General features: G+C 31.8%; 3 protein-coding genes across 3 annotated transcripts in view; 2 read left to right on the top strand and 1 right to left on the bottom strand.

The window, feature by feature from the left end:
- The window catches only part of LOC133325560 (protein quiver), a 21,300-nt gene extending 16,014 nt beyond the window's left edge, over positions 1-5,286 (top strand). Inside the window, exons 4-6 of the mRNA XM_061534300.1 lie at positions 406-552; positions 3,478-3,812; positions 5,224-5,286. Coding sequence (XP_061390284.1) covers positions 406-552; positions 3,478-3,812; positions 5,224-5,286 — 545 coding nt within the window. The remainder of the gene's footprint in view (positions 1-405; positions 553-3,477; positions 3,813-5,223) is intronic.
- A 19,710-nt stretch (positions 5,287-24,996) lies between these two features.
- On the bottom strand, positions 24,997-26,471 carry LOC133325569 (cyclin-H). The gene is made up of 6 exons (XM_061534309.1): positions 26,355-26,471; positions 26,089-26,285; positions 25,820-26,021; positions 25,529-25,757; positions 25,350-25,461; positions 24,997-25,128 (listed from the first exon to the last, which is right to left on the bottom strand). The coding sequence occupies exons 1-6, from the start codon at positions 26,469-26,471 to the stop codon at positions 25,011-25,013; spliced, it is 975 nt and encodes a 324-aa protein (XP_061390293.1). The 3' UTR covers positions 24,997-25,010.
- An 8,518-nt stretch (positions 26,472-34,989) lies between these two features.
- LOC133325558 (serine-rich adhesin for platelets) lies at positions 34,990-57,433 on the top strand. The gene is made up of 11 exons (XM_061534299.1): positions 34,990-35,150; positions 46,149-46,284; positions 46,357-46,598; positions 46,807-46,961; positions 47,036-47,203; positions 47,269-47,504; positions 47,584-47,975; positions 48,733-48,833; positions 48,907-52,910; positions 55,736-57,248; positions 57,379-57,433. Exons 1-11 carry the CDS (start codon positions 34,998-35,000, stop codon positions 57,431-57,433), a joined length of 7,155 nt encoding a protein of 2,384 aa, XP_061390283.1. The 5' UTR covers positions 34,990-34,997.
- The last annotated feature ends 14,656 nt before the right edge of the window (positions 57,434-72,089 follow it).

The raw sequence follows: 72,089 nt of genomic DNA, 5'->3' as shown, positions 1-72,089 counted from the left end.
GAAAGTTAAAATGCGAAGAAATTCTCCCTGAAAAAAAAGAAAATGAATTAGAATGTGGTAATAATTAATAAATTACACGATTCTTTTTTTTTTTGTATTAAAATAAAAAAAATATGTTTTGTTCGTTTTTCTAACACTGAATGTTTGTTTGCACGATGTGTTTAATGCCCCCTAAATTTAAATCACACAATGCTTTTTATTTGAAATTTGAAAGTGTATGTAGTTTGTTTTGAAGTAGAGACAAGTTTTCAATGTTGCTTTTGTTTATTTAACAATAAAAGTAAACAATTATATTTTTATTTTATTTTTTATGACAACTTTTTGTGTACATGTTACTAATATCAATATTGTGTTCTTTTTGGAAATCTACACTTGGATGTGTTTAACGAACACTCACAACTATAGCACGTTCCATATACTGCTATGAATGTGACTCGTGGACAGATGCCCGATGCAAGGATCCATTTAATTACACGGCATTGCCTAGAGATCAGCCACCGTTGATGACATGTAACGGCTGTTGTGTGAAAATGGTGCGACACTCGAAATCACGTAAGTTGGATAATTTTTTTTGTTGGGTTTTTTAATATAACTAAATTTCGAATTTAATCGCCCATGTGCTGTATTTCGAATTTGCTCGAATGTGAAACATTTTCCCACATTTGGTGTGCTCCATTCCGAATACGCAAAAAATATAGGGAATATAATTCGAGGGCATGAATCCTTGTGAAGCGAAAAAGAATTGAGATTGTTCGTGCTTTCCAGAGTACATACAAGTTAAAAAGGGATACAGAGTTAATATTTAACATAGACATAACATAATCTAGACATCCGAGAAGAACAATAATCAACACTGCATCCAATTTCATAAATAGAGTTTTAGACATAAGCCATCCAGACTATCACAACAAAAACATTAATATAATTAAGAAGATCCTGAAGAAAAATGATTTTCCGGACAAAACTATTGACAATCTCATGATACGAGCAAGAAAAGAAAAGACAAAGAAAACAAGCGATAACAGTGAGAAAATTTACAAAACTATGACATATACACGTGGGTTTTCAGAAAGATTAAAACATTCTAACATTTACGACAACACAAAATTTGAGCTGGCATTTAAAACTACAAACACGCTGAATAATCTTTTCAGCTAATTAAAAAGTAAAATACAAGACGAGGAGAAATTCAACGTAGTATACCGCATTAAATGTAAGGGAGACAAGTCCAACGTATGCCAAAAGGTATATGTTGGCACTACTAAGACAAAATTAAAGACAAGAATATCCGCACATAAATCGGATCAAAAAGCTCTGTACAAACCCATAGAGCAAAAAACAGCTCTTGCAGCACACTGCACAAAAACAGGACATACCCCAGATTTTAATGACATAAACATTCTTATTCAAGAAAGTAATTATCAAAAAAAAGGTTTACAGGTTGCACATAATCAACACTCCACTTGGCACTTGACTCCATTACAAAACCGACACAGACAACTGCGCTCAAATCTATAGACACACAGTAAACAAATACAAATCTGTTAGACTTTAGTTGAAGTAAGAACGTTGACTTAAAGACAACATAACTTTCTTCAAGTAAGTTTATTTACATATTGTTATTGTTGTTTCAAATACAAATATATGTAATTGTAGTTCCCTGAGGATGATTGGAGATTCCAATCGAAATATTGGAAACAATAAATATTAAACATCAAAATTAAAAACGATTTTTACTTTTAAAAAGCCTACAGCCGAACTAATACAACAAAGATATTTTACATATTTTTACAATATTTAATTAAAAAAAAACAGTATTCAGATTAGCTTTTCTAGTCAAATTAAAGAAAATAAAATGACTGCTTTTATTAAGGAAATCGTGTGATTGATTTTATTGCCCCTCGCCGTCCCATTTGTCAACATCGATGATGCTGTGGATTTTTTCTGTGACGATGAGCCCGTTGCTGACTTGGATGGTGAGGCCGACAAAATGTCCGTGAATTAGAGCTGTAAAAAAATCAATGGCAATGTCGATAGTATCGATTCTTTTTTAAAAATTGAATATCGATTGATAGTTTTGGCTATCGATATTATCGGACAAATTAACATAGGTTATGTTTTGCCAATACGCCAATATAATTTGCGCGCCTCTTCGACTTTGTGTTTGTGAAAAAAAGTACTGTAAAATACGTATTTTTGGCAAAAAAAAATAAATTTAATAAATATGTAGTTATAATACTGTCCACATTAAATACGCATTGACCCGTAAAAGTATTATCCAAAACCGAACATTATAAATTTTCTTAAAAGCACGTACATTTTTCAGAAGCGCGAAAAAATTCCAAATTCCAACAATATTCAAACCACTGACTGTGGTTCTCTTTGAAGCAGGGGCAGCTGATATTTACTTTCATATACCATTCCACGTATGAGTTAAGATGAATTATGTGATTTATTTTCAGATGAGATTTGCGACACAACCAAATGTTCAAAACCAGGAAAAAATCTACAATGTGTTACAAAAATTAATAATATCATCGCTTTAACTAAAGTCAAAAACATACATACCTTCCATTTTGTATTTGTCGATTCGGCATTTGCTTTTTGAATCAATAGTGCTGCGCCTTTGTGGTTTTATTAATATATTGTTTCTTTTTAATAGTTTGTTTGTTTCTTCTTTATATTTCTGCAAAATTTCAACAGACACAAAAAATTTCAAACCGCTAATATCGATAGCAATCGATAGTTTGAAATAAAATATCGGAACTATCTAATGTTTGGAATATCCATGGCCTATAAATAAGGTCACCAAGATAGCAATCGAAATCGGAAAACAGCTGTTTTTTCTCAAGTCTAATGTCAAAAATTTTGACTTTGTTTACGTTTTCATAATGGAAGTCAATTCACAATAATGCATTTTGACAGCAAACTTGAGAGGTATCGATAATCAGCTGGTCTCCCTTTATAGGCCATGGGAATATCGATATTTTTACAGCTCTATCGTGGATTATGTACTGGCTGTCTTTGTATCAGGGAATGTCGATATCAGCTTGTTCCCAAAGTCACTGTTAGCCATACCCATTATACTGCCGCCAGCTTCGCCGCGTAATGATTGTTAGAATTTTGTGACCTCGATATGGAAGACAAGACAGATTGTTTTTAGAACAATACATTCACACGTGCAGCAAACGTTTACGATTTCCACAATATCATTAGCCTACTTCTAGAAGAACTAGGGCAATTATCAAGCCAGCAAGCATTTTTTTTTTTGATAGTTAGTGAACACAATGCGTAACATATTGAACAAAGCTAATCTTTCGAGCCGCACTTTCGATCGAAATTGAGCACACCATTTTCCACAAAATGAGAATCTAAAAAAAAGTATGGGAATTCAAAAACTTTCGGAACATGTCACATGGGCGAATATAATGATTTTCAATAATATGAATTTTATTTGTTTTTCTTTCCATTTTCCAGCCTACGAAGTTGTTAGACGCATGTGTACGTCACAACTACAAATAAATTTATTTATGGTCGATCATGTGTGCATGATGGAAAGTTCAGGCAATGGACATATGTGCTTTTGTGAGGAAGATATGTGCAATTCTAGTAAAAATTTATACACATCATCTAACATACCTTACATTATCGCCACATTAATGACATTCTTAGTAGTGCTAAATACACATTTAGGAACATCACAATTCCTTCTCCTACTATCATCATCCGTTTCTACTATTTTTCAAACATTATGGTCGTCATCATGGTTAATAATCTCCTACTTCTTCTACTTCTTATCAACATCATTAATTGCATCGATTTTGAATAAGAAAACTCAAAATACTACTCCAACAACAACAACAACCAAAATAACAACAACATCCTCCACATTTACTAATAATCGAATAACATCTATAACTAATACTATTACAACTGCTACCACTACTACTACTATTTCAACTTCCTTTTATGATCCTCCTCTTCCTGTTAATCACAGATAAATATGTAGTTCGAAAACCAGCAAGAAAAAAAACCAAATCCCAAAAAAAAATCGTTTAGTACATATTTAGTACATTATTACTAACTTATTAATTAATGGCAATTTGCATACTTACATACCTACATACATATTAATCAAAAGTAGTTGTGTTTTGAATTCTTAGTTACAATACACATACAATCATCTTAAAAAAATACAATACAAAACAACAAAAACACATGAATTATAAACACTACACAAACACACACACACACTGAGACACATAGTTTTACTTGTTAATGCTAAATTATTAAATAATTAATTAAAAATTAGTATCCCAAACTACCAGTGATTTTTTCTCAAATGTAATTTATATTATGAAATGTCAATTTATAAAGGAATATCAGAGTCAAACTTGAATTTGGACGCCGTTCACCTTTAATCTTTTACAATAAAAGCAGCCAAATAAACATGTCAATCCTGAAGTCCTCTTATCTGTTTCCCCCTTAAAACAGATTTCAAAATTTCAACTTCCAAAGATGTCAATATTCCAAAATCACAATATAAATTACATTTGAAAAAAAAGTGGCCTATTAGTTTTCGAATCGAAAATTCTTATTTAGAATTTTTTTAATTTATTTTTAGTTATAACTTTCCCCCAATTTATTTTATTTTTTGTAGACTTTGTAGTAATGCTAAAGACATTAAAAAATAAACACCTGAATAATGTTTAATCTTAATTCTAAATAATAATAATAAAAAACAAATATTTGTTATTAGTTGTGTACTTGTATAAACAATTTTGAAATTTCCTAATTTATTATTAAATTTATTTTCCTTAAAGTAGTGAATTGTTTTCATTAAACGCTCCTTATTCTCCACTCAACTTGTTTGCTATTGACATTTAAGTATTTGATTTGCTTTACTCACAGCTGTTGAGAAATGTCATAAAGAGTATTGAATACATTTACACTGGGCATGTTTTATGAAATTCATCACTTATTTGACATTTATACAAAGGAAATGTCTTTTATAATTAAAGCGTGTTTACATACATGAGTAAATCCTCAATCAGGGCAAGGTGTATTTAATAAGGTGTATGCATCAGATACAACATATCTTACAAAAACAACATTGGCTTCAAATTTTGCCTTCTTAAAGAAAATTGTATGTCCTTCAATTTCTATCCCCGGCCAAAGACTAAATCATGGAAATTGTGTTAACCGTATAAAATCTTTCTATAGGCGTATTTAACCTCCGCCGAGGATTGCGACAAGCACCAAGGGGCCGATTCCAATATAGGCTAACATAATCTCCTCGATTTCATGAGTAGCTGGGATTTATGGACAGATTTCCACACATAACATAAAATATGTGGACCAATCGGCGAACGGGGTTATAACTGATTTAAGCATAGGTTTCCTTTCCGTCCGCCTCAATGAATATATTTTCTTTAATTTTTATTATTAAAAAATACTACATTTAAAGACCATTTTTGAAATCGAAATGTAATATTGGAAATGTTTTTGAGAATTTACTTTACAAACAATAAGGAAAAAAGTTTGAAACCATATGATAAATACGCCTTGAATCAGTGTTTATTTTCTTAATCATGTGCAAATTTGTTTACAAACAAACATCAGCTGATTGTCATTTAGGTCATGGTCAAAGTCATGATGCATAAATAAGGTGATGTAGCAATAAATTGGTATTTTAACCGACCATCTGTCAAATTTTATCTAGTAATATTTCTCATGGTTGGCAACATTTGCACATCGAATTCAAGTAGAAACATAGTACAATAATAACATGGCACAATGAATAGGTAGTCCATTTAGAGCAGCTGATGTCTTGATTAACTGTCAAAGTGAGTAATTTCTACTTGTATTCGATCTGCAATGTTGCCAACCATGTTAAATATTATATGGAAAAATTTGACAGATAATCGAGACAAAAACAAAGGTTTTTGTTTTGATACATCACCTTGTTATTGCATCATGAATAATAAGGTGATGTATCAAAACATAGATCTTTGTTTTTGTCTCGACCATCTGTAAAATTTTTCCTTATAATATTTCATATGGCTGGCAACATTGCACATCGAATTCAAGTAGAAATTACGCACATTGACAGGTAAATGGACTACCTGTTTACTGTGCCATGAGTAGAAACAACGCACTTTTTGCAGTTAATCGAGCAGTCAGCTGCGCTAAATGCACTACCTATTTATGGTGCTATGTTCAAAGGTATGAGTAACCTGTTAGAGCGCATTTAGACTAATTAATCCACTCGATTTCAAATGCCATTTCCATAGCGTATACGTCAACTTAATCAAATATATTTCTCTGTTCCAGTACTTTTTTAATAGTAAAACTAGGGAAACATTTCAAAATCGCTCACAGAGTACAAAATAATTTGAAATGTTCGGGAACGCAAATCTAGTAAATATGCCAAAAATAGATGCAATACTTCAAAATCAACATAACAGCCAATCAGGTGTAGGCATTCCTGTTTACCATTTTTACTCGGCCAAATTTCTCGATTAAAAAGTTTACAAAGAGAACGCCATTTCTCAAGAATTGATCATGATTGTTACAACTTATATTTATAAGTTTTAGAGGCAGGGAACTTCAAAATATTTAGAAATTATATGCGTACATTTCGAAGGATTTCGATAGTTGAATGATATCAAAGGCTAATTTATAGAAAAAGTAGAAACATATAAATTTAAACGCACTTTTAAGACATATTTCTGCGTTTCCTTAAGCGAGTTGAATTAAAATCGGTTATGTGAATAACCTTAAGACGAGTACACACTATCAGTTTGGTCTGTCAGCTTTTGAAATTTTCAAGAGGAACAATGTACTTCATGGCTTTAATTCCCCAAATGGTACACCAACAAAACAGCTGATTATTATGTCTGCTGTTAAGGCTCGTTATTGTAATTGGAGTTCTCAACATATGTTCTGTTCCCGTACTACAAGAATCTATCAAATTTTACTATTTGTTTCCGATAACATAAAGAAAAAATAGATATCGTAGTAAAAAAGTTTACGATTTTCTTGCTGGTTCTGAAGAAGACCAATAAATTGATATTGAATGTTAAAGCTCGTTTAGACTTACGATTTCTTTAATCGAGTCGATTTAAAAATGTATGTATTTATTTTTGAATTTCCAGTGAGTTTAAATTTTCAATTCCATTGTATAAATGTCAAATAAATCCTCACAATATGGTTAACCTTCAAATGCAAATGCCATTTTAATAAAAAAGGTGTAATTTAAATTGTCACACCATTGTTATAAATGTCAAATAATTGTCATAATTGCTTGAAGGAACAATAGCATAAATCCATATTATTATATATAGATGTAGAATAGATCCCTATCATATCAATAATAAATTTTGCAAATACTCTTTATGACATTTCCAATACTCTTATGCAACTCACAGTTGTTTCAAATTTTCAATAATATTCATTACACATTTTTTTCGATTAAGAAAAAATTCAATTACAAGAAACAAACACCAATTTGTTATTTGACAGCAAAATAAAACAAAAAGTAGTAAAAAAGCAAAAAAAAAATTCTATATAAAGAATGTTGCAAAACAAAATTTATTTTCTTTTTAATTTATTTTTATTTAATACCAAAAAAAAAAAAAAAAACAAAATAAAAAAATATAAAATATTTGATATTAAAAAACAAAGCAAAGAAAAAACATATATTTACAACATAAAAAAGAAAAGAAAAAAACCACAAACAGAGGCTTTAAAAGTTTTGTGCATGTATTTGTAATTTGTTAATTAATATTTTTTTAATTTATTTATTGTTATTATAAATGTAAGGCATGTATAAAATATACGACAAAATGAAACAAAAAATAATAAAAAAATAAGCATAAATATAAAAAAACACAGAAAAAGGAACAGAAAAATTTTAAATAAATAATTCATTGCTTGTATAAGTAAAAATAAATCTAAATATAATTATTATTGAAGACAACATGAAATATTAAAAAAAATCTCATACTGAAAATAATTTTTAATAATATTTGCTCATTATTTTTTTTTATTTTTATGTCATATCATCCAAAAAAATATGTTTAAGTGGAATATTTTATTTTATCTCCAAGGAACGCGATTTGCGGGTTTATAGGGTTTGCGGCTGATCCACACATGTTTTCTAATAAAATGTATTTGTTTAATATGAAAAGTTCGTAATTTTTAATTAGAAATATTTGGTTTTGAAAAATATGTCATTTATTTTTGTTTTGAATCAGAAAACATTTTTAAATTTTCATAAAAAGGTTTGTTATCGTAAGTCAAAAATTGTACATTTTGAATTTTATAAAAACAGGCTGTTAATATGAAAAGTTCGTAATTTTTTATTAGAAATATTTTTGGTTTGCACTGCAAGGATCTACTGCAAGGATCTACTGCTATTATGTTTACATTGTACGGGATTTCGTTAACCCAGTGGGTTTATCTTGTAAACTCCATGGCAAATTAATAGTACGTTTACATTATACCGGATTTCGTTAACCCAGTGGGTTTCAATTGTCAATTCCATTGTATACACGTCAAATAAATCCTCCCAAAGTAGGTTAACCCGGAAAAAAGTCCTAATGTATATGCCGTTGCATTCATTCAGAAATATCAAATACCTTATGCTTTTATGTAATAGTACGTTTACATTGTACTGGATTTATAAAAATGTTATAATCTAAATGACGTCTAAGAAACGTCCTTGGACTTCTTTACGAAGCGTTCATACCGTTCTTTAAGAAATGTTTATGCTTTTCTTTCAAAAACTTCTCTTTGAAACGTTTACATAATTCCTTAAATAAATGTTCATAGTTCTTCTTAAAATATCACAAAATTTCTCTAAGAAAAGTTCATATATTTTAGACATCTCTTTTCGATAAGTTCATACATTTCTTTAGGAACATATTTCTTCAAACATTAAAGAGAAAATTACGTCTAGTCTATTAATAAGGTCACCCGACAAGCGAAAGTCAGCTGTTTTTTCTCAAGTCCAACGTCAAAATATTGGTCTTTGTTTATGTTTTCATAATGGAAGTCAATTCTAAATAATGGATTTGGCAGGAAAACTTTAGAAGCAGCTGATATCCCTGAATGACCTTATTAGTAGGCCTTGACACATATACCATATACGTCATGATTTATATTAGGCGAGTTTACTTGCGGCAATTCTTATCGTTCTCTTTTGAACTTGCTTCCTGCGTCTATACAAGGCAATTTGGTTGCAAACATATATATATACTTCATACATAACTCTTTAATAAAAAAAACATCGACAAAAAAATTCTTAGTCCCAAATGCCCTAGTTAGGTCTGTACTCTACTAATTAAGAGTTTCTAATTTTGTAGGCATCATTCCCATATAATTTCAGCGACAAAATTTATATAATGGACATACATAGGAATATAGATTAACTGGTTTTATCCTGAGCTAATTATCACAAATTTGATACCTTTATTTCGTGATATGCAATATATTTAATTAATATTTAAAAATTATTATATGTATATGAAATTGAATGATAATTTATCAAAAAAGTCTGACATCTCCAAAAATTTAAGACATAAACAAAGTTCTATTAATAAGGACATCCAACAAGCGAAAGTCAGCTGTTTTTTCTCAAGTCTAATGTCAAATATTTGCACTTTGTTTACATTTTTTGACAATGGAACTCAATTCACCATAATGGATTTTGACAGCCAACTTGAGAAGCAGCTGGTATCCCCGATTGACCGTATTAATAGGCCTTGGCGTAAACGTAGAAGAAATTTATAAGAATTGTTTGTCGTGGCTATAATTTCACAAATTTATAGTCCACCAACAAAAACAGCTGATTATTCTATCAGCTGTTAAGATTTCACAAAAAGCTCAAAGGTCAACAACGCCTTAAATTTCTTCCCTACGGACCTTGACAATGCATATTTCAAACGATATAAATTGAAAATATTTTCTTTTTATATTTTTGAAAACATTACACACAGTTTGTATATGGCTTTGACATAACAAGTCACAACAAGAAAACATTGTAATGTCTAAGTAGCTTTAGGCTACTTTATATTATTGTACCATGGAATTCTTTTTGAAAACTTTTTAATGGACCAATTTATCAGAGAAGAAAATTTTGTTAGGAATCAGGCAAGGCCCAATAAACAAATAGTATAAGAAGCGAATTTTTATCGGCCATTTTGATAGAACATCCCACAAAATGTCAAATTGTTTGTTTGACAGCTCGTATGAAATCATCTGGCCCTACCGGACAACCTTATTATTGGGCTATGGAATCAGGGATGTATTTTCTGACAATTTGATCTTGGTAAATGCCTATTTAAACTACTTAAATTAATAAAAAAATTTTTGTCCAACACATTTTAATAAAATTGGCAATTTAAATTGCAATTACATTAAAAATATGTCAAACAAGTGGTTTGTTTTAATAAATTTTTTGATAATTTAGAGACATTGGATATATCAGGAGAAACCTAGTTAATGTGTCCATTGTAAACATATATAATAGATTGAAAATGAAACGTACTTTAGTATTTTATACATATTTACATTAAATTTACACCGAACGTGTTTTATGACAAATCATCATTTAACTTGTCATTTCCATTGTATATATGTCAAAAAAAATGGCGATTGCCGTAAACTACGTTTAGTATAAATGTACATTCTTGACCTTATTATTGGGCCACGGAATCAGAGTTGTGTTCAATTTATCCTTGGTAAGCGCCAGCTTCAATTACTGTCAGATATCTTTCAATTAAAATTGTTGTCCAACATGTTTTAATATAATTGGTAATTTAAATTGTCAATTCCATGTGTCAAATAAGTGGTTTGTTTCAATAACGTTTGTGATAATTAAAATCTATTACGATTTAATATGCCAGGAGAAACTTAGTTAACGTGTACACAAATAAAACGTGCTTTAGTGTTCTATATATATTTAGCTTAAATTTACACCGAACGTGTTTTATGACAAATCATCATTTAACTTGTCATTTCCATTGTACATATGTCAAATAAATGACGATTACCGTAAACTACGTTTAGTATACATTTACCTTTTTGGCCGTTATTATAAGCTATCTATAGTTAAAGGAAGGATGACGATGAAGTATTTATTTGAAATAAATGTGTCCGATTAGCTTAAAATATGACACGAATTGTAGCACAAGGTAAAACCTAATGCTACATTTACATCAGACACGTTTGTGTTAGTCATAATTTGTTTGTCAATTCCTTTCTAATTTATACCAAATAAATGACGATTTCAGTTCGATGTTTTAATAATACCAGTCAATTCAAAATTCATTCCAACAAAGAAAGAAAGCAAACTTATAATAATGGCCATTAGTATTTATTTCATAGTCATATCGACATATTTTATATTACATACAAAAGTTTTAGTTTAAAAAATGACATTGAAAAAAGGCAAACCTTGATCATAAGCATATTATAATATTATTTTAAATTATATTAGATTTTAGTTCATATTGTTAATATTGATTAGAAAAATTGGCTAAAAAACATTTATAATATTTTTTTATTAAAAAAACAAATAATAATAAAACCAATTTATATTTTAATTTATTTTGTTTCAGTTTTTTGGTTATAAAGTAGAGTTGTAATTCCTAAGCTTGGGCACACGATCTATGCAAATGGGAATTTTTTTGAGACTAGGTTTATGTTTGGACTCCAAAACATGTTATATTTAAGCTATTGTGTATTATTAAAAAATAAAACACAATATATAAAATAATAATTCATATTTTGGAATCTGCGATTAATCTCTACCAAAAATTTCCCCAATTGCATTAAATTGTGTAAACGTAGTATTAGATTTCCCCTAGTAGTAAAAAAAAAACAAAATAAGCTTTTGTGAATGTAATTTCGAAGCTGCTGTTCTGTAAATTTGTTTTCCTTTTTTTAAGTAAAATAATAAATTTATTTTATAAAAAACAAAACACAAAACCTTTACACATAATACACTACAAGTTATAGCATGTCGTTCTTTTCAGAATTATATAATTTTTGGATAAAAATATAAGAAATACAACCATGTTAATTATGAGTTTGTAGACTTCTTTACAAGAAAATATAAAAAAATACTGCACCTGGTTTAAGAGAAAATAAAATTAAAAACAAAACCTAACGGCACTTTTGAAAATCACAAAATTTTGCACTACTTCTCGCACTTTGTTTAAAAAAAAAAAAAAATAATACGAATTGTGTGTAAAATAGTTCTTTTTTTTTGGTCATAGCATGTATATTTTGAAACAATACTACAATTTTATAGTTTAGAATTTTCAACAAATAAAATACAACACAAAAAAACAATAACATATTTTCAATGTAGGATCCATGTCACGGCATGTCAGTAGCCACAATCTCTCTCTATCTCTCTTTGTAATATATATATTTTATGTGAAATTTATATAAAATTTTATATTGCTGTTGGAAAACATAAATAATATTTTAGACTATATATTTCTAATTTCTACGTATAAAACATAATTGAAAGTATTCTTATAGAATCTTCCAAACATATGCAATGGAAATATTTTAACATTTTATCATGAAAAATGTCATTGAACTTTAACGAATGTTAAATTATTTTATTTTCCGATTTATTTAATTTTGATATCTCCATATGTTTGCATATAAAGCTTTGTTACATCAGTCGTTTAAAAAATAAACAATAAACAAAGTATGTTCGTAATGTAAACACGGCCAAATATTAATCAGCTGTTTATTAATCGTTGACATGTCCATATGTTTACCTATAAAGCTTTGTTTACATCAGTCGTTTAAAAAAATATATAATAAACAAAGTATTTTCGTAATGTAAATATGGCCAAATATTAATCAGCTGTTTATTATTCGTTGACATGTCTGTTGTTATAGCTAATGACTGTGCAGAATATATTTTTATTGAGCTTTTTTAGAACAGCTGATAGCTTCATGTGAGATATTTGAAGGTCTTTTTTATAGAACAGCTATATTTTTACCTATTTTGTTCAGATACTTACAATTATACCGAAAAATGTGTTTACATCAATGTCAAATAAAGAGTCATTGTGTAAACATTGTCTAATATCAATAATCTGTACACACTAGTTACAATATTTTACCTTTTAGGCAGTCATAGAATAACAATAAACATCTTAGCTTCATAAGAAGCTCAAATGTAAACAAACCCTTAAACAGGTGATATGGAATCAGGGATCTCTAGGTCGATCAATTCCAAAAGAAATAAAGTTTGTCTAGTAATGACGTCAGTGTGTCAGCAAATGATTTAAATATATTTAAATAATATTCAACTAATGGATACTCCGCAAAACCACCATAATGCCCAATACAGACAAAATAATCTACACTTGTCAAGAGGAACAATGTTTTTCATGACTATAATTCTTCAAATATATGGTTCTCCCACAAAAATAGCTGATTATTATATCAGCTGTTTAGGCTCAATGTCAAATAAACAGGCATAGTGTTAACATCGACTAATAGTAATCACTTTTTAGGCAGACATAACATAACAGTTAAGATCTTAGCTTCATTAAAAACTTAAATGCAAACAAAGCCTTAAACAGATGATCAAGGATCTCTATGTCGATCAATTTTAAGATAATACAAATTTGTGTATTAGTACACAAATTTGAGTTGTTTATTTCAAGGAATAAAAGTAATAATCTTATAGACGTTAGTGTGTCAGTAAATGATTTAAAAATCTCTATCCGACTATAAAATAATATTCAACTATGAAATAAATTTGGAAATACTATTAAACCTCTATAATGCCCAATATAGACAAAACAATAGACACTTGTCATAAGAAACAAATTTTTCAAGACTATAATTCACCAAATGTATGGTCCTCCAACAAAAACAGCTGATTATTATATCAGCTGTTGAGGTTCAATGTCAAATAAACATGCATAGTGTAACTTATGACTATAATTCTCCAAACATATGGTTCTGCAACAAAAACAGCTGATTATTATATCAGCTGTTAATTCTCAATGTCAAATAAACATGTATAGTGTAAACATCGACTAATAGTAATAACCTGTCACAATAAAGTAAATAAGTTAGCTTCAACTGATCAGGAAACTCTAGGTCGATAAAATTCTAGAAAATACAAATGTGTCCACCAATGAATTGTTTTATTCTAAGGATAGAATAATAGGTGTTAGGGAGTCAATAAACATCTGATTATTATATTTGTTAAACAGTGTGAAACATGAAATGTAAATGAAATACGTTTTAGGCAGACATAACATAACAGTAAAAATCTTATCATCAAAAAAAGCTCAAATGTAAACAAAATTTTAAGCAGCTGATCAGGGATCTCTAGGTCGATCAATTTCAAGAGAAGGAAAAATTGTGTACTAGTGAATTTTTCCATTCTAGGAATAGAAGTAACAAAGACATAAAAGTATAAAGATACGACAATTGACACGTAAACAATTTCCAACAGATGGCTTTTCCTCTGTTGTTACGATATCATAACAACAGAGAGTACAATATTAAACCTTTTTATTGCTATAACTTAAGCTTATAAAATGAAAATATATACATTGAGTGAAGACCTCTGATCTTATTTACATTTTATACACACATTATCGCGTATTGGCGGTATTATTCTTAACATGCCTCTGCTATGCCTGATTCCCCCTGGATATTTTTTCATAAACTATTTTGTCAAAATGCACTTTGTCGAGTCTTTACGGTTTCTATGTATTTGGAAGTAATAATATAATAGACTTTATAGTAGGTTTACATTGTTCCGGATTTATTAAATCCAGTAGATCTCAATTGTCAATTCCATTACATACATGTCAAATAAATCCCCATTGAGGAGGTTAACCCAGCAAAAAGTTCTAATGTAAATACCGTTTTAGTGTGTCAGTGAATGACTATGAAATAAATTTGGACACTCCACGATACCTCCATAATGTTTTTATTTGACATAACAAAATATAAATCTGACAGAACGGATAAGTGTTTACATTGTACCGGATTTATTTAATCCTGTAGATCTCAATCGTAAATACCATTACATAAATGTCAAATAAATCCCCATTGAGGAGGTTAACCCAGCAAAAACTTCTAATGTAAATGTCGTTTTAGTGTGCCAGTAAGTCACAGAACGAATAAGTGATTAGCTGATTAATAAACGACTGATGTATGCATTTTTTAGATTTAAAATATTCATTTAAATTTCAATCGGTGTTAAAAAAAAACAACAGTCATATTAAAACAATAAAGAATTTCACATAAAGTGTATATTAAAACAAATTTCAATGAAAATTATCAGCATAAATATTTACAGTCATTAGTTTTCTTTCCCCCTCATATAACTAGAAAATTCAAAACTATTGCATCTTTTCGTAATCTCTCTCTCTACCCCTTCTCAGTATCTCAAATAAAATATAAATATCCTCTACCAAAAAAAAACAACCACATCATCATAATGTCAGTCATGGTAGAAATATTCTCTGTACTCCCTCAAAACCGAATATAGCGTTAGAATGAATGAATTTGAATTCTAGTAGAAAAACCACAACAACAATAAGAGTAAATTTTTACTAAAGCGCGCATTAGTATGAGAATTTTTCCAAATTTAAAAATAAAATATTTAAAAGTTCTAAAAACAACCAGAAGCGAAAGCGAAAAAAAGGAAAACAAATTATTGTAGTAAAGAAAAGGCTAAAACAAATGAGTAAAACCTAAATAGAATATTTAGAATTTATGGCTAAAAAGCAACAACAGGCGTATTATATCCATAGATTCCTCACAATATAAAAAGCACTGTAATCTTCAAAATAAGCTTACAAAGCTGAGTAACAAGCTAAATGTTTTACCTATAAAACGCTAAGAAGTAAACATTATGTGTATTTTTTTTTTTAATTTAATTAAGTTTTTCTGTTCTTAATTTCTAACGATTTTTATTTGTGTTTTTTATTTTTGAAAAAAAAAACAAAACTCACTCGCCTCTGTCACCTTAAATTAAATTATTGAAAAAAACTCAAATTTCAATGCTTAAAAGATTTAGTGGCCTATAATCACCAACTGATATAAGCATTTTTTTCTATTACTACTCTCACCCTTCAATTTCACTACAAAATGACATACACTCTTATTTCCAATGAAGAAAGAAAGAAAGAAAAAAAAAACACATCAATCATTTCTCTCTCACATCATCACTCATCAATTGTAGTAGATTTGACATTTTATTTGGACAAATCATCACCACATTATCACTCACATTAACTTCCAAGCAAAATTTCTCTAACTGTCTGTTTACAGTCTCTCTCTATCTCTTTCTATCACAAGACTCAATTAGTGGTCAATGTAAAGAGGGAATGTAAAAACGGCCATATTACTTATGTTATGGGCATTTTTACACAAGCAATGCGATATCGTATAGTTTAAACGATGCAATTGCAGGTTACATATTTGTACGTATAATTTGTACGTAGAATTCTTAATTTAAATTTGTGTATTGGGTAAAATTGTGCCATAATTCTTTACATTGGCCCCTAAAGACAGCATATCTTCTCTTAACGATTTTTTTTTTTTGTTATAATTTTGGTTTTGTGTCATTCCCTCCCGAATAAAAAAGAACGATAAAAAAGTACGCAAAGCTTATGAGAAACCATCGAAACAAACGCCATCACAAGTGGGACCGTACTTTGATAGTTTTGCGAAACCTAAGGATTGCCACTACTACTAACAACTACTAATCGTAAACACACAAACAATCACCGATCTTAAAATTTTTTACTAATACGAACTACAAACTACAGTACCACTTGACGATGAGCTGAAATGATTTCTTTCTATTGTTTTTTGGGTTCGTAACGAATAAAAAATTCAATGAAAGAAATTAATAAAAGTGCTTTTTCACATACGATACCAGTGGTCTGATACAAATTTTTTCATCATGTACCACCAAATCGCACCAAAACGAACAAAATATTAAGTCCTTTCCCTACAATAAGAACGTATGAAAAAAATTGATAAACAAATCAAGCAACCGGCCAGCAAACTGAAAAGCTTTACGTCCCGATTGTTGAAAGCTTCCACCAAAAAAAAAAAAAAAACGTTTTAATTCAGAAATGAAAATATTTTATCTATAAAACAAAGAGATTTAACAATGAATTTGACAAAACATATGTTTTTTATGGTTGCCAACTCTTGCAACAAGACATAAACAACATAGTTTGTTAAAATCATTCTTAAATCGGCTAATCGCTGTTTAAAGCAACCGAAACACACACACTCAAAAGTCTACAAATCATAAAGAGGCGGTTAACGATTATCAAGTGTCGCTTAAAGCTTTTTTTGTCTCTCCCTCTCAACTGCAACAACTACAACAACAACAAGGATTTTTGCGTCTCTCCTCTCCTCCAAAACCAAAAAAAAAACCTTTATTCCAAACCGAATGAAAAATAAAGCTTATTTTATTTTTAAAACCAATCAAAACTACAACAAGTACAGAACAACAACAACACACAACAGCAGCATTTTCGAAAAAAAAAAAAAAATAAAAATAAAGTATCAGTAATTTATAAGTAAACTATAATTTTTATTTTGTCAAAATGAATTATAAATTTATTCTTCATGTACCTTAAAAATGATATTATAAAAAAAAACATAGTTATAAGTTGTATTTTAACTAATGTTTAAACACGTTATGCTTCTCATAATTTGTTTATAACAAATTACACTAATTTAGAAAAGATTATTTTTACTTTTAATTAGATAATAAGTTAAATTAAAAAACAAATACATGAATATGTCAAATTATTATGAGAACAAGAAATTATGAAAATTAATTGTGTTTTTTATTTAATATATCCATTATTTGTAGTAAGATTTTTTTTTTCAAAATCCAATCTCTTCTTTCTAGCAATGCAAGTAAGTTCTGTTAGTAATATGAAAAGTATAATTATTATGAAAGCTTTTTAATATTTTTTTACTTTTTAATTTTATATATATGTTTTCATTTATTTTTTGTAAATGATCTCCCATTCCTATAACAATGTTTACACATAGTTATAGAAATGTGTATATTTTGATTAAAAACGCTTTATTATTAAAATAAATATGTGGTGAGATCTAAATATATTCAACGAAAACAGCTGATTTCCAAAACACTTTTCTTCAAGCTAAAAATATACTAAAAGAAAACAGCTGATTTTTAAAAGACTTCTCTTCTATCCATGCTCCATGAAAACAGCTGATTTCCAAACCTATTCTTTTCATTATTAAATCACATCAGCTGATTGGTATTTATATGCTATCAAGGTATAACTAAAATTTGTGAAACAGATTCAATAAAATATTACATACTGTTAAGATGAATTCAATCAGCAGTTTTCTGGCCAACTGATTCAGTTTAGTGCCGGTGATAAAAAACAAATATTCGTAAATATTTTAAAATTATATTAAATTATTTTTATGTAAATGCTAAAAATAAATAGATATCTAAAACATTTTTCTCTCTGCTAAAAAAATACTGAATGAAAACAGCTGATTTTCAAGACACTTCTCTTCTCTCCATGCTTCGTGAAAACAGCTGATTTCCATACCTATTCTCTTCATTTTAAATCACATCAGCTGATTGGCATTTATATACTACAAAGGATTTAATAAAATATGTGAAAACGATTAAATAAATTATAATACGTTTACATTTAACCGGATTTCGTTAACCCAGTGGGTTTCAATTGTCAATTCCTTTGTCAAATAAATCCTCGTAAAGTAGGTTAACCAGGTAAAAAGTTTTAATGTATATGCCGTTTTACATCATGTAAAGAGGAATTTTAGTATATATGCAGTTTAAACCCTCATAAAGTAGGTTAACCCGCCCGTTTTACATCATGTAAAGAGGAATTTTAGTTAATTTCTGGCCAAAAAATAAAAAAAACATATATTCGTTTTTTTACAGGTTTAATGTAAATTTTATATTTGGCATTTTCAAAACAATTTTTCATGATTTCTCTTTATTATTAAATTTTCTGATTGCTAAAATATTACATCATGTAGCAAATTTTTCTTTGCCTGATTAAGTTTAATGCGGGATTTGCAAAACAAATATTCAGCATTTAACAGAAGGTTTTTGTATCTAACTGTTTGATGTAAATGACAAATCTATTTCCATTTATAATGAGATTTTTTAATTAATATTTTATTTATTTTTTCAGATATTTTATTATATAAATTGCAAAAATATATTTTGCGTTTTTCATTCCACAAATTATAGCAACAGGTTTGCTGATATCAGCTGGTCTGTGTGTCAGTGATAGCGAATTAAATTTTTCACACAATTCAAAATTTAAGGTATATTATCAGCTTGTAGAAGTATTAGCTAGTCCAAGATCTATAAAACGAAAGTCAGCCATTTTTCTTCAAGTCTTATGTCAAAAATTTGGACGTGGTTTTCGTTTTTCACAATGGAAATCATTTCGCAGTAATGGATTTTGACAGCAAACTTGAGAAACAGCTGATATGCAGCTGGTCTCCCTGGATGACCTACAAACCAGTATTTGCCAAATAAAAATTTGGTATGGTCTTACTATGTTAGGATGCGTAAAGCAGCTATTCTCAAAACTTTCCAAATATATACGTTAGGGTAAATGTTTGATAACGTATACACATTTGTTCTCGTTTGATTTTTGTAAATGCTTATAATATACTCTCAATTTAGGTGTGCAAAACTCTGAATAAAGGTATATTAATAATGTCACCCAGTAAGATTAGCTGTGAATCAAAAGCTTCTCAAAGAAATTTTACTTGCGGTGTCTGTCAGTTTATGAGTGAATTCGAATTTGCGGTACACGCAAATTCTGCTTTGCTCTGTTCGTTGAAAACAATTTTTTGACATTTCCTTTTGAACCTAATCGCTTTACTGACACACAGCCGGCTTTTGTTTACAAACCTGTTGCTTTAATTTGTGCAAGTGAAATTTAATTTTTAATTTTTTGCAATTTATATAATAAAATATATAAAAAAATAAAATATTAAAACATTCTTTAAAATGTAAACACTTTTGACATTTTGATGTTTGACAAAGAAAAATTTGCTAGTTAAAAAGCAAGCAAAATTTTAAAAATAGGAAACAAAAAATTTGCCAAATAACAATTTGCCTGTGGAAAAGGGGATCAAGAAATCAGCTGACCATAAAAACAAAGACATTTGGCATACATTAAGGCACGTTTAGACTATAGCTCAATTTACCATTATCTCGATTCGCTCTAAATTAAGGCGACCAGATTTTAAAAATTAAACTGGATTACAAAAAAAATATATATATTTAATAAAAATAATAGTATGTGTATAAAACGTACTATTAGATTTACTTATAAGTATATAAAAAATTAGTTAAAAAGACCTTATGTACGACCGGGTCAAAATTCGAAGCGAATAATCTTGGGATCTTTATATAAAGAGCATAGAAAAGAAGTAGACCTATGTTGACTATGTTTTTCAAGGATATTTTGCAACCCATAGACCACAAGAAATAGTAAATTGCAGCCACTTTCAAATGCAAAATTTCGCAAAATCCAAAAAAAATTAAAGGTGGATTTTTTTCACAATGGAAATCAAAAAAAAACAACAAAGGTGTATTTTTTTGTATTGGGGACACCTAGAAACAAAAATATCAAATTACAACCAATTTTTTTTCAAAATGATTTTTATGTAGAAATGTGTTATCCTATGATTAAATGTGTCTAAATAGAAAACGTTGGTTATATGGTTTTTCTTATGATATGAATGAAGCCAAAAATGTTGTATGGGATCTGAGTCCGTGATTATAAACACTGTCACTGCTACCTCCTTTTTTAAGTCATTTCATATATGGTATACTCTCAGTTACTCTCACACAATTGTCTTTTGACAAATAACAGCTGACAAATCATCTTATGTTTACACTTGTCTAAACAGTTGGGATTTGGTATGTCGATATACAAATCTAATCGATTTCGACGGGCTAGTCTAAACATTTTCACTCCCTTCTTCTTTTTTATGTTGGATTCTCTCACAGAATTTTCTGTTGACAAATCATCTTATGTTTACACTTGTATAAACAGTTGGGATTTGGTACGTCGATATAAAATTCGAGACGATTTTGACGGCATAGTCTAAACGCGCCTTTAGGTATGTTCATTTACACAATAATTTGTTTTTTTTTTTTTCAAATTATTACAAAATGTTGTTCATTTACGCAAAAGTCTAGTGAATGAAGGGAGCAGATTTCACAGTTGCGTTACTGAGTATTTGCAAATTCTTACAAGGCAGATTAGTACCATCAGCTGATATTTAATCAACTGTTTTATAAACAATTGTGGAAAAAATTCAGTAAATATATACAATACAATATATTTTTAACCCAGTGGGTTTCAATTGTCAATTCCTTTGTATATATGTCAAATAAATCCTCATAAAGTAGGTTAACCTGGTAAAAAGTTCTAATGTATATGCCGTTGTATACAATATCTTTTTAAATTGTTTTTCAAAATATCAAAATAAAAATATTGACATGTTTAAAATCTGCTGGTTGTTACTGCGTACATTTTCACTATAAGAATATGTAAAGTCTTAGTAACATAACATATTGCTGAATATTGAATTGTGGGAAAATAACCTTTAAACATTTGTACTAATTAGGTTCGTTCGTTTACTCAATAATTTGTACAAATTATTGCAAAATGTTGTTCGTTTACCCAAAAGTCCAGTAAAAGAGAATGAATTGAGAGAGCAGATTTGACAGTTGTGTTATTGAGTATTTGCAAATTCTTGCAAGGAAAATTTACTCAGTAAAAGCACATTTACATACAATAGAAAAATCAGGATTTAGGGCTGTTGCGTCCAGCTGACCGTCATTTGAAATGATCTCAAGGCCAGTGTAAATAACCTTAATTTATTTTCAGGATTTCGTAAATCCACATCACCAAATTGATTGTCTTGTGAATTTTATTTTGTATCATTAAACATTAATTTTCCGTTATTTATTCATTTTTCTAATAAAAATGCTAATATTTTTACTTTATTTAGTTATAAAGGTGATTATTGCCCTCTGATGCTCAAGGGGTAAAACATTTTGCAACAAACCATTTCAATAAAAAAAATCTTCAATTTTTAAAAATTCTTCAGCATCTGCTATTGAAGAAAATATCCAGGTTTATAAATATTTAGGGGTTAATATTATTTATCACTGATTAGGCATTATAGGGATTGGGTAGTCCAAGTTTGCAGTTTTTTTTTATTATTTTTTACTTGATATAATTTTTAATAATCTGCTTTTAATTTTCTTTATTTTTTCATTTATTATCTTAAAACTACTGGATAATTAAATAAAATACTTATTTATAACATTTTTGATTATATGCTAAAGATAACCCAAGTTGTGTAATTGTTATTATATTTGCATACAAAATAATGACAAAGTCATGCAATTTATAAATATTTAAATCTAGTATTTTGAATATAAGCAAAAATCTGAAAAAACACATTAATGAATCAATATATATGTATCTCAAATCATTATTATAAAAAAACCCCAAATGCAAATGTAAAACATTTCATATTCCCCAATTATCCTAAAATAAAAAAGAAAACAATCAGAGATAACAAAAATACAGAATGTTAAAAATCTGTTAAGTTTTTTGGAAATACAAATTGAAAAGAAAAGCTTTGTAGTCTATTGAATGAAAGTATAATTGAAGAAAAAATGATCAGACCTTCATGCTAATTGAAAAGTATTCTAAACTTATTACAAATAATTTACTATCTTATCAGTATAAGAAAAAGGAAAAAAGAAAATATTGTTATAGTGCATACATACTTACATACAAATAAATATAAATCAATAAAACATGATATGTAAAAGATTAATCAGAATGAAAATGAGATGTTAATTATTTTAATTGTTATACGGATATAGTGCAAATGGTAAGTACTATCAGGAGTATTTCCTATGCAATGTACGCATATAAAAATGAATAAGTATAAGGGTTTACTTCATCTCGTCTATAAAGACTGTCTTCAGCTCGTCTATAAAGACTCCCTTTCAGCTCGTCTATAAAGACTCCCTTTCAGCTCGTCTATAAAGACTCCCTTTCAGCTCGTCTATAAAGACTCCCTTTCAGCTCGTCTATAAAGACTCCCTTTCAGCTCGTCTATAAAGACTCCCTTTCAGCTCGTCTATAAAGACTCCCTTTCAGCTCGTCTATAAAGACTCCCTTTCAGCTCGTCTATAAAGACTCCCTTTCAGCTCGTCTATAAAGACTCCCTTTCAGCTCGTCTATAAAGACTCCCTTTCAGCTCGTCTATAAAGACTCCCTTTCAGCTCGTCTATAAAGACTCCCTTTCAGCTCGTCTATAAAGACTCCCTTCAGCTCGTCTATAAATACTCCCTTTCAGCTCGTCTATAAAGACTCCCTTTCAGCTCGTCTATAAAGACTCCCTTTCAGCTCGTCTATAAAGACTCCCTTTCAGCTCGTCTATAAAGACTCCCTTTCAGCTCGTCTATAATGACTCCCTTTCAGCTCGTCTATAACGACTCCCTTTCAGCTCGACTATAAATACTCCCTTTCAGCTCGTCTATAAAGACTCCCTTTCAGCTCGTTTATAAATACTCCCTTCAGCTCGTCTATAAAGACTCCCTTTCAGCTCGTCTATAAAGACTCCCTTTCAGCTCGTCTATAAAGACTCCCTTTCAGCTCGTCTATAAAGACTTCCTTCAGCTCGTCTATAAAGACTCCCTTTCAGCTCGTCTATAAATACTCCCTTTCAGCTCGTCTATAAAGACTCCCTTTCAGCTCGTCTATAAAGACTCCCTTTCAGCTCGTCTATAAAGACTCCCTTTCAGCTCGTCTATAAAGACTCCCATTCAGCTCGTCTATAAAGACTCCCTTTCAGCTCGTCTATAAAGACTCCCTTTCAGCTCGTCTATAAAGACTCCCTTTCAGCTCGTCTATAAAGACTCCCTTTCAGCTCGTCTATAAAGACTCCCTTTCAGCTCGTCTATAAAGACTCCCTTTCAGCTCGTCTAAAAAGACTCCCTTTCAGCTCGTCTATAAAGACTCCCTTTCAGCTCGTCTATAAAGACTCCCTTTCAGCTCGTCTATAAAGACTCCCTTCAGCTCGTCTATAAATACTCCCTTTCAGCTCGTCTATAAAGACTCCCTTTCAGCTCGTCAATAAAGAATCCCATTTTTTCTCAAGTCCCAACAAGGCGTAAGTTTTTTAAATATTTTTTTCTCAGGTCCTAACAAGGCGTAAATTTTTTAAATATATTTTCCCAATTCTCAACAAGGCGTAGATTTTTTAAAGAATTTTTGTTTTTCAAGTCCCAACAAGGCGTAGATTTTTTTAATATTTTTTCTCAAGTCCGAACAAGGCGTACATTGTTTAAATAATTTTTTCCCAAGTCCCAACAAGGCGTAGATTTTTTAAATAATTTTTTTTCTCAAGTCACAACAAGGCGTAAGTTTTTTAAACATTTTTTTCTCAGGTCCTAACAAGGCGTAAATTTTTTAAATATATTTTCCCAATTCCCAACAAGGCGTAGATTTTTTAAAGAATTTTTTTTTTCAGATCCCAACAAGGCGTAGATTTTTTAAAGAATTTTTTTTTCAAGTCCCAACAAGGCGTAGATTTTTTTTAAATAGTTTTTTCTCAGGTCCCAACAAGGCATACATTTTTTAAAGAATTTTTTTTTCAAGTCCCAACAAGGCGTAGATTTTTTAAAGAATTTTTTCTCAAGGCGTACTTTGTTTAAATATTTTTTTCCCAAGTCCCTACAAGGCGTAGATTTTTAAAATAATTTTTTCTCAAGTCCCAACGAGGCGTAGATTTACCACCATAATTTAAAACATATAAGAATATATACATCCAAAAATCCGTTAATTTAAAAATAACATTTATTCATTAATTATTAAGAATACAAAAAAAACAAGTACAAATATATCTTATTGACTCATGTTTAAAGCGGACATATCCGCACTGGAATCGGCTATATAATATGAGGTATCCTCGGCAACGTCCAAATCATCATCGCAATACATTTTGCGCATACGTTCTTTGTAACTGAAAGGGAATAAAACATTTCAAATTAAAAATAAAATTTAAATAAATGTATTAAGAACGTTCAAAAAAAAATTTTTGGAAATTATGTATGATTTCTAGAGATGTTCGAAAAGTTGGAAACATCATAATTTTTATCATTTTTCTTCGAATTGTGAAAATCTGTCATTTTCTCGGCCTCCACCTTTTGTACAAAATTTCTTATTCCTTTGTCCAATACTTACATTTCACTGTCTGGATTATTTTCTTGATTTCGGCATTTTTCCAATTTCTTTTCAATCAATTTAACTCTATCCCTGAGTGGTACTTCATACTGTTTAACCATAATTCGAATTTCTATAAACAAATTAAACAAAATAAATTCAAATTAAAATACACCAACAAAGAGATCAAAACCACTCACTTCGAATGGCTTCAATAAGGGCTGGTAATTTTTCCCGTGCACCATTTAAAAGATTATCCGTGACATAGCTGTCAAGATTTTCCTGCTCTCGACCGGCAGCATGTAAAACAGCAGCCAAAGCTATTTGTGATGGGGCATACAAAAGGCAGGCATCTGTGAAAAATGTCTTCTCAATAAAGCTGTCAATGTGCGGACGTAAACGTTCGGGATTTACCATTGAACTGCGAGTCTAAGCAACAAAACGCAATTCTTTTAAAAACTAAAACACACAATTTGCCATTGGTCACTTACCTTTATATCGATTAAAAATCCCTCCACCGGTCTATATGGATTGTGTATGGTTAAGTAGTAATTTAGATGTTGCATCAACAACAATTCATTGGACAAAATAATATCCATGGCCTTGTTACGATCACCTTTAATGTTGCTGACAAATTGACCAATGGAAACATTAAATTCCTCCACTTTGCAAGCCAAGTAAACACAAGTTGCTCTAAGGGGAAGAAAATGTCATCAGAATTATTCATTTTTTTAAATCACTTATTTGAATTGATGCCTACAAAATTTCCTTGGGATGGTAATCCATTGGGGAGTTGTGCAAAAAGAAACGTTTGAAATAATGTATAGCTGTTCCGACGACACATTTCGGCATCATTGGTTCGAAGCGACGACAAAAATCATTTAAATAGATTTCATATTGTTTCAGCAACAAATGTTCCTCATTGGCATCCAAAAAGAATTCCATACGTTGTTGATCCTATATGGAAAGGAAAGTAATAGATTTTTATATTGGTACGTTATCATTGATCCGTACAACACAACTTACATCCATATGTGCTCCATGAGTTTCAATGAATTTTTGATTCCGTTTCAGTCGCAATTCATTCAACTGTTCTGGACTTGAAAAAGTCCAATATTTCTTTTGGGAACTTAGAGGATACATTTTGGTTTTCCACCCTGAGATTGAGCTCGCACACAGAAATCTTTAAGCAAACAATTCTTTCTATTTTATTCAATATCCTAATATATTGTTTTGAATTGAAAGCGTCCTAAACCGTGTTTCGCACACTGCGAATAGAGGGAGACAGCACAGAATGACTGATAAAAGCTGTTTACGAATGAGTGTAAAGCATAACGCCGTGTCACCCATCATCTTTAGAATGAATATGAACGTCAATCAGCTGATAGGTTTCAAGAAATGTACTGTTTATAGTAAGTGAACTAGTTCCAGCTTTTGTTTGAAACTTTTCAATATTCTTTTAATTATATAAAATCGATTAAGAAAATGTAAATATGTATTTAATAATAAAAATAATATAATAACGACGTTTTCAAGAATACTTGTTTCTTTGTTTTGATAAATTGTTTACCGTTGTATCGTTCTTGAATGATCTAATTGAATGTTTCCGCGAAATGAACTAATGAATTAATTTATGCCATGTTCTGACGGGCATTCGAACAACGTAGTTCGCTCTCAGAATTACGTATATGAATTAACCCGTTCATACAACACTATTCTTAATTCATGTCATCAGAGTTTTTTATTTCAAACTTTTTGTTTCTAGTTTTACACCAAAATTGTAACATATTTGCGTGAATCATATATGGATCTAAATAGAAAAAATAATTCTCTTTCTCCTGACTATAGTATGAACCCATATCTATTTACTTTTAATTCATGTTTTCTATTTTTTCTGAAAGTATTGTTGTTTTGAGTATATTTTCATTTTTTCTCAATTCAAATGTCACATAAAAAATTGGAGAATTTTTTGTTTGGGTTTCCCCACATTGGTTTCTCGTTTTGTACGCTAATTAGAACCAAAGGGAAAGAAATACATATTGCATTATGTAGATTACAAAATTTACTTCCTTCTGCATATATAAAAACTCGAAAATTTTTTACTTTTCATTCATCATTTTTAATTTTACTGAAAAAGTTTGAAAATTTTACAAATATTTTCATGCTGTCAAAATTAATTTATTTTCGATAAATTCTCTCAATTGTTAGGGATGGAACACATTTCTTGGTTATTCGGAGAGTGATTCAAATTGAACAACGTACAAAAGTCGGTGTTCGCTCAGACAATTTTGTATGGGGAACTAAGTAATTACTTCATAATTAAGGGTCGAACAACGAATGAGAGAGCGAACGACGCCCGTCTGTACATGGCATTAGAGGCATTCGATAGTTTAATATAGTGATCTATAGATCGAAAAATGTTCCAATGCCAAATGTTATGATTTGGAAGCGAATTCGAATTTAGGATTTAGGGCCAAGATATATTTAATAAGGTAGCCGCATCGGTCCAGCTTTTGGTGCAAATAAATGTCAAAAATGTTGTTATAACAGCCTTACCTAAAATTCAACTAGCTCGTTCGACGTTTTTCACCACAAAGTAGAAAACATGTATTTATATGAAATACGTCGAGCGTACAAAGTTTCAAGTTGAACAATTTCAACTTTGACAGAACGTATTTTTTGTTTTTTCTTTTGTTGAAAATAAAAACAAAACATTCAGAAAATATGAAATTTCGAATGTGAACATTAAATATTTGGATACATTTAATAAATTTTCAATTTTGTTTTGCGGTTGGTATGGTATCGCTTGACTTTTTACACAACATTTTTTTTTTTAATTTTTGGCCCGCCTACCGACAATATTATTGGTCTGTTCCCGCACTGCAAGAATCTACTAGTTTTTACTATTTTTGTCGATATCATAAAGGTAGGGCACAGCTATCAACTGATTACAATTTTTTCTCAAGGTGGCTTGTTCCATCAAATCAAAATTCATATTTTGTGTATGTGTGTGTATTGTTTTGAATACTATGTCAAATAAATTCGAAATAAATTGAAATATAGCATTTCCACATTAAATGAAACCTTTTACAAATTAAATGAACCCTTTTCCAAATTAAATGAAACCTTTTCCAAATTAAATGAAACCTTTTCCAAATTAAATGAAACCTTTTCCAAATTAAATGAAACCTTTTCCACTTGAAATGAAACCTTTTACAAATAGAATGAAACCTTTTCCAATTGAAATGAAACCTTTTACAAATAGAATGAAACCTTTTCCAAATTAAATGAAACCTTTATTCTTATCTAAGGAAATATAATATTTGCACTAATTTTAAACCAATATTTGAAAATTAAATCAAAGAATATTAACATATATAGTTGTATGGCTATGTAATTAACATAAATATTCTTTAATTCGGTGTGATTTCATTTAATATCTTTACTACATAAAACTAAATAAATAGTAATACAAACTGGTGTATTTCTTGACATTTTAATAAATAAATATTTAAGAACAGGAATTGAGTACCCGGTCCTTAATGCGAAATACATATTTGACTTAATAAATTGTTGATGATAAGGTAACTGCTTATCTTAATGAAGGGGTTCCCGACTTGCAGCTTGTGGGATTTTCAAAACCATGTCCATAACGTAGTTAGAACAATCTTGCCAAGTAAGCTTTTGAATACTTCGCTCGATTACATCAACAATGTTATGTTCCATTGAAACGTCACACAGCTCAGCTCTTGGACATAATTTTATTTTTGAAAATACATTTTCGATTGGATTTAGCATTGTAGAATAAGGCGGTAAGAATTTAAGGTTGCATCTTTTGGATTCGATCAAATTTTTTATGTCATGTCGCTTGTGTATATGAGCGTTATTTTCCAACTCTGGATTGATTTTCTCAAAAAAAAATTCTATAAATAATTTAAATCTGTCTGCATTGACACTGGAATTAGAAACGATTGTGTGATGTACAACTCCCGCGTTGTTTATTGCTGCAATTATAGTGACATTACGACCTCTGAACGTAAGCAACGCAATGTGTGCTCTTGTCCCTTGTCTTGAACGGGCTTGGGTTCTTCGTATGTGAAGATTAAATCCACACTCTTCAATGAATGTTAATTTTTTGGAACATTGAAGGAAAATAAGCGTGGAGGAAATAGAACTAAGTTGTTGACACCACAAGTTTTAAGTCTGATCGAGTTCTATATAGAAAGTCAACCTGGAATTACCCTCAAAGCCATAAAAACTAAACTGTTGAGAGAAAATGATATAAATATTCCTTCATTAAGATAAGCAGTTACCTTATCATCAACAATTTATTAAGTCAAATATGTATTTCGCATTTAGGACCGGGTATTCAATTCCTGTTCTTAAATATTTATTTATTAAAATGTCAAGAAATACCCCAGTTTGTATTACTATTTATTTAGTTTTATGTAGTAAAGATATTAAATGAAATCACACCGAATTAAAGAATATTTATGTTAATTACATAACCATACAACTATATTTGTTAATATTCTTTGATTTAATTTTCAAATATTGGTTTAAAATTAGTGCAAATATTATATTTCCTTAGATAAGAATAAAGGTTTCATTTAATTTGGAAAAAGTTTCATTCTATTTGTAAAAGGTTTCATTTCAATTGGAAAAGGTTTCATTCTATTTGTAAAAGGTTTCATTTCAAGTGGAAAAGGTTTCATTTAATTTGGAAAAGATTTCATTTAATTTGGAAAAGGGTTCATTTAATTTGTAAAAGGTTTCATTTAATGTGGAAATGCTATATATTCAAATTTACTTGAAATGAAAACTATGTTTTTAAGATGCTGTTCTGGAAGTAATTTCATTTTTATGGATGAAACAAACATTTGATTGTAATCCCTACTGAATTTTGGGAAGAAATCATAACCTTTCATTCATTTTTCGCGTTCAAATGCCAACTCAAATTCCAATCAAATATAATCCACTGGCTTTGTGAGCATGATTGACATGACGTGAACACTACGGAATTTACGTTTCAAATCAAATGAATTTAATAGTCTAAACAGTAAGGATTTTGCACCACGATTTTGAGATTGGATCGATTTGTTTGGCATAGTCTAAACCCACCTTTCTCTTGCATATATACAAAGCTAATTAAATGTAAATGTAACATTACTTTGAAAATAAAACATAAGATATAAACGTGTGTCTTAATAATAATAAAGCGAATATTATCGGTAATTTTTTTAGAAAATCCCTCAAACTGTCACATTTATTGAATCTTTATGTTTCTTGTTGGGCTTTTCTGGTCAGATAATTTTTTATGAAAATAAAACGATTTTTATTCCATCTCTCTCGTGAAATTGTTTCGTTGCCTTTTTTCCAACATTTTCAAGAGCTGATTTTATTAATCTATTGACATTTATATTTTCACACGATTTTGGACAGTTCGGGAAATCATTTCGTTTATTACACGACCTGTTTATTGGACCACGGTTCTACTTCTTTCATCAACATCTATTTATTTATTTTTTTATTATCCCCATGAGTTTGCATGTTTTCAATCGATCAAATATAAATTTATTGGCGTCTAACGCGTTACTTATCCCAACCTGACTTTGTAGTCTTTCAGTGTTATACCGCTTTTGTCAAACGAAATACAACCCTGTGTTTATATACCATTCGATGTCGAATATTATGAAATTACATTAAAACAAATTTTGCTGATGATTTTTATGAATTTTCTATACGAAAACAATTTTTAACCAAGCGATCAATGGATTTAGCTTATTCCTTAGAATTTTTCCTACAATTTGATGTGACTGACATGACAAATCATGAAATGTTTTCCCTGGTATGGCGTGTGTTTGTAATTTCTAATTATTTTGTGAGTTTTGTTGACTCCGAAAAACAAATTCTTGTTTGTCATCACCGATTCGCTGGGTATGTTCGTGTTTCTTCGTACTCCGCCGCCATTACAAAACGTGTCCCTAAAAACTCGCGTGTCGTTGCACAATTAAATAAAGAATTTCTACGCAAAATTTATAGAAATTAACAAGAAATCTCTGGAAAATGAGGCACGATGTGGCCGAATCATTGAATTTCATATGAAATTATGGAATAACAAGTGTTTTAAATGTAAAAAATTCATGTGAAAAAAGTATGAAAATCATGGCATTTGAGAAGAATCGATTTTTTCGTTGAAAATTTTTTCTATCGTTCGTCGTTTTTTTTGTCTGTTGGTCGTTCGTGTGGTGGTGGTGTGTGGTAAACGAAACGAAAAAGACCATAGTTCGTTTGTTGTGTGTGCACGGTGTAGTGTAGCTCGGACTCGCTTTTGTGTTGGGCAAACGGTTAAGGGGTTGTGAGAGTGAGCGAAAGAGAGCAATAGTTTTGGGACGAAGATGGTATGAAATGAAAAATGCGCGCGCAAATGTATGTGTATGTGTTTTCGGAGTTGGACGTTCGTTCGGAGTCGTGCGATGCGAGACAAAAGCATTGCCTGCAAAATGGTTATACGGGTAACCGGTTAACCACATCCGTTGGTTTGCTATATCGTTGTCTCTGTCTAGTTTGTGGCATTTGTTTCTCTCTTCATTCTTTTTTCGTTTTCAGTTCGTTTTCAGCTTTAATAAAACCACGCTATCTCCAAACATTTTTTCTCACGAATTATTTTTCGTTTTATTAATTATTTTTTGGATATCAAATGCGGTAAATAATTGTGCAAAAAGTTCAAAACGATTTTTCGATTGTAATACAATCGCATTTTGTTGGAAATAATGAAAATCTAAGCGGTAATGGTGGCTTGAAAAAACGAGATTTTGCATTGTGTGTTTTCCATGCAAAAAAAAAGAAGAAAAAAAACGAGCCGAGAAAAAAGTCGTGTCAATTCGCCGCAAAATAAATGTTTGTGTATGAAGTGTAATTCGCCGCTTGGCTGAGTGGCATTGTCGCCGTCGCTGCCACCGAAAAAAAATTTTTGTTTACTTAAGCAGAGCGCGGGCCAATGTAAAGAAGCATAAAGTACAACGTGTGTCCGTCCGTTATAAATAATATATATTTACATAAAATTAATAAAAATGGAATGGAATATGTTGAAAATAAAATAGATATGTGAATTAAATAGAAAAATTATGTATTTTTGTGAATTGTGATTTTGTGCGCGCCATTTCCATTGCTCACATAAGTCATTGTCAATGGTTAGGCCATTTGAATGCCCGCTCTCTCTCCCGCTTACTCTCCCTTATGAAGTGCATTGAAAAACACCACCACATTTGCAGCAGTTAATAAATGTGCATTTTTTTTCTTTCCATTTTGACAGATAACAAACCTAGCGTGGCTGTCATCATAAAACTACACATAGAATAGAATAAACAAAGAGGAAAACAAAAAACACAAAAAGAAAAGAATTATTGAATTTGCCTAGAGGGCCTAAAGATTAAAAAAAAAGAATAAGAAGCAACAAAAATAATTAAAGCCCATTTTACAAAAGAGAATAGAAGAAGAAAAAAATAAATACAAAAAACGAAAAATAAGTATCGCGTTGTGAAAACAAAAGAATTATTGTAGTATCAATTGCAACAGCAGACACGAAAGAGGAGAACTAAAAGGAAACAAAGAACAACAAGCAGAGGAACAAGAACAAGCACGACATCAACAATAACAACAACATTACATGACAACGGCGGTATCATGTTTTGCATAAAAAATGCCGTTTAATGTTTCTGTTGTCGACGCTAACGTTGCTGTCTTTGCCGTCGTCGCCAACGTCAACGTAGCCGCCGTCGCTGGAGAGCTGTTGCTGCGCTGTCATCGTCGTTGTCATTTATTATTTAAATGAAATATGAAATGCATACAAATGTTAACGTTCACCGCTACGATTCCATTCAACATTGTTGTAATTATGCAAATTTATTTAAGTTTTTCGATTTCAATTTGAAAAATGTCGTCGTCATATAGCCAGCACGATTTGTTATTGTTGCTATCATTGCAAAAAAATCGTAGTAGTTGTCATATAAATCAACAGCATCAACAGCAACAGCATCAGCGCCAGCAGCAGCAAATATTGTTAAAGACGAATTACAACAACAACAGCAGCAAGAACGTATTAAATAAACAAAGTAATAAAAACAAAAACAACTGCAACCAAAAACAACACGACCAACAGCAGCAAATAGAACAACAACAATTATTGTTGTTCTTTATTGTGGTACCATTGCTGATCTCTACCAAACGGGAAAAACCATTGCCAACAGCAACAACAACAAGAGCAGAAATTCCCCAAAACAAAAGCTATCTTGAAACAAATATAGCAACACAAACATCACCAAGTGTTGTGGAAAGAGACATTGAACCGGCATTTGGAGTGATACACTCTTCTTCGTCATCATCATCGTACACAAGCATAACAACAACAACAACAGCCGCAACGACGAACAATAATAATAAAAGGTCGGTAACAACAACAACGACGACGTCAACAAAGACGTCGAAGACGTTTAAAGCAAACTCATCGACACCAACAACAACAGCAAGAAACACAAGAAGAGCAGAGGAAAACAATTCAAAGAAGATTTTTCCACAATTACCTAGCTACACAGAAGAACAGCCGAAGCAGCAGCAGCAGGATAATACAATTACATTGCAAACATATTATTATTATTATTACATAGTTTGCAAGGAATTGGAAATTCCAAAATCCTCATTAACCACCACTAGCAGTAGTAGTAGTAGGAATACTATACAAAAACTACAACAACAACAGAAAAAAGAGTTTTGTATTGTAGTTTTCATATATTACCTTTTAAGCAAGGTTTTACTTCAACGACAAGTAAGCGAAGAAGTAACAGCAGGAGGAGAAGCTGCAGCAGCCGCGACAGTATCATTGTTATTGGATTACAACAACTGCTGGTCGCCGCCGCTCCCTCCCACAAGACCAACAACAATCACAACATCCCCACTGGCAAGAAGTCCCTTTTGGAGGAGTAATTTGCAACCACAACCAATAGTTCTGCCAAGCAGCAGTGCTGCTTTAAAATCTAAATTATCCTCATCCTATATAGATTATCATCAGGCACCGAAAGCAGCAGCAGCAAGTGCATTGGTGGCATTAAGTTATAACCAATCCTCAGTTTGCAGGGCAGAAAGAAATTCCACATTATCTGTCTCCAGTCTCCAGAATCCACCTCCACAACAACATTCTTATCATTTCAATTGTTGTCCCCAGCCACATTTTACGCATCTAAGATTAACAAAGGATATATAAAAAAGAAAAAAGAGAAGAAAAGGCAGTTTATTTTTTATTAACAAAATTTGGATTGTTATAAATATTTTCATTTTCAAGCAACTCCTTTTCTTGCCTACATTTACTCCATACTCATCATCATCATCAGCAGCAGCACCTTCCTAAAGACACACCAGCAGCAGCACTGAGAGCAGTAAACAGCAACAACTACCTAAAACTTCAAAACAAGGAAATAGAATAAAATTCAAATTTTGTTTTTATTTTTTTTATTATTATATAAAAATTCAAAACTAAAAAAAAACAACAGAACACAAAGCCAAATTTAGTTTGTAACAAGCAAAACAAAACAAAGGTCTAAACAAGGAAGAAGTTTGTCCACATAAGTCGTCTGTCTGTCTTCTCATCAATCAAACAGAAAAAACATCATCACCATGTCGAAATTATCATTTAGGGCTCGTGCCCTTGATCCATCGAAACAAATGCCCATCTATTTGGCTGAGGAGTTACCGGATTTGCCAGAATATTCAGCTATAAATCGAGCGGTACCACAAATGCCAAGTGGCATGGAAAAAGAGGAAGAGTCGGTGAGTTTTTTAAAAGCATTATCAAATAGCAAATCTAGAATGGAATCCATTCTCTTATAAAGAAAGTTATAAAAATGTTATATTTGAGGATGGGGTTATCTCAACTAAAGATAACCCAAGCTATGTTCAAATCAGATCTTCATCTGATATTCTCATGAAAGAATGATATTTACTACAAAAGCTATTTTTGTATATATTTTATTATTTCCAAGCAGGATATATTCTAATAGACGGGTTCTTCCACTTTCCCCCTTTGTATTTTCGAATTAAGCACAACTTATTTTGTTTTCGAGTAGTTGTGAGATATAGGCATCCAAAATTGCGGCCCATTAAGCCTTTTAGTAGGTACTGATTACGAAGTAGTATCTACTTTTCAAGATGTGGGCTTCTAAAATTCGGTAATGTGATATGTCCAGTGGAGAGCCCGTTAAATATTTAAAAAAAACATAATTTTGGCGACAATTTATGGGGAAGGTATGGATCTCTTTAAAAAGCCCTATGCTATATGTGGTACAAATTTCAAAACGTAGCAGCCCTATTGCTTTTACACAATTGGCTTTTGATCGATGTTCAAAAGCCTTACTGTTTCGTTTGGTACAGCTGTTTGTCGCTGAGTTGTCAATGACTCGGGTCGTTTCGAATCGTAAACCCCTCTGTTGTGTAAACGGGAGTTTTGCTCAATGCACTCTGACATTTTCTTGATAGACTATCCATTCGATATTTTAGCCATGTCAGAATTTTAACAAAGCTAAGGATCTTCTTGGAGTCTCTTTCGAAGAAGACGGTTAGATTATCAATTTCATGTTTGCCAAACTATCTGTGTCGTTTGCTAGTTAGTGGTGGAGTATATGTTCAATTGTTTAAACCTCGTTAATGTCCCATTTAGATATGAGAGATCTAATCCTGCCGTGACCTGTTATGATCCCCACAATGATTTTTATCTCCCTCTTACTATGACAGACAGCATCGAAGTAGATAGTTTTTGAAATCCTGCATGCATGTTCTGTTGATGACCATTTGTTACCGACTACCTCGCAGTAGCTCATACGGATTTTGCCAATGAAATAACCAATAGGAGGTTGCACAGATCTCTCAATCGGTAGATTGAACGTCTGCGATACCCCTCAAGCTCATCGGCTAACTCTTTTCCTTCTCATTCCGTTTCTATGTCCTGGAATCCAACATATTTTACTATCCGTCGTATAACATGAAGAGCTCCTTTGCAGTCAAGAAGTGGATTTGCAAAATTCGGTTTGGTTCAGAGACATATGTGCTGCTATAGAAGTCCTATTATGATCACCATCTGTTACCAACTACCTCGCAGTAGCTCATAGGGATTTTGCCAATGAAATAACCAAAAGGAGGTGGTACAGATCCCTAAATCAGCAGATTGAACGACTGCGAATCCCATCGAGCAAGGTCATCGGCTATTTTATTCCATTCTCATTCCGTTACTATGTCCTGGAACCCAACGTAATTTATCTATCCGTCGTATGGCATCCGTTTTGGAAAATTCGATTCAAGCTGTTTCCGACACATTTGTGGTCTATAATGGTCGAAAATATGCTAAAAATTAATTTATCCGACTTTAACGAAACTTTGCACCTTTACCAAGCGTAGATCAAGTAGGAAGATGGGGACTTTCCCCACAAAATGTCAACATTTTCAATATTTATAAATAAAATATCAGGCTAATGGAATGTCCGATTTGAACACAAGTTTGTACAATCTATTATCTTTACCAAGCCCAGATGAAATCCGAAGATGGGACCCATCGGTCTACTCTTTCTGTTACCTGCCCCATAAGGGGTCAACATTTTTAATATTTGTGAATCCAATATCAGGCAAATGGAATGTTATATTTGAACCATACTTTGCACAACCTATTATCTTTACCAAGTCTAGATCAAGTCTGAAGATGGGACCCATTGGTCCCCTCCTCCCACACAATTGGTCAAACATTTTCAATATTTATAAATCCAATATTAGGCGAATAGAAGGCCCGATTTTGAAACAAATTTTGCACAACATATTATATTTACCATGCCTAGATAAAGTTTGAAGATAGGACCCACTGGTCCACTCCTTCTGCTACCTCCCCCACAAAATGTTCCAAATTTTGCTGAAAATGTATAATAACACGTGAACGGACTATCCGATTTGAACAAAACTTTGCATAAACGTATATTATATCTATGACTTTATAATGTTGAATGATGGGACTTATGGGCCCACACCTTCTGGTACCTCCCCCACAAAGGTAGTGTAGTGTCCATTTTGTTTACCATATTTGCCCCAGTATTTTTGATTGTGACACTAGTTTTCCAAGCCCATATTGGTCGATAGTATTATACGGAGGTATATAATAATTTGTAAGTCAAACAAGAATCAACGAGGGAGTGTCGTTGATTCTTGGAATTCGGTATACTGACATTTCCATCTCTAGGATTTCTGGATGTCCTACTGAAAATACAAACGAAGTATTAAACCCCATTTTAGGGATAGCTTAATGGAAATTCATTTCAAGTCTGAAGATGGGACCCATTGGTCCCCTCCTCCCATATTAGGCGAATAGAAGGCCCATTTTGAAACAAATTTTATATATATATATATATATATATATGAAATATACAAATAGATAAAGATTGAAGATAGGACCCACTGGTCCACTCCTTCTGCTACCTCCCCCACAAAATGTTCCAAATTTTGCTGAAAATGTATAATATCACGTGAACGGACTATCCGATTTGAACAAAACTTTGCACAAACTTATATTATATCTATGACTTTATATGGGCCCACACCTTCTGGTACCTCCCCCACAAAGGTGTGTAGTGTCCATTTTGTTTGCCATATTTGCCCCAGTATTTTTGATTGTGACACTAGATTTTCAAGCCGATATTGGTCGATAGTATTATGCGGAGGTATTCAATAATTTGTTAGTCAAACAAGGAGTCCCATTTTAGGGATAGCTTAATGGAAATTCATTTCCATAGATCTATGGTAAATTACCATGATATTCCAAAACTTGTATTTTAAATGATTTTACTTTAATAATAATATTCATTTTTACATTGTGCATTCCCTATGGATACTATAAAGGGAAACTCGGCATTTCTTATACCTATGACAAGGTACCTATATCATAAAATCTACAATAATTTCACTAGCAATTACACTAAAGTACTAAATCGACAATTTACATTTGGTTTTCATGTTTTCACACAACTATGTACTTACAGAGATTATTAACTAAGGGTCAAAGTTGACCGACAGTTGTTCAGTTTTTTTTACCTGTTATTCTTGGAAGGGATTTAATTGTTGTTGCATAGATCATTTAACACTCCTAACCTTTAGCTATTTATCATTCTACTAGTCAATCTATTTATTACACTTATTTTACAATTGTAAAGAAAAGTAATTTAGAGGCAGTAAAACCTTTTTCAGCAGATGACCAGTGAGATCTTTCACACATTTTAGGAATAGTTTTTTTAAGCGGATTAAATGAAGTAGTAATTTGGAAATTACTGACTAAAGACAAATATTATTGGTATGACATCAATTGAAAATATATCTTGGGAGTTTCCATTATATTACTTAATCTTTTACATTTATTTGTAAAATGAAAAGTTTCACTGCTTATAATGCAAAAATTACTATTTTTCAGATTTCATTTAGATGCATATTAAAATAACATTACAATTCTAACCTTGTGTTATATTCGTAAATTCCAAGAATTTAACCAAATTTCTATTCTAAATTATTTTATTATTTTTGTTTATAGAACCAATATTGAGACGTCAGTACTATTGCAGAAGTCAATCAGAATTTTTAGTGATTCTTGACTCACTCAGTATTTATTTTTCAAATAAATTAAGGGTTTTCCAAACGAAATAAATGATTGATACCTATTTTATGTGGCATTTTATTAATGCAGCGTTTCCAGACACGATTTCAAATTAATATTGTATCGTAATCGTATTAATTTTTAAACTTTCAGGAGCAACGTTTTTGTATTAAAGATATCAATAGTTTTAATTATATGAAAAGAAATAAATAAATTAACATATGAAACTGGAGTTTATGTTTCGATCCTAAATCGGCTAAATAGAAGAAAGTGCTCCAAGAGATTATAATATTAGGTTGGGGTAAAAGAAATCCATTTTTTTCGGCAAATGACAGTACTGATAGATTTCTCGTAAAGTATCGATCAAACAATTTCAGATTTATTCTCGTGGGAAGAGGGGTCACATTTCGCAGTAAAAAAAATTATTTTGCTGTTTTTTTGTTTGTTTGGTGCATTCAGTTGTGAGTTACAAGATGTTAAAAATGGAAATGAACAAAGAGAAAATTCAGTACATTTTACAGTTTTTCTTTGACAAAGGCGAAAATGCAAGCCAAGCGGCTAATATTGTAACAGCCAATTATGTGCAATTTTGGTTTCGTAGATTCTGCTTAGGAATTTTTGATGTTAAAAATAAAATCGGAGAAATGATCGAGGTTGACCGGCATGTTACCAGTCATATCATAGCCTAGGAGCTAAAAATCCATCATAAAACTGTTTTAAACCATTTACACAAAGCTGGATTCAAAAAGAAGCTCGATGTTTTGGAACCACACAAATTAACAGAAAAAAATCGAATGTATAGACCCATTTCTTAAACGGATGGTGACTGGAGATGAGAAATGGATCACATACGATAACCCTGTGCGAAAACCATCGTAGTCAAAAAGCGGTGAAGCATCTCAAACGTCCGCCAAACCTGGACTAACGGCCAGGAATGTTCTGCTATGCATTTGGTGTAATTGAAGGGGATTATTTATTATGAGTTGCTTCCATATGGCCAAACATTAAATTCTGATCTCTATTGTTAACAACTGGACCGTTTGAAGATAACAATTGTCCTGAAACGGCCAGAATTGGCCAACAGGAGAGGTGTCGTGTTCGACCTGGACAACGCTAGGTCACACAAATCTACAGTGACTCGCCAGAAACTTTGGGAGCTTGCAAAATTTCTTTAATGATAAAAAATTGGTTTCTAGGGGGATTGTGAAAATCGACTACTAGAGTTTTTTGCAAATAGAGAGCCGGACATCTATGAAAGAGGCATTATGAAGTTACCTTTAAAATGGCAACAAACCATGCAACAAAACTGTGCAAATCGGACATTCCGAAACATGTTAAATAAAATAGAAATCATGTTTCCTAATTTCAGGATTCCAAGCCATTCGCTTCACCAAATGTTGTACCATTTACAACACATTTTAGTATGAATTTCCAAAACTTCTTACATAGCCCAATCCTACAGCCCAACAGTGATTCTAAATTCAAATTTCTATATTCCAGCTTTATCGGTTCACCCCAATCTATATTTGGTACCATTTAGTACACATTAGTACGAATTTCCAAATCTTTTTGCATAGCACAATTCTACACTCCAACAATGATCTTACTACAAATTTCAGGATTCAAGCTCCATCAGTTTTCTCAAATTCAAATTGTACAAAATTTAGTACCCATAAGTTATCCTAATTCTAAATTTCAGGATTTATTGGTTCACTCAAAATTTAAATCGTACCAAATTTAGTACTAAACTTTCTACAAACCCTAATCCTACACCCCAACAGTAATCCTAACGTCAAATTTCAAGATTCCAGCTCAATCGGTTCACCGAAATTCACATTTGGCACCATTTAGTACAAATTTCCAAAACTTCCTACATCGGTTCATTCAAAATTTAAATTGTACCAAAACTTCCTAAATAGCTCATTTCGACCACCAACAATGATCCTAACTCCAAATGTCAAGATTTCAGCTCCATCTGTTCACCCAATTCCAAATTTTCTGCCATATAGTACACATTAGTACTAATTTAGTACTTTAGTGTTTTTCGTACATATAAGTAAAAATTTTCCAAAACTACGTACATATCCCAATCCTACACTCCGACGGTAATGATAATTTCAATTTCAGGATTCCAGCTCGATTTGTACCTCCAAGTCAAATTTGTACCAAATATAGTACCATATAGAACTTTTCGAACACATGAGTACACGCTTTCAAAACCATCTCTTTATATCGACCCTACTTCTCAACCCTAATTCGCATTCCAAATTTCAAGTTTTTAACTCTTATTTATTCACATGCTACAAAATTATACGAAATAGTACTTTTCGGATACTTATAATCCAAATTTCCAAAAAATCCTTTGCTACATCTATTCTACACTCCAATGACCCTCATTTCAAATTTTTAGCTCTACATTTTCTAACTCTTCCGGTTCTATCGTACCGTTCTAGTACGAATTTCCAAAAATCCAGCATTATCTGACTACATTGGACCAAGAGAGCTTCAGCCGTTTCGTCTGGGCGTTGATGAATCGTTAAGTCAGTCAATCACTTTATCTTTTATTAGAATAGATTGTGCATTTCATAATTCTAAAGGTGATTTTCGAAAAATTATTGATTTATGGGAAATCATCTCCTCCAAAATTATCTTTACTCCTTTCTAGAAAATCGGTCTTACCTTGGTATCGTATAATTGAATACATTAGCGTACACTCTAAGAGATAACTATTTTCAAATATCTCTGGCTCTTTAATCTTCAAACACCAATTACCTATCTAAATGTAAGTGAATCATAATACCGATTATTAGGTGCGTGCGTTATCTAAATTTTATTTATAAAATAAGGGGCGTATAAATGTACTACATATATTTAAAACTTTATTTTAAATCTATTAGTTTTCATTTAATTTCTAAATTCCTAATGTCGTAGTCGTCGAATATTATCAGTAATTAATTTGTCTCCCTTGATGTGTCCACTAGATAATGAGCAATCAATAAAAAACGAACTATGTAATTACAATCACACAAATATTGGCTTATAAATAATAATGTGTACTAATTTGTATATATTAGTATTTTTGTATTATTAACAATAGTTTTTTTTTCTTTTTTTTTTGGAAATTGAAGAAGAAAAAATTGGTGATTATTAATGGAATTTAAAATCCAACTTGATTAGATTTTTTTATCTCCTTACCTTCCTTTTGATTTTTATTTAAATTGTGAGAATTGGTAAAGCTTTTTTACAATTTTATTAATCAACATAATAGATTTTTGATTTTGTTAATATTTATTTAGGGATTTACAATTTAAAAAAATGAATAAAATTTATTTTGTCTTGTATTTAGTTATTAGAATGATTCATTGTCTTCTATTCGAATATTTTTTTAAACTATATCAAAATCTCAAATTGATTGCGATCATAAAATGTTGGCAAAAAAACCTTTGCAAAACTGAAAGAATGCATAAAAAATACTGATAAAAACTAAATCGGAACATAAACGATAAACTAGTTTTCTACAATTTCTCTAATCAATTCATAAAAACAAAACACACAAAAAAATCTATAGAACTCAGAAAAAAGGGGGTTACACTACACATTCATGTTGAATTAATTTGAATAAAAATGGACTTGATTTGAAATACATTAATATTTTTGAATTTAATATATACAATATTAATTATATATTTTAAACCTCAATTGGAAGTGAGTTATTGACTGCCTGACTGACTGGGTCGCGGTTTTTTATCTTTAAAGACTTTAATTTTTGTTTTCAAACTACTTCAAGTGTTTTGCTTCCTTTTTTCTTGGTAGTGTGTATTTTAGACATGAAACCCGCCTTATCTGATTTTATTAGGTGTTATTGTCACACGATAATTGGGTCAACTTGTTGACTATATTCATATACACAATATTTTTTCTTTCTTTTTTCAGTTTACTGTTAGAATTAATTTGTTTTTGTTTAATGTTTTAATTGACATTTGCTACTTTGTTGGTATTTGTTTTTTGTTCTTCTTCCTTTAATTTGTATAAAATTGTTCATTCTAATTTGTTTAACACAAATTGATAGACTATGTTTAGTGGGTCCAAAAACTATGAATAATTTATTACTTTTTTAATTTTTCTTTTTTGAAATACTTCCTGACATATCCATCCATTATCCATTATTAAGTCTAAGTTTGTTTTATTACGCCATTTTTTTAATGAACTGCGCTCAAACGAATGTCCTCACAAAAAAGGCAAAATATACCTTATATTTACTTATTTCAAAAAACGTATGAAAAATGTTTTTGGTTTGTATTTGATATTCGACACCTTAAATAAATTCAACATTTTGTTTAAAAAAATATATAACAATAATGTGTTTTCACAGTAAAATCTCAAAAACATCATATGTGCTCAAACGAATGTCCTCTACTGTATAAGCTAGAAATTGCAATATTGGCTCGTATATCCATTCGGGAATAATTCTTTAATAGTCAACAAAACTTATAATTTTCGAATAGTTTTTATGTTTATAAATCTGCAGACCATGTCTGTAATATATCCATTCGAACTTCGTATACTCTGCAAATTGAAACCTCCTAGCTTATAACAGGAATAATTAGGTTAGAATTTAAAATTTCGTACAAATCAATAATATATAGGGGCTTTGGTGCTTCATTTACATTGAATCGGACGAAAATATATATGGGAGCTATATCTAAATCTGAACCGATTTTCATGAAACGTAACACACATCATTCTAGCAAATCGAAAGAAATTTTGGAATTTTGGCGCTCAATTTACAGAAAATATATATGGAAGCTATATTTAAATCTGAACCGACTTTTCTCAATATCAACATTTCATTTGTACTTTGTTTACAAATTAGCATGGATAGACAAATTAACATGGACAGAGAGACGGACGGGCATGCTTAAATCTACTCAAAAGGAACAATGTCGTTTCCTTTTGCCTTTTACAAACATATGCACAAACACATAATACCCTGTACCACAGTGTGGTGAAGGGTATAAACATGGACATACATTGAAAAAAAAATCGAAGAGTCTTCTTTGCTTTCCATGAAATGTCAAATTACATGCCTTTCTGCTGCAAAAAATGCAGTAAAAATCATTAAAATACCGAAAATAGGGTGGTACATTTAAGTGGGGCCTATATAAAAACCTGAACTGATTTATTCCATTTCCAATATCAAACATTCTAGGAATGTTTCCAATACTCTATCATGAATATTTAAAAAGGCAGACCAACATGGAGATCCATAGCTCTTTGTTCTATTATGTTTATCCTGCGGAAACTGAAGTAATATGGAAGACAATTTTAACGTCCACCATAGGTTAAATCAAAACCTTCTGACCAAACTCCACCATAGGGATAGGAGGTTAAGTTAAAGGATGTTCAGCAACATGTTATTTATCAACTTCTTTCAAGCATAGACCTTTGGTCATACTGGGTACCAGACAATTGAAAATATAGAAGATATGAAAAAGATAAGCTGAAAGTAAAAAAGAAAAGAAAATTTGTGTTTTAGGTTAACCATGACAGAGTTTTGGCAAAGCTAATTATTTAATGGAAAATATTGCGAAGAATATTGTTAGAGTATCAATTTCAAATCTCCTCAAAGTTAAAAAATTATTCTTTAAAATATACTCGAATGTTTTGGAAAAAAATCTTTGAAAAAATATTCTGTAACAAATCAATGCCTTTTTCAGCATTTAAAATAAAATTAAAATATTCTTTTAAAATCCACGCTTTTTTCTGCATTTAAAAAAATATTCTTAAAAAATATGTTGGGCGCCAAAACGTTTAAAACCTGTAAAAGGTTAGGAAAGTAAAGGAATTTGTCTTTCTTAATCGAATTTCATTCAGTGTATTTCTAAAAATGTATTTTTTTTTTGTGCCAATATAGTCTATCAGAAATTAAAAAAAAAAATATGTTGGGCGCCACAATGCACCATAGTTGGGCGCATCAAATTTGTTATTTCCTGCGTCGGATTTTATTTTCAGAAATATGGGAAATTTCGGTTTGAGTATATTCGTCGATTCCATAAATACTTAAAAATATCCCTAAACCAAAAAAGTTGGAAAATGTACATGTTTATGTTGGGCGCCAGTGTGTATCAAAGCTGTCGAATATTAAGGAAATCAACCATATATTTCTTTTTTATTCGTGATTTGGTTCAGAGGTGTTTAAAATATCTCAATGGTACCTACAGCGATATATGTAGGATTTAAAAAATCCACACCTCTTTTATGCATTTAAAGAATAGTCTGTAATAAATCCACCCCTTGGGCCCTTTTTAAAAATATTTAATAATCCCTGCCTGCTGGGGCTTCGAGCAAATATATTCTTTAATAAATTAATTCCAATTTTGGACATTGCATTGGCCCTTAAAAAATATTCACGACTGCTTTCATTTGAAGTTGATCAAACATCACAAGCCATAACAGGTGTGGGACTAGGTCTATCCCTACATCGTGTAAAGCGATGTCTATTGCTCTGCCCTTGATCGAAGTTTTTTTTTTTAATTTTCAGATCATTTCTAAATAAAGGAATTTTCTCAGAATAATGGGATAATGGTTACATCTATCTCCTTTCCATAGTCTCGATATCAATAAGCAATGTAGATAAGCCCTAAAAACTCAATATAATACCCAATCGGCAAGATGCTGTAACATAGCCTGTCTGGTTCTGGATTTTCAAATGGCTGTATATACTAGATATACTGATCGTCTAGATCACAGTGAAATTCCACTCAGCCGAAAAAAAATCAATAAATAAATTGCTTACGCGTCATTTCTTTTCCTGATACCACCTACAGATTTAGGATCCTTAGATATTATATTCCGAAATAAGTCATATTCATTAACACGCTCAATTTGACTCAATAAAACAGCCCAAATTTAGGTTTCTTTAACTCGATTTTTACCTATTTTTTCCGAAGTTTTGCAAGGACTTTTGCCCACTCAGCTCACTCAACATCTGCTAGATCTTTATTTTACTTATTTCGATGGGAATAAACCTTGGAATAAAATACTAATTTATTCTTACTATAAAATAAACATACCCATATTTTTAACAGTTCATATTTATTTTGTAAATTCAATTATTAATAATGATTTTTTAATTTTGTGTTTCCATACAGGAACATCATTTACAACGAGCAATATGTACAGGTCTGATTATACCGACTCCAGAAGTCTATACCACCGATCAAGATTTCTATGATAAAAATTATCCACCCAATTACCGTATGCCACGGCAATTGATTCACATGCAGCGTAAGTTTTTTCTCCCGTTTTTATAAGAACTTTAATTTTGAAACTAATTTGAATTTCTAATTTCTTCATTAGCACTTGGTTTGGAACAAGATGTACCCGAATACGATATGGATAGCGAAGATGAAGTGTGGGTTACACAACAACGAAAACGCTTAGATTTAACGCCATTCAAATTTGAACAAATGATGGATCGTCTTGAGAAAAGTTCAGGCCAGACAGTGGTTACATTGAATGAGGCAAAAGCGCTGCTCAAACAGGACGATGAGGTCAGCATAGCCGTCTACGACTACTGGCTGAATAAGCGCCTGAAAATGGTAAAGAAAAACCCTAAAAACAAATATGATCACCTCATATATGCCACTCTCTCTTCTACTACTACTATTAGCATAATTCTTTTTTGTTTGTTGTTGTTTTCTATTATAACAATTTTGAAACCAAAAAACAAAACTTTGTCTCCACTTATTATCTACACGCCTCCTTTACCCATTGTAATTTCACATTTTTATATTCAAAACCAAACAGCAACATCCGTTGATTCTCTCCGTCAAGACAGAGAATCGGCCGGGGGCCTCATCAAATAATCCGTACTTAGCATTTCGCCGACGCACTGAAAAAATGCAAACGCGAAAGAATCGTAAAAATGATGAGACTTCCTATGAGAAGATGCTCAAGTTAAGGCAAGTATAAGGACATTGAAAAAAAGCAAAGAAGGACAACATAATTTATCTATTTTCTTTGCATTCCATTCCAGGCGTGATCTGCAAAGGGCCACCACGGTTTTGGAAATGGTCAAGAGGCGTGAGAAAACCAAGCGTGAACATGTGCATTTGTCCATAGAAATCTTTGAGAAACGTGTACAGCTCAAAGACTTTAATGGAGCTTTACTTTCAGAGCTCAGTGCTACGATCAAGAATTCAAGGTTCGTATTGCAAATCGGTGTGGCAAATTGTAGAAGTGTTCTAATTTTCTTGTTTTCTTTTTTAGACCTGCCTTTGCCCCACTGTATGCTAACCAATACTCGCATCATTCATCATCTTCGGGAGCCACACCCACGGCTGTGGTGCCAAGTGTCAGTTCATCGGCAGCCGGTTTAAATAATGTTATGGGTTCCTCTACGGGATTAATGACGGCGGGCCAAACGGGCAATGTAACAACATCGGGCAGCAGTCATATGTATTCATCAGCACCGCAGTACCTGAATTCAGCGAATGTAGCTATGGGTAATTAATGAATGAATCAATTTTTGCATCGCCAGCAATTTGCTCAATAAAAAAATGTTTTTTTATTCTCCCTGCACAGATGCATTAAATGCTGGCAGTCGCAAAGAGAAACGACAGTATAAGAAACGCAAACATAAAATACCGCGTGACAAACAACAACTAAATCACCAGCAACAACAGCAGCAACAACAGTATTTAGCCACGATGGGTGTTATACCAACATCGGGTACCACAGGAGCTGCATTGGGTGCTGGCGGAGGTGTGGCCGGTATACCGGGCAGTACATCGGGTCTGCCACATCATCTGCCGCATCATATGCACCATCACCTGCATCGTCAAAGTTCATCGCCTGCGCCAAATGAGTCGAACATCGAAACCGAAGAGGAAGATTTAGCGCACAAAATCGGTTCGGAAAGTGAAGAAGAGGCTCCATTTGCATTTAGAAGAAAACAAGGCTGCGATTATTTGAGGGTATGTATTTTAATTAAGATCGATGGGGGATCCAATAGGATTCGGTCTAGAACCGAACCGAGGGAACTTGAGGGAAGTCGGTGCCACAATTTTCCCATTTCCAGTACTTTTCAAAGCTTGTCAGATCGAAGCTCCTTATACGTAGCTTTGAGTCCGGGTTTTCCGGCTAACAAATTCAATTGGAATCTCTGGTTTCGGTAACACTTTCAATGAAGTTAGAGAGGGTTTTTCCATTAATGTGATTTTTGGGGGTTCAATGCTACCACAAGGTTCGATGGACTCCATTGGGGTTCGCTTTTACCGTTTATGAACCATCTTTTTATATCCATTACCACACTGTAGTACAGGGTATTATGCCCTGGTGTATATGTTTGTAATAGAATCATTTTTTGAGTCGATTTACGCATGTCCGTCCGTATTCTTGTAAACAAAGTACAGGTCGCATTTATGATATGATTTGGATAAAATTTGTCATATCTCACTTATTTGACCCAAGGACGAACCCTATTGAAATTGAGAAAAATTGGTTCAAATTTCAATATATCTCCCATATATATTTTCGTCCGATTTACTGTAAATGGTGCACCAAAGCGTACTGAATTGGGTCTAGACTGATGTGTGTTAAGTTTCGTGAAAATCGAGTGCCCAGTTTTATGGGAATCTATTCAGATTTAGATATAGCTCCCATATATATTTACGTCCGATTTAATGTCCCCATCAACGTTTTTTAATTCCAATTTTTCGATTGTTCTTTTAGTCAAGAGCCCATACCGGCAATTGGCCTTGGGAGCCTAAGGAGGAATATGGTTTTGGTGACACTAAATATCGCTATACCCTGGCCTCCATTAAACATCCAAGGTAAGTTAAACAAAACGCTTACACCATTAAGAAATTAAGCTGATTTGTGTTTTAATTCTCTCCATCTCCGTAGGCCACGTTGTATTGGCTTTGCACGGCGGCGCATGGGTCGTGGTGGTCGCATTCTCTTGGATCGTGTTGCATCGAATTTCGATGATTTTTGGTCACAACTCGACTACACAATATTGGAGAGTAAAACAAGTGATTGCACCACCGCCTCTGTCGACACAACAGCAGCAACAACAACGACAAAAACTAATAATAAAAAAGATTCTTCAACAAAACCCGCCTCACCACCAACTGTTGTTGATTTGGTACCCCCAACGGGAGTCCTTGCAGCAACAGCATCTACTACTAATACTAATGTAAATAATGCAAATACACCCGCCACTCTAATTAAGCAAGAAATCATGGATACCAATAATCATTTACTGCATCATCTTGATCCCGCCAAAACATCATCATCACTAACCACCACAAATGGTCGTCGTCTGGCGAAAAGTGATGATGGAGTTGAGGATGGTAACGACGATGATACGGATATTGGTCTCAATGGTGATTGCTGTGAATATGAATATTCCGATGACGAACTGGAAGATGAACATGGTTTACACATACAACGGGATAGGCTATATCATTCATGTATCTCAATGGCAAGGCGAAGACGGCGAAGAAGAAGGCAGCAGCAGCAACAACAGCAAAATGAACAGAATTCGAAGCGGCGCAAATTGAATAATGCCCATTTGCAGCAAAAGAATATGGAAGCGGCACAACGACGTTTGTTGTACAAATTGTCTCAATCACTGATGATGGATAATGGCGTCGTGGGTAGTGTCAATGGACGTGTAAATAATTTAGTTAACTCATCGACCAATGTAGCAGCAACAGCACCAGCAGCCGCAAACGAGGCCATTACACATGATAAGGTAAATGGCCTAAATAAAACAGTTGATGAAAATGGATCAACGACAACGACGTGGCCCAATCATCGTTGTGCATCGTCTGCAGCCAATGCCACCGTCCTGGATAAATTACAACACACTTCCTCCAATAGCATCAGCACCAGCACCACCTCATCCTCATTATTAGCATGGTCTTCGCCATCAACCACCACGACAAACAACAACAATTCATCATCGCTAGTTATTGGCATTAGCAACAATCACAACAACAACAATAGTAGTAACAATGTTAATATGAACATTAGTAGCAACGGTAGTAGAAGTAATAGCTGTAGTATAAGTGACAAAACGAATGTGATAAAACGCGAAATCATCATACAGGATGCAGATTCAGAAAATGCATCAACGTCCTCATGTAATCCTGGTGATTTGCTTGCAACCTCAAGAGCCATCAAACAAGAAATGATGGATTCGTCAGCACCCTCACTGGCCTCGGCCGATGATTCCAACGAACCACTGAGCAGCATACAAAAACTGAATGCTGGTTCTGTGGTGGCCGCAGCAGCTGACATTGTTGAAGACGAAGAAAATCTCAATTTGGCCCAACTAAGTAATCTGATCAAGATCAAGAAGGAAGAGGAAGATGTAATCTTTGAATACTCGAATGATCGAGCCGAGATGTTTGGCAGAAATGGTGGCGCTGGTGGCCCTCCACTTGCTTCCGAAAGTGAAGACGATGAGGTGTCCTGCTTTAATCAAATGGCTGATGTTATACGTCAACGTGATCTTAGCCGAAGAAGCCGAAGGTCATTGAGACCCAACAGCAGTGGCCAGCCATTGAAGGGTGTAAATGTATTGATCGAAGAAGTGGCAACAATCAACGAACAAAAGCGAGAACAATCGCCGGAGGATGAAGTTACAATGCTGGGTGGACTATCCCCCACATCCTCGCAACGTTTGGATATTTGCAATGAACTGTTGTCGGAAATACGACGTGATTGGTTGCATTTTAGACCCAAAACACCCACGGAAACAGAAAAGGAAGATTTTTGGTCATTGGATATGGATTACAAACTAACCTCACCGCTGGTAGATTGGTCTCAACAAACGCCCATTGCCGTTGAAATGGTCAGGGAATCGCTAAGTCCAATAAGGGACCTGAAAAAGGCCAGTAAGTTGGTGAAACAGGAATCCAGCCTTTGGAAGGACAACGATGAGTTTGAAAGCTCAGCATTTATTACCCCCGCTTTTAAATACGAAGATCTGGAGGCCGATACACAGCTTCTGCAGAGCTCCTTTATGTCCGACATTACACGAGGCAGTAGCAAAAGTCCTGAGGCTGCCAACAACAGTGCTTGTCTGGATTTGAATTTCAGTGGCGACTCCCTGAACGACATAAATCTGCTGGGTGATGGCGACGATGCCGATATGTTGGACAACATTCTGCAGGAGGTGCAAATCGATGACATCAAAACATTGGCCACCAATTTCTGGAATGGTATTTTAGATGGTGAAAATGTTGACACCGAAGTAGATGGTGATGTTGAAGCGGCAGCCGGTTTGCTGGAAGGCATTGATGATGCCACAAAGAAATGTGACAAGTCTGTTGGTGGTGACAACAAGAAAAATACCCGCGGTAAAGGTGGCAAGAAGGCGTGTGCAGCTCTAACACCTGTCGGCAGTTCGTCGTTTAATTGCTCACCACTGGAAGAGGCCATTGTAAAAGATGAGACTTTCTTCAAGCTGGAAGAGCCTAAAAAGGAGCCTTGTGACGAAGAAGGCGAGACGTCCAGTGCGGTGCCAGAAGAGGAGGTAGCTGTTAAATCGGAACCAATGGATGTTAGTGAAACAAAAGTTGGTTGTTTGGTACCAGTCGTACAGCCGACGGTGGTGCCGAATAATATGATTGTGAGATTAACACCGCAACAGCGGCAGATAACAGCGTCCACTCCTGCCCTGGTCATGGCTTCGTCGTCGGTTGATTCTTCAAATTGTTCGAGTATAAATACACAGCAAGATGTTGTTCAACATGCTGGTACACCCATTGTTATTGCCCAACCAATGATTCAGCCACAACAACAACAACAGCAACAGCATCATCAGTCCAGCCAACAACCACCACATTTGATAACCCATTCAACACCGCTGCAAGTAATTGGAAATACGATTACCCTAAATCCTGGTGATACCATTACAACCACTCCACACAATCAAATGCAGGCCACAAGTACTAACTCCTCCGCTACCGTTACACAAATGCAACAACAACACCAGCAACAGCCCTCACCATCTCAGCAGCAACAACAACATCAGCTGACAACGATACAGGTGGTGCAACAACCACAAGGTACCACCCAACAGATACGCAACGTAACCGTACAACAGTTGCATCAGATACAACTGCAACAACAGCAGCAGCGTAAACTACAATTGCAACAACAACAGCAGCAACAAAAACTTCTAATGCAACAGCGAGCTGGGGAACTTGTGAATGCAGCGGCAGCAGCATCATCATCAAATAATTCTTCGGCTGGCGGCGGTGCATCTGTGATAGCTCAGTATATTCCCAATACAACAAGTAATTCCAATACAACAACGACAACGATTATGCGTCAACCCACCCTGACGCCAATTGGAGCCGCCACAATCACCCACAACAACAACAGCACCACCGGTCAAATGATTTACACCACAACATCGGCTGGCGAAGTTATTGGCACAACGACCGGTTCACAGAAAATCTATTTGCAAAAAGCACCCGTCTCTCTGGGTTCGAGCAGCGGTCAGGGTGTCAATATCATCAATACTAGCAGTGGACAACAATTGACAGTACAGAATATAGCTGGTGTCCAGCATATCAATGCGACTGGCAATGGTTCCAATGCAACGGCTGGTCCCTTAATTGTTACCACATCAGCAAGAAATGCCGTCCAACAGCTGACCCAGCAGCAGCAACAACAAATGGTCGGACAGCAGCCGACTCAACAGATCGTATGGCGTCAAATCGGTTCAACAAATGTAACAACTACACCGGCTGGTGTGTTGGCTGGAGCCGCTACAACAGCTGTAACAAATGCCGATGGTACGGTGACAGCAACAATGGGTGCCGGTAATAAGATAGTATGGACAAATCGACCGGCTCAAAAGCGTCAGCTGAATGGTCCAGAAAGTACAGGTAAGTGAGGGTAGATGAAATTGTTTTTTTATTATTAGTTTAAAATGTTATTGTTTAGAAGAAAGGTCTTCTACTTAAACAAGATGTGTAGGCTTTCTACTTATAGAAGAACTCTTGAAGATTTTCTGGCTATAAAAGTGCTCATGAATTTCTTTTAGCTATAAAAGATGCAAGTAGTCTTCCAGGTCTTCTAGCTATTTAAGAGCTCTTGAACTTATGATTTTTTGTAGCTATAGAAGGCATCTTGAAGGTATTCTATATATAGAAGTCTTCTTGATGATATTCTACTTATAGAAGTCTATCTATAGAAGTAATTTTGAAGATCTTCTATCGATAAAAGAAATGTTCTTCCCCATATTTTATAACATTGTTTCCTCTGACCACTTTTCTAGAGAGTTATAAAATATAGTTTCCTCTGGCCACCTTTTCTAGAGAGGTAAAGAAGAAATTATAAACATTTTTCAGATTATCGAGATTTATAATAACAGTAGTATAAATCATGTTGAATAAATTCAAGTGCTTAGTGGTCGGTCTCTGGATTATAAATAAACTCTAATATGCGATAAAAAATATGCATTTATGTGCAGGATTATGTTAACCACAAATGTAAATAACGCCAACATAACATAAACGATAAAAAATATAAAACCAAAAAGTTTTCCCCAACTAAAAATAATCGTACATAATTCTCAATTCTACTATGCCCATTCCTTCGTCCGTCCGTCTATCGATGTAAAATTGTAAACAACATATAGGTCGCATTTATAATCCGATTTGGATGAAATTTGGTACAGCTCATTCATTTGGCCCAAGGACGAACCCTATTGAAATTGGTGAAAATCGGTTCAGATTTATATATACCTCACATATATATTTTTTGGTCCGATTTTAGGTAATTGGTGCACCAAAGTCCCTATATTACTTTCGATTTGCACAAAATTTGGCACCTCGTACTGAATTGAGTCTGGAATGATGTTTGCTAAGTTTCGTAAAAATCGGTTCAGATAAATTTGACATTTCGTACTGAATTGGGTCTGTTATGATGTGTGCTAAGTTTCGTAAAAATCGTTTCAGATTTACATATAGCTCCCATATATATTTTCGTCCGATTTTATGTAAATGGTGTACCAAAGCCCCTATATTACTTTTGATTTGCACGAAATTTGGTACAGCGTACTGCATTGAGTTTAGAATGATGTGGGCTAAGTTTATTGAAAATCTGTTCAGATTTGCATATAGCTCACATATATATTTTCGTCCGATTTTATGTAAATAGTGTGCCAAAGCCCCAAAATTTCATCGATTTGCACGAAATTTTGCCTGGCGTACTAATGAATTGAGTCTGGAGGAATGTGTGCTAAGTTTCGTAAAAAACGGTTCAGATTTAGATATAGCTCTCTTATAGATTATCGTCCGATTATACCCAAGTTGGTGAAGGGTATCATATAGTCGGCCTAGTGGAACTTTTGAACTTTCCTTACTGGTTCTTTTTTATTTAGGTCAGTGATGGAAAACAAATTAACACCCATTTCGGTATAATTTACATTATTTCATTATTGTTGTTGTTTATTCATGAGTTGTTATATATCAAAAAAAATAAAAATTAAAACGTTTAACTCAAAAGTTCAGTGTACTATAAAATTTATGATGAAATCCCTTGTGTTCGCCATATATATTCCGCATTAAAAAATCGACGGGTTGTGGTGTTCATGAAGTGTTGTTATTATGCGTCATAGTTTTGTTGTTTATCGATTCGGCATTAGACAGACACAAAACAACAATCACGGTTTGTAAAATAAATTTTGTATATTTGCTGCTGCTGTTTCTCTGCGCATTGCTTTGTTATCAAATTATAAAGTAATGTGCAATGTTTTTTATTTATAAACAAAGATTAAAATTGAAACTGTCTATGTATGGGGAAATATGTTAGTCATGATATTATTGTTGTTTTTTTTTTCTTTTCTTTATATGGATAATTGCAATAGTTGATAAGATTTGATTAGAATTTGAACATATTTCACAAATATACAATTAGCAACAAAATCAATCAGAGCCAAAGATCTAGTTTGATACTCTACTTTTTTTCAAATTGATCAACAATATAGAAAGGTTATAGAGCAGGGTATATTAAAGATCGATATTAAATATATATTTTTGTCCGATTTCATGTAAATTATGTACTTAAGCTCCTATATTACTTTCTGGAATGATGTGTGTTAAGTTTCATGAAAACCGGTTCAGATTTAGATATAGCTCCCATATATAGTTTCGGCCGATTTTATGTAAATGGTGCAACAAAGTCCTTATATATCTATCAATTTGCACCAATTTTGGCATAGCCTTCTAAATTGAGTAAAGAATGATGTGTGCTAAGTTTCGTGTAAATTGGTTCAGATTTAAATATAGCTCTCATATATATTTTTGTACGATTTTATGTAAAAGGTGATGCACCAAAGCCCCTATATTTCTTTCGATTTGCACGAAATGTGGCACAACGTACTGAAATTAGTATGGCCTAACGTGTAGCAATTTTTTTGGAATCGGTTCAGTTTTAGATGTAGCTCTCATATTCATTTTTGTCCGATTTTAAGTAAATGGTTCACCAAAGATCCGAAGTTAGGCCCATTGCCACAAAATTTTGCACAACGTACTGAAGTTAGTGTAGTCTAATGTGTATCAAGTTTTGTTGGAATCGGTTCGGATTTTAATATATCTTTTCTTTAAATATTTAGTCGTTTTTTTATTATTTCTTTTACTTAATATTTTTGTTAAGCCTCTTTTATCATATTTTCAATATTTTCCCCATCTTCTTTTTCTTGTTATAGATATCAACAAGGTGTTGCTGAACCGCAAATTCTCACAACGAAAAATAATCACCCAAGCCCACCAACAAATACTGCAACAACAACATCTACAGCAACAACAACAACAGCAATCACAAGATGATGACTTAACAACGACATTGAATGCTCTGAGTGGCCAGGAAACAACAACAACTACCGGCGTTACATACACCACACAACAACAACAGCAGCAACAACAACAACACCAAATACAAAAAGTTACCACAACTGGCGGTGGTGGCAGTGGCGGTAAAGTTATCAAAATGCCATCATCATTTCCATTGCTGGTATCGGAGGTGAATTTGCAGCAACAACAAAAACACAATACCGCAGCCGCTATTGCTGCCAATCACAATTACAGCTTACAGCCCACAGCAGCCATAATAACTTCTCAGGCTTCACAACAACAGGGCGGTGGCAGCAGCAGCAGTGGTGGTGGTAATAAAATATATCTAACCGCAAGTTCTAGCGGTGGAGCCGCTACCAATTACACCATAACCAATGCCAGTGAATTGCAATCGGCTGCTCAGAAGCTGCAGGCAAGCAATTCAAATTTAAAGCTGAATTTTGTGGCTACCACAAGTAATGCCAACAACAGCAGCAACAACAGCCAAGTGGTGACTGGAGGAGGCATCAATGTTCAGCCACAGCAACAACAGCAAACATTGGTGCTGAACAAAGCCACAGTGCAGCAGCAGCAGTTACTGTCGCAGCAACTGTTGCAACAGCAGGGCAAACTGAAAAGAGAACGTATTCTGAATATTATTGGTGCGGCAACATCGGTGGATGGTAGTAATGCCAATGCCACGACAGCGGGCACAATAACAGCCACCTCTGGCACGGGTGGTGTTTCGGTTACCGGTGATAACAACAACAAGCGTGTCTTGTATACAAGTCTGGTGAATGTCAAACAATTGCAGAAGAACAATACCGGACAAATGCAGGTACAAATCGGTGGTCATCAAGCTATGGCACATGCGGTGCTGCGAAATCGTATTGGCAATAATCAAATATTTGCCAATATGCGTACGGTGCCGGTGGCAACTGTGGTGGCATCTGCAGCGGCTAGTAATCACAATAATAATGTAACAGTGGCAAGCAGTGCAGGGGGTGGTGGTGGCACCACTGTGCAGGTTGTCTCATCAAATCAACAAACGGCGGCGGGAAATCTTAATTCCAATACTATTTCCGTTTCAACAAATAGTCTCAGCAGTAATGAACAGCAGCACCAGCAACAACAGCAAGTAGTTAATGATGGCAGTGGTTTGACGATCATTAATTCAACAAGCGATTTGAAATCGGTAACTGTTACGGCTTCTTCTGCGAATAGTGGCGGCGGCGGTTTAATTGAAAATACCAACAACAATAGTAGTCCTGTAACAACCAATAACAGTAATAACAGTAATAATAGTTCATCATCGAATGGCGGTGGTAATAGTAACAGCAACAACAACAACAATGTCACAACAACAAATAACACCACGACAATCAACAGGTGAGACGAGGCAAGATAACTACCATTTAGGGTCTTACAAAAAATGAATGATTTCTTCTGCAACATCATCAATGTAAATATGAAACAAATGGCCGAGAAATTGTTATTAAATGCCAACCGGAGCCAACAGAGATGGCGATGTCGTCGGCGGCAGCACCAGCAGCAGCAACAGCTTTGTTGCCTAACAACAACAAGAACAACAACAAAGCAACAGCATTAAGAATTGCATCGCCCTTCAACTCGTCTAAGCTTAGAAAAAACTACTCTTTACTTTTCGATTCGACTACCACAACCACTCACTGTATGACTGCTGTTGCGCTATTGTTTTTGATTACTTTTGACAATAAAAAAACAAAGATTTATTTATTCTTATATTTTTTTTCAAATTACAACAAAAACCACAACAACAACAAATACCATTCCACTTAACAGCATATTGATAATAATAGAAAGAAAAACGATACAACACTCATCATAAAATTAAATTAACACCACACAGCTAAAAGGAATAGAAAGAAGAAGAAAAAAGGAGGCTGCCAAAAAAAATCTTATGTTTACAGAGGAGGAAAGCGAAAAAAAAAACGGAGTTAATGGAAACCCAAATCGAAGAGCTATGTTTTTTATGCCAGTTTAAGGGTAGGCCAAAATGGATTGGATTTCGAAAGGTCAAAATTTTCCTTGGCCATTGCCAGATTTTGGAAAAGAATGCCAGAAAAAAATCCCAGCTGGAAAGCAATAAGGCAAAAGTGATGCTCGAACTCAGTCCTTTTTCTCAAACTCTGTAAACAATTTACATCTACTCCACACTCACACACACACAAACATAAATACCTTTAGGCCACACATACAAACACACACAATTAAACAAAATTCAAATTTATATTCGAAAAATAGTTCTTATGAGACAAGATTTGTGTTAGCCTAGAAATATGTATGTATATTAAAAAAAAAAACAACAAAAGCAAAGCAACAACAGCAAACACTTTTTAGTATATACAAAAACAAAATAATAAAAAGAAAAGAAACAACAACAGCAAAAAATTAGATTTTTTTGTAATTTTTAATTTTTTTTATCATCATTTAATGTTAATAAAATAAAAACTCTCCCCCTACTCCCTCCTTCCCCCACCCACATATTAAACAACATAATGAAACAAATTCTATAATTATATAAATATAATAATAATAAAAAGCCACAACAAGGAAGAAGAAAAACTTACATTTATGCTTAAATTAAAAATAAATAAAAACAATGTATAGAAACTAAAATAATAATAAACACACACATAATAATAATGATACAAATAATAATAATCAATGTATGAAGTAAAAGAAAAAAACAACAACAAATTAAACTTAATTAAAGAAAGAAAAGAAAACAAAAAAATATATATAAACGCTCTCCCTCTCTCTAAATTAAAAAAAAACATAAGAAAGAAAGAAAAAAATTACAAATACAAATACTATATTTTTTTCTTCTTTAGAAAATTATTAGAAATACGCTGAAATAATAATTTATATACCACAACAACATAATAATGTTACAAAATAATTATCACATTAAAGAGGATCTTATTTTCAAGATCTTGGTTTATTATTTTATTCAATAACTATTTTCTTTTTTTTATATAATTTTGAAAAAATAAAACACATTTTGTTATTTAACAAAAACAAAAATGTATTATTCAAAACAAAATCTAATGGTTCTTTTTGGTTTTTTATTATTTAAAATTTCTTTTCAACCAAATAAAAATAAAGCCTTATTTTTGTTTATGCTTCTTTTTATTTTAATTTTATCCCTTTACAAGGAGAGAGAGAAATCGCAAAACAAATTCTATATTCCATTTAAAAGAAAATTGCATTAGAGCTTCGTAACAGCAGCTGCTGCTTTGGGGGAACCTTAGCTAGCCAGCCAGCAGTTTTATTTTTTCAACTGTTTTCTCTTCTTAATTAATTACTATTATTTTTTTTTTTTTTCTTAAAAAAAAAATTATCTCAAAAATTATAAAAAACAGAAGAAAAAAAAGAAAATAATATACTTTTTTTATATATATATTAAACTAAAAATAAAACATCTTATGATTATGTTGTAAATAGTTAGCTTTTAATATTAATTCTAAACATAAAAAACAAAACCCATTAAGTTTAATTAATTAATTAAAAAAACGCAAAGAAACAATTCAAAAAAACAGATAAAATTAAATGTGTATTAAAATAATAAAACAACAAATGATACAAAAAACAACAAAAACAATTAAAAGGCATATTTATTTTTTTCTCCACGATCTTTTTTTTTGTTTGCTATTTGTTTTCTCATGAGGTTTTGTGTTTAAAGAAATTGGATGAGTTTTTTTTTAATTAATTGTTTCTATTTTTTTACTATTGTTTACATTTTTCAATTCAAAGTTTTCCTGAAAACATTTTTGTGTAGTCCCAAGTTTTTCGCCCATTCATATATTATACAAAGGCTTCGATACAAACTGATGAAAACAAAAAGTTAAGAAATAATATACAGCCTTATTCTGGACATCAATTCGCCGTGAATTTGTTCGCTCTTCCCAAGAATCACAAGCGAGATCTCTCCCTAGTGAATATCCAGAATAAGGCTGATATTTGCAGAAAATTATCAATATAGGTCCATGTTTGACATAATTTAAATATTTTCATGGTCCTAGTCGTATTTTCCTGTAATTTGGCTCTCCTAGTCGTATTTTCCTGTAATTTGTACATATTAAATCTGCCATTTCTTTTGCACCACCTCGAAATATTCACCGGAGACTCCACAAGAATAAAATTCTATATCGATTGAGCTTTGAGATTTTGCGCATGCATTGCTTTTCCCTCTGGGATATTTTGTATTGAAATTTGGATATATCGGTCCACAATATAGTACGTTTTCAACCGAATTGTCTATTTTGGGTTCTCATTGGGTAACACATCCGCCTCCCATATACCTCCCAAATTTCAATATTTTTGGCAGATTGAACACGTTTTTAAACAAACTGGCTATCAGCCTTATTCCGGGCACCAGTTCCCTGTGATTTTTTTTCGCTCTTCCGTTTAATGTTATTGTGAACAACAACTCGCAGCGAATTTTTTCGCCTTCTCACTTTCCCCTTGTTCTGAATCAAGTTTGAATACGAAAAAATCCGCTATGTCTATTAGTTATTCTTGATTACAAGGCTTGGGAGAATGTGATGACATTTTATGGGATTTTTTCGCTAATAAATTAAATATAAGTATATTTTTATGAAAATATCAGACTATTTTGAATATTATAAATGACTTTATGTATATGTATTTTAACTAAAAAACAAATGAAATGCAATTAGAATTCCTATTGATAACGGATGCAATATGGAGGCGGTATTATGACATTCTGTGTGAGGATCAGTCTCCGGAAAAAAAGGATGACCAGTGAGCGGAGCAATATAGTCGGACAGGGTCGATCATACGATACCCTACACAACTATCATGGAACTCTAACTATCTGCGGATGTTTTTGTTTTGAGCCTCGGCAATATTTCATGCACCCTCCTGACCGATTGGAGATCAACAGCACCTCTTTCTTACAATGACATATTTTCCGAATATTTCCAATATTCATTACAACCCTGCTAATTACTTGACAATAGCTGGAACCTGTTGAAAAATGTTAAACGGATCAGCGCTTTATTTCTGCCCTCTAATGTTAATGGGTTACTAAATAATAGCTGAATACGTAAGCACCTGTAAATATTTAAGAGTAACTCCCACATCCGAGTGCATCAATTTAAAGGCCAACAACTCCTCTTGGATATACTGCCCACTTCTCAGGTCAATGTCCTTCAGGAGTAAATATATATGCGCCATAGAATACAAAGTTTGTCATTTTTTCGCACAAAATTCAGGGTCCATTGACCCGCTAAAATGACCGAACTTTATCAAAACAGGCATGCTTATTCTTTTGCCCAATCGCCTTCTACATATAAAAATTCGCGATGTGGGGGACATAATTACGGTCTCTGGAGCGACCAGAAAAAAAAAACGGCAAAAATTATGTATTTGGTCCATTTCATCCCCTAAATATTAACCGGTCTTCATTGGGCAGAAACCATCCTGCATGCAAAATTTCGTGATGATTTGTCCATAATTGTGGCCTGTATCGTATTTACGAATTATAATGGACAGACGAACGGGCACACTAGTCCAGATCGCCTCAGCTAGTCGAGATATGACGATCGGTATACTTAAAGGTGGGCCTAGGACCAATATTTCACGGCATTACAAACTCTTGGGGCTGTACAAAGCTATAACAACGTTACCGATAATCCGACGGGGCGTACAGAAAAATTCAACTTCCCCACATTTGCAAAATGTTGTGTACCGCCGTATTACCCAAATACGTCGAATCCATATCTTCAAGCGAATAATACAAACCGCAAAACAAACTTGAAAATTTATTAAATTAATCCAAATATTTTATGTTCACATTCGAAATTTCATATTTCCTGAATGGCAACACCATTATAGCTTATGGTCTGTTCCCGTACTGCAAGAATCTACTAGATTTTACTATTTTCTTCGATAACATAAAGGAAATTTTGCTATCGTAGTAAAAAATAGTAGATTCTTGCAGTACGGGAACAGACCATTAAATTACAAAATGGCAACACGAATAATTTTTTCAACCACTATTATCGGAAATTCGATACTAAAGCTCCCTGTCAAATCTTCCTAGTAAAAATTTGACATGTCCTAACCCGCCATATGTTCAAGGTACCAAATGAGTTGCACATTACTTTAAATGTGCAACTCATGATGGAGTATTTAAAACCAAGTTTTTACTTGTTTAAATATCTCTCATATATCTTAATTCGAATTTGTATGCCCTCAGCCGTGTGGCTAATGAGGGGAAAATGTGCCTCATTGTAATATTGGTTTTAGACCCCATGATTCCTTGTAGCAAATATGTTTCAGAAAATTTGGAGTCGATTTACAAATGTCAAACTCAACATTTCATTTAATTTCGATCTGGCAACACCTTCATATAGAAACAGATGTACAAAAAAGACGCATCCGCAATTTTTAACAATGGAAATATTAGAAATGCGTGCTTTCATTGTAAAAAAATGCGGATGCGTCTATTTTGTACACCTGTTTCTATATGAAGGAGTTGCCATATCGAATTAAAATTTAACATGTGTTCATAACAGAGATGGAAGTTTCCAAAACACGTAACTTTCCAAAACACTACACCTTTTTCACATGTTATTCAAAACATATCAAATGTAATTCGAGAATTCCATTTGTAATTCACAACATATAATTTGCAATTCGAGAATTCCATTTGCAATTCACAACATACCAGCTGTAATTCGATAATTTCATTTGTAATTCCTAGAATACCTTTCGAAATTCATAGAATTCCATTTGAAATTCATAAACTTCCATTTGAAATTCCAAGTATTTGCGTTTGAAATTCATAAAATTCCACTTGAAATTAATAAAATTCCATTTGAAATTTAAACAATTCCATTTGAAATTCTTAACATTTGATTTGAAATACATAACATTCCATTTGTTTTTCATAGCATTTAATTTTAAATTCGGAAAATATTATTGGTAACACAAAAGGAATATGTATGAATTTGAAATGAATTGTTATGAATTACAACTGAAATTTTATGAATTACAAGTGAAATGTTATGAATTTCAAATTGGATTCTTTGAATTTCAAATGGATTTCTTTGAATTTCAAATGAAACTCTACGAAATGCAAATTGAAATATTCGAATTACGAATGAAATTATTTAAATTTCAAATGTAATTTTTTGAATTTCATACGAAAAGTTTAAAATTACAAATAAAATGTTGTGAATTACAAATTACATACTCGAATTACAAGAGAAATGTTATAAATTGCAAATTAAGTTTTCGAATTACAAATGAAATTCTCGAATTGCAATTGAAATGTTTTGAATAACATTTGAAAAAGGTTTAAACTACACATTCCATTTGAAATTAAAAAAAAATCATTTGTAATCGGTATATTTCCATTTGAAATTTGTAGAGTTTCATTTGAAATTTAAAGAAATCCGTTTAAAATTCAAAGTATTCAACTTGAAATTTATAACATTTCACATGTAATTCAAAATATTTCAATTGTAATTAATTTCAAATTCATACATACTCCTTGTGTGTTACTATTAATATTTTTCGAATTTAAAATTAAATGTTATGCAAAACAAATGAAATGTTATGTATTTCCAATCAAATGTTAAGATTCTCAAATGGAATTATTTGAATTTCAAATGGAACTTTATTAATATCAAATGGAATTTTATGAATTTCAAATGCAATGCATGGAAAATCAAATCGAAGTCTATGAATTTCAAATGGAATTCTATGAGTTTCGAAAGGCATTCTATTAATTACAAATAAAATTCTCGAATTACAACTGATATGTTATGAATTGTAAATGGAATTCTTGAATTGCAAAATCTATGTTGTGAATTACAAATGGAATTCTCGAATTACATTTGATATGTTTTGAATAACATGTGAAAAAGGTGTCGAATTACAACTGATATGTTATGAATTGTAAATGGAATTCTTGAATTGCTAATTGTATGTTGTGAATTACAAATGGAATTCTCGAATTACATTTGATATGTTTGGAATAACATGTGAAAAAGGTGTAGTCTAAGAACTTTCCGAACTGCCCTCCTAGGCCATAGACATACTTTGGATGTAGATGAAATATTGAGGTAAATATTGGATGGTTTAAATTTGTTCTACTCAAAATTATCTTTATGATCTATTTAACTAAGGTTTGAATTGGACATACTGGTTTATCCTTGAAAATATTGTTAAAATAAATTGGATGGGGTATTATAATGTTCGAAAATAATTATTTTTCATTAAATAAAATATATTTTATTTTACATTAAATAAAAATATATATATATATATATATATATATCTGGTTTTATTTAATGTAATGGATATATCAGGGACGTACGCAGGGGGGCGGCCCGGGCCCCCCCGAAATGAATTTTTTTCACAGTAAATTTATGTTTGCAATAGCGAATTTTTTCATTTTGTACTACCGGACCCCCCCCCCCCCCCCCCCCCCCCCCCCAAATTAAATCCTGTGTACGTTGCTGGGATATATTGTAACAGAATTTTAAGATACGGGATTTATCTCTGCAGGAAGGGAGTTGTTTTGGATATATCCATTTAACTATGCAGCTTTGTTTACTGATTTCTCATAATCATAAATATTGGCTCACTTTACTAATGGTACGTATATACTCAACATCTGTAAATCTAAATCCGTACCTTTATATGGAGGTTATTTCATAATATTGATATATCGTGAACATATTTTGTGGGAAATTATTTAACCACCATGAAATTGAATAATCCAAGGAATGGATTAAAATACGAATACTAAGACAATTTCCTGTATATAACCAAAGTGGAGTCGGTCATTTGGTCATTTCTTACTGAGTTTGTATTGGTTTAAGTCATTAACTGATTTTTAGTATTTTTTTTTTTGATTTTTCCTTTTAAGATTTTATTAAAAATTCAAAAGTATTTTCATAAATTACTTTTTTACAAATACAAAAATAACCATTTTTAAAGTTAACAAAAAATTAAATAAATGAAACAAAATCTGCGATATACCACCACCACGATACAACCATTTGTTTTACATTTTAAAAATTATTTTATTATAAAAATTGTTCGGATGAGTGTATAATATTATTTAATGTTTTTAGTTATAATTTTAATAATGTATAAATATTAAAAAAAATTCTTATAATTTTATTCAATTAAATTTAAAAAATAAACATAATAATTTCTTATAATTTTATTTAATTTAAATTAAAAAAAAAACATAATAATTTCTTATAATCTTATTCAATTTAATTTTAAAAATTTTTATATTCCCTCCCAGACACACACACACACACACTTATAATTAATACTCTATTAAAATAACGAAAACAATATAAGCTTTGTAATTAGATGATGATATATAATGTAAGAAAAAAAAACAAATATTATATATACATATATACATACATAAGTATATTATAAACAATAAAAATAATACAAACAAAAAAATATGAATATATTTAGTTATTTAAGAAATACATTTTACGCTTATAGAACGTACGTTTATAAATATTAATAAATTACTAATAACAAAAATAAAAATATTAATGTATTATATTATATACTATATATATATATGTAATGTAGTTATTATTACCTATGTATGTATCTATGTATGTTATTTTTCAATAAAACAAATAATAATAACATTTGAATTTCTTCAACAACAAAACCAAAAAAATTAATAAGAAATTATGTGAAATATTTATGAAACTAAACAAAATTTTCAACGACAACTGAATATAAAATATTTATTTTGAAATGTGATTCCAAAGTGGAATTATTTTTATTTTTCGTTCTCCATCGATAAGACATAATATATACTTTTTGTTTAGGATCTATCGAGCAGGACGAACAATATAAGTAAACAAAAATGTTATGACGTTTTTCTGTTATTTGTGAATGCAAATTTGCAACTGTAATGGAAAGAAAAGAACATAAATTTCCCAAATATTCCACTTAGTATACAACTTCAACAGTTCAATCGATTCGGCTATGATCAGAAATATGTACTGTTCATCATACAGTTGATTCTTCGATCAAGGATATCGCAGATGTACTAAAATATGTACAGAGATCTGCATTAGGGTTATGATTTTTCCTTCCTCAGGCGTATGGCTAGGCGAGGGTATCCACATTTTGCTATGGCAAAAAGTGTATCATCGAAATATTCGGGTATGTTGTGACATTCACTTCAACGGTAGAAGTGTATCGAACAGCCTTCGACCTGTTCTGTAACAAACTTTACACCCGTTTGAAGTGAATTCTTTACGCTTACATTTTCATAGAGAGAGTCAGGTGTCTTCATGTTTTTCTATATAAAAGCGTATTATTTTTGAAATAAAAAATGCACATGATGATAGATTAATATGCTATTATTTGGTATAATTTGTTTAAAATTACAAAACTAAGATGAAATGCCAATAAAACCAATTTTAACTAGATACTAAGGTTTGTGTTGCATTTTTTCCGTTGGCCAGGGCCAGAAACAAGGCCAGGGAGACCAGCTGGGTATCAGTTTTAGGAATTTCAATAATTCGTATTTTGTATCGAATTCGTAGGTCTCGAATTTTATGAAAATAGACGATAGAAATTGAAACTGGTTCTCGAATTACAGCTGATAAGTTATGAATTGCTAATGGAATTTTCGAATTGCAGATTGTATGTTGTGAATTACAAATTCGAGAATTCCATTTGCAATTCATAACATTTCAATTGTAATTCGAGAATTTCATTTGTAATTCATAGAAAACCTTTCGAAATTCGCAGAATTCCATTTGAAATTCATATAGTTCTATTTGAAATTCGTAAAATTCCATTGGAAATTCTAAAAACTCCGTTTGAAATTACTAAAATTCCATTTGAAATTTATAAAATTCATTTGAAATTCGTAATATTTGATTTGAAATTAATAACATTTCATTTTAAATTGGAAAAATGTTATTGGAAACACCCAAAAAATGTGTAACACATTAAGGTGGGTAAAAATGTATGTATATATTAATGTAATATATTCAAAGTAAATTTGTCATGATTGTCATGGAATTAAAAAACAATTCTTATATGTTCTTAACATTTTTATTTTATAAAATATTTGTACAATATTATGTTTATAGGCTTTAATTCAGGAAATTGGAAATACATAAAATTAGAAATACATTAAAATTACAAATACATAAAAGTAAATTAAACAAAAAGTATTCATATTATTCATATGATATAATTAATAAATAGTAAAACACATTAAAATGCCAATTATATTCCCACTGGCATATCTTCTAAACACAAAGCCAATTCATGGAATGATGTTGAATGAATAATTGCTCTTCCACAATCTCCCAAATTCACAATTTTCGTGGCATCTTGTACCAAGTCTACTACATATTGAATTCTTTGTTCTCCTAAATTAGGAGGCGATACCTGAGGAATTTGCATATTTGACTTTACATAACATTTTATTTTAGACCATATGGTCTCTATGGGATTTAATTGAGGGGAATATGGTCCCAATTCTGCTGGCGAATCCAGAAATATCTCCTCAAATTTGCTGTGACAAGGAGCATTGTCGCAAACTACAACCAATTCATTTAAATCTTTGCCCATTTCCTGCCATTTCTCCAGAAGTGATCGCATCCATTCATTGGCATCTGTAGTACGAAAAGACCCACGCCGTGTATCCATTTTTATCACGCCAATATTTCCGATTGCTCCAATCAAATGTATATTTGATCCTTTGGATGATGGAAGGGCACTAATTGCTCTTAATCCAACTCGGGACCAACCATTCTTTCGGCGACAAAAAAGATTGAAGTTTGTTTTGTCGATATAGACAATTTATTTTCCCAGTCGAATGTATTCATTAAGATCTCTTACATATTGTGCCCTTTTTTGCTTATTATGTGCGTTATTCATTTCTTGTGGATATTGTCGAAATTGCTACAGTTTTCGAAAATTGTCTATGGACACGCTCCTTTATAGCTTTCAAAGTCATACTTGAATCATGCTCTATCCATGATAAAATGTTTGTCTCCTATCTTGAGACGAATATTTATTGTAGCTTGTCCGAACAACATTTTCCAATGCATCTATTGTTTCGCGACAAAGGGGACAAACTTCTGTCTGCAATTGATGAACACAATTTGCATGGAATAAATGTCCGCATGCCACTATTTTTTTAATGTTGCCTCGCTTCATATTACGCTGACAAATAGCGCACACATCTTTGAATTCCATAATAAAAAATAAAAGAAATTTTAAACCTAATTAAAACGCAGGTTCAAGAACAACTAAATTTGATAAATACGTGGCAGAAAATATAATGTATTTTGCAAAGCCTACTATTGTTTTTAAAAAACTTTCTTTTTGCATTATGAACTTTAATGTATGTATTTAAATTTAATTTATGTAGATTATTGATTTTTATTCATTCTTTTAAAAACCGCATATATATATATATGAATTTGTCATGTATATATATATGTGTGTTAGTTTGTTTTTTAATACCATTTTTCACTACGTACAAAAATTCTACCCCAGTTATTGTTCAATTTATTTATTTTATTCGAATTTGAAATAAAATGATAAGAATTTTAAATGAATTTTTACGAATTACAACTTAAATATTATGATTTACAAGTGAAATTTTATGAATTTCAAATTGAATTCATTGAATTTCAAATGACCCCTCTCGAATTTCAAATAAAAATATACAAATTACAAATGAAACAACATATGAAAAGTTTAAAATTACAAATGAATTGTTGTGAATTGCCGATTAAATACTCGATTAAAACAACTGAAATATTATGAATTGCAAATTGAATTTTCGAATTACAAATTTAAATGTACAATTGCAATTGAAATGTTTGGAATAACATCTGAAAAAGGTGTAGAAGGCCTTAGAGTAGTTAAATGTGGACGACCTCCTCAAAATTTTGTTGATTACAGTAGATATCTGTTGATTACCGTAGATATCTAAGAAACTCAAAAAAAGTCAGGGATTTCTTTCTTATATGCGTTTTTTCTTATATGGAATTATCAGATATAAGAAAGTTGTTTCTTATAAGAGTACATACGCATATAAGAAGTCTATTTCTTACACGAATATTTTATTAAATAAAACAATTCAGTACATAAAAATACAAAGTTACGAAATTAAATCACAGTTTGGCAAGAAAAAAATCAGTATCTCAAAAACTAAAAATTTAAATAAACTAAAATTACAAAATTAAAATCAGTTCATAGTTTGACTAACAATATCTAATTTCTTATATGAAATGTTTTCAAATACTTTTCTCAGCTTTGGTGTTTGACAAACATTTCTTATATTAGTGTTTTTCTTATATAAATCAAAAGGCTCGGTGTTTTTGATAATCTTTCTTATATCCGATTTTTTCTCATTTTGACATTTCCCCTTTGAACGGCACATTCTCTAACATATTTTGGTACAGCTTTGTTACTTGTATATAAAATATAGAAAATTCATAAATTGCAGAAAAGTATCTGTTAGGGTGGGCTTTGAAGATGTGTATTCCTTAATGCAAAATATTCTGTCATTAACCTTCATTCACACGATTTTCAGTAATGCGGAGTGATTTGAAAGGAAATTGCAATATTTGACTCCAAAAGCTATTTCAGTTATCCAAAATTTGTGTATAAGTCACCCTTCCAGAACCCTTTATACCAAATTACAGCCACATCGTTTGGAAAATTCATCTAAAGTCTACAAAATAGCGAAAATAGAATGGTCCCACTCTATGAGAGCTGAAAAAAATGTGCTCAAACCCATCAAAATACAGCAAAATGGGGGTTACCATTATATGGAGGCTACCCGAAACAATGCTAATATTGATATTTTAGCTGGCAGATCTGATAGAGTGAATCCATGTTGAAAAATCAAGGTTATAGCAAACGTGGACTGAAAAGATATAGGGGAGAGGGGGGCACCTTTGAACACTTTTTGCTTTCAAGCCTTATAAAATTTTTTATTTCATAATTTTTGGTTTCTTATAAATTTTAACTAATAGGTACATATGTAACCTTTAAAATGAATATACATATGACATACTATAAGCTTTATAAATATATTTTATTACTGTTTTAATGGACGAACTCAATGCGTTCAAAACTGCCCCCCAGGGGGGAGCTTTGAACAGGGGTTGGCATTTTTGAACGATATGGTTTTTTACAGTGTTTATGTTCAAATATGTATGTATTTTATTCATACATATCAGAAATGCATGAATTCATTAAAAAATATATAAAAAATGTTCAAAATTTAAAAATTTTAGATCAAAAGTTATTAAAACATAAAATGACTTAAAAACAAAAATTAACATGGTGAAAAATACAGTTAATTTCGTAATCTTATTAGCCCATTTGAAATTTTGAGAAATCGAAGCCAAAAGTTAAAAACTCCTTTTTTACTCGAGTTTAATGGGCATGTTCAAAGGTGCCCCACCCATGGAATTTTACGGAAATTTAAAATAACTTTTTTTGTAATAAATTATTTTATTATAAATTACATTAGTTATGTTTGAAATGATTGTTGGAATGCAAAAAATTTGTTTGACGAAAGAAAACTATCACAGAATTCTTCCTGCGCCCTTACAACCAAATGAATAAAAGTTTACAATGACACTGAGAAAACATGGTCACCCATGCACAATTTTTCGACAACTGAAAAAGCAAGCCAAAGTGGTTTATAGAGAACAAGATTGCCATATACAAAAATGTGGTTGCGGGACGGAAAAATGTCAAACCAAGATTTTATGAGCGCTGTTCAAAGGTGCCCCACGTTCAAAGGTGCCACCCTCTCCCTTACCTCAAATATTGCAATCTCTATCGTGATTTCAGCATAAATCGACATAGAATTTTATTCTGATCTTGAATATACATTTATTTTATGGGGTCTCCGGTGAATATTTCGATGCATTTCGTATGTGAACCTTTCAGAAATATAAATATTTAAAACTTATAGAATAAAATAGCTGTAAAAGTTTAAAATATTTTCGCCCTTATTCCATTAAACAATTGAAATTCTCAATGTGAAATAATAAAAAATAAAGAAAAGCAGAATAAATATTTATATACAATAAACAACAGGACGCTAAATAATAATTTGATGATTGTATTATAGAAATTCTATAGTAAACAAAAACAAACAAATGATGACTTATATAAAGTTATTTGTGGCATATGAAACAAAAATATTTATTAAAACAAAGATTTTAACTTAAATGAAAAAAATAAAACTTTATAATGCATGCAAAACAAAAATAATAAGAAACAAAATACTTATTAATTTATAATTAAATACTCTATAAATAATAAAAATAAAAAAAAACAAAAAAACTTTAATGTTCATGTAAAATATTTAAAATGTGAAATGAAAAAGAAATAAATATAAAATTAACGAACTACAAAGAAAACAAAAATATATAACACAAACAAATCTAACAATTATATAATTGGTAAAATTGCAAGGTAAAAAAAATTGATCTTGTAAAAGATAATAAAAACTGGTAAACAAAGAAAAATTAATAATTATAAAAAAATAAATACAAACTTATTAAAACACAAAAAATTAACAAAAAGAAAAACAACTTGTTGAGTTTTAATTGAAACTGTTTTCATACACAAAAATTGGCAAAACATTTCAAATTTTGAAAGGGAAATTCGAAAAAAATTGGATTAATAGAAGATTATTGCAGTTTATGGAACAGGGTACATATTTGAGGAAAATTGGTAAGGTTTGCTGGATTTTACGGAATTATTATTAATGGAATGTTCGTTATCCGCTGTGGTCACCAAAGACGGAAATAATTATAATAATTATCGAATCGGAATCATGATACAATAATACAAAGTTGGACAATTTGAGGTGAATAACAAAATGTAGGCAGTGGCTTATTCTGTCAAATATAGGTAATAAAAACAGTCGCAACAAGTTGTTGTGCTTAAATAAAATTTTTTCAACACATTACTGAAACCCCGAAAAATGAATGAAAGGTTATAATTCTCTTCCCAAACTTTCAGTAGGCAATACCATGAAATAAATGGTTCTTTCATCCATAAGAAAGTAATTTCTTCGAGACGAACGCGGTAAAAATCATTTTCATTTCAGAAAAAATTGAATATATTTCAATTTAATTATACCCTACACAACTATGTTGT

The sequence above is a fragment of the Musca vetustissima genome, unplaced genomic scaffold (genome assembly GCF_032173495.1).
Source record: "Musca vetustissima isolate MV318-11 ecotype Yass unplaced genomic scaffold, APGP_CSIRO_Mvet_v1 utg1397, whole genome shotgun sequence".
Lineage (NCBI taxonomy): Eukaryota > Metazoa > Arthropoda > Insecta > Diptera > Muscidae > Musca > Musca vetustissima.
Note: the sequence above shows the minus strand (reverse complement) of the source record. Positions and strands in the feature narration are given on the sequence as shown.

Excerpts from the sequence above, each read along its gene's own strand:
- LOC133325569 (XM_061534309.1), bottom strand. The coding sequence starts at position 26,471 with ATGTATCCTCTAAGTTCCCAAAAGAAATATTGGACTTTTTCAAGTCCA. Across the intron at positions 26,022-26,088 it reads TACCATCCCAAGGAAATTTT|AGCAACTTGTGTTTACTTGG; the intron begins GTAGGCATCAAT and ends TCTTCCCCTTAG. Across the intron at positions 25,129-25,349 it reads AATAATCCAGACAGTGAAAT|TTACAAAGAACGTATGCGCA; the intron begins GTAAGTATTGGA and ends ATTCCCTTTCAG.
- LOC133325558 (XM_061534299.1), top strand. The coding sequence starts at position 34,998 with ATGTCGAAATTATCATTTAGGGCTCGTGCCCTTGATCCATCGAAACAA. Across the intron at positions 47,976-48,732 it reads AAGGCTGCGATTATTTGAGG|TCAAGAGCCCATACCGGCAA; the intron begins GTATGTATTTTA and ends TTGTTCTTTTAG. Across the intron at positions 57,249-57,378 it reads AACACCACGACAATCAACAG|AGATGGCGATGTCGTCGGCG; the intron begins GTGAGACGAGGC and ends CGGAGCCAACAG.